Raw genomic sequence first — 72,089 nt, forward strand, 5'->3', positions numbered from 1 at the left:
CCAAAAGATAAGCAACGTCCAACGTGGTCATCGCTCGCATTGATAACCGCAATCCATTCAATCGAATCGCTATCAATACCAACTCAGGGCTGTCACCAATTGTAACAATGTATTATCTGAATGATTTCGGTATTATTGACCCACTTTCGATGTCGATTAAAAGGCGCATTTACATATGTACGTACATACATACGCATTTGAATAATAGCTTTTCAGCATGAGCTCGATCAGATGCAACGAAGCTGGAAGCATTTGGTAGATTATAACTAGTATATTTGTTTCCAAGGTTTCCAGTTGGGTAAACTCATATGATTAACAATGATTTTTAAGAATATTTTTTAGGAGATAAGAGATGGGAGGAGAACTTTCATGGTGTTTTACCAAAACTCTATGAAGCTCTGTTTAAATTACTACTTAAAACGCCTGCAAAATATATACTTTGCAACGATGCAAAATTTTCTAGAAATAACTTATATTTGTCCGCAATGCACAACCATAGTTTGTAACTTGGAGCATCAAATCTGATGTACTATCTCAAAATACCCTCAACTCGAACCCTAGATCGGTTTCGAAAGGGCTCGGGGCTCTGAATTAAATGGCTTTCATATGAAAACGACATGTTTTTGTCATTTATTTACCACGGTTTGCAACTTGGGAGCATCAAATTTGGTTCACTAATTTTCAAGGTACTCCGAACTCAGACCCTAGACCGGTTTCGGAAAGGCTCAGAGCCCTAGATTGAAGAGCTGCCAAACAAAAACGACTGGAGTATGTTTGTCTATTATGCACAGCCACAGTTCGCAACTTGGAACACCAAATTTGGTCTTCAATCTCAAATTCTCAAGGTACCCCCAACTCAAACCTTAGACTGGTTTCGGAAGAGATCAGCTCTGGATTACAGGATGTTTATACAAAAACGATTGGCGTGGGTTTGTCAGTTATTTACTGTCACAGTTTGCAACTTGAACCACTAAATTTGGATACCGAACTTAGATCCTAGATCGGTTGGGAAAGGCACGAAGCCTTAAATCCTAGGGCTCCCATACTTATATTAACGACTGACAAGTGTTTGCCCATTATGCACAACTACAGTTTAGAATTTGGGAGCATCAAATTTGGTTTACTAATTTTCAATGTACCCAAATCGAACCCAAGCCTGGTTTGGGAAGGGCTCGGAGCTATGGATTGAAGGGCTTTCATACAAAACAGCTGGCAAATGTTTTTCCGTTATTTAATGTCACATTTTGCAACTTGGAACATCAAATTTGGTGTACATACTATCTCAAAATACTCCCCAACTCAGACCCTAGATCGGTTTCTAAAAAGCTCAGAGCCTTAGATCGAAAGGCTCCCATACATATATGTATATGTATTAAGCTGCTGGCGAGTGTTTTTCCACTATCACAACCACAGTTTAGAACTTGGGAGCATCAAATTTGGTTTATTAATTTTCAAGGTACCCCCAACTCGGATCTTAGACCAGTTTCGGGAAAGCTCGGAGCCCTAGATCGAAGAGCACCCAAACAAAAACAGCTGGCGTATGTTTGGTCTTATATTTCAAGGTACCCCCAACTCGAACCCTAGATAGGTTTCGAAAGGGTTCGGACCTCTGAATTTAAGAGCTTTCGTCAGTTATTTAGTCACAGTTTGCAACTTGGAGCACTAAATTGGGTTTTACTATCTCGAGATACCACCAACTCGGACCCTAGACCAGTTTTGGAAAAGCTCCGAGTCCAAGATCGAAGAGCCCTCATACAAAATATCATGGTATTATAAACTAGAACTTGACGGATTATTGAAAGAGGTTTGAATTCGGGATCAAGGTTCCCTCTTTCAAACTTTGAACACCGGTTAATTCATCTAGTATGTTGTAAATTTGGCATTGGTATTGAAAAGATCTTCATAAAACAGCTAAATATAAGCAAAAAAACATTCTTCAGAATAAAAATTAATTTTAGATCACACTATTAGTACCACTTCATTGGAGAGCACACTTCTTGCTGTGGGTAGTACAACTCGTACGAATATAAATCGACGGTCTATTTATACACCGACTGGAACGTGAAATTCGGTGTAGCGTGTCCGTGGGGTTTTGTTGTGTCGTTTTGCATAGCATATGTACATAAATTTAATGTAATAGTGTTTATATCAGACTAGTAGAGCGTTAGACGAAAGAGGTCGTCCTTTGAAAGTTTTATTTGAAAATTTGTCGAATTCAGTGTGCGGTCGAGCTCAGAGACATTCTGGTCCACGTGATGATGGCTTGATTAAATTCTGCCACAAGGATACTTGATAAACGACATTCTGCAAAACAATAAATTGTTTCCCTTTGAGCGCGTTTTACCTCGCCACGATTGCGCTTCGCATAATTCTTGCGAAAATAAAACCAACGGCGAAATTTCGCATTGCTTTGACGTACACGCTTTTCATTTATATAATTATTCAGTTAATCAAAGTTGAACGGACAAAACCTTGGACAGGCACGATACCGAGTTATAGTCAACGTGTTTCTATAAATTGGACAACGTGTGTTAAAGTGCAGACACAGAGTGGTACTCGGCACGTTTTACTTTATCTATGTATGTACGTATAGTAACAATAGATGAAGTTTTGTGATATTTTGACTGATTCGAACTCAGAATCGATTACTGATCAAGTTTTCATGATCTAGAAAAAAATGTGTGTGTGTGTCTGTGTATTTTGACAAAACCAAACACAGTTACTGGCCAAATACATACAGACCGTCGAAAAGCTCTGTTCTGAACTTCTGCATATGCAATTTCTCAGAACATTCAAAATCTAACCAATAATTTTATACCTAATGCTACATAGTGGTACGCAGCATATTATTTTTTACAAGCTATTTTAAGATAGTTTTGCACATGTATAAAAAATGCTAGTACGCCTGGGATGTTTTCGGTGTTATTTTATCCTTGTATTGACAGGTTTGACAGTGATCAACGACGGTGGATACCATATTTGAAGAAATGTAAGAAATAATAAGATCGTATGAATTAACAATGACATAAAGATATGCCCATCACAGCTGGAAATCACGAGCACGTTCCATGACGCACTTTTCGGTGTATTAGTAACTATGTATTAGACCAACTATTCACTATAAGAATCGAACTTTTGATCGTTTATCGTAATCAAAATTTAATATAACCTTTACTACACGGTTCGGTGATTATTGGTCACAAAGCGCTCGCCCAAAAGTCACTAAAATCTCTATAACGAAACATCTGGCAGCTGAAAAGCCCATCATACTAACGATAACTATGATACTAACGAGAACTCGAGTGCCAAATTTATTCTGTATTCACGATTTTCATGGCAAAAATTGTCTTTTGGGCGATCGTGATGTAACTAATAATCCAATTACCTACTAATACATCATCATCATCTACAGCCGCTCACCATATACTGTTGGATGAAGGCCTCTCCAACACACTTCCACTCGTCTCTGTTTTTCGCAACTCGCATCCGTCTCACCCTACACATTTTCCTAATTTCGTCTACCCATCTTCCTACCCTTTTGCATTCTCTCGGGTACCATTCTAGCACTTCTTTTGTCCACCTTTCGTCCATTCTTCTAGCCACGTGGCCCACCCATTACCATTTCAATATCTTTACTCTATCCACTATGTCCACTACCTTCGTCATACTCTCACTTACGTGTTCCGGTTCCTGTCTTTCCTCTTTATGCAGTAAAATGTAAATATATGTACATACATATATGTAGTATATGGTTGACGTACTAAATTTCGATCGGTTCTCAATCTTTTTTATCGTGCGACACTTCAACGAATATTCAGTATTGAAATAAGAGACTTGCGATTCGTATCAAATATTCAACAGCTGGTACGCGAGTTCCAATCCCCGATGCTCAAACTGTGACGCCCCTTCCATATGGTCGATTTTTTCTGTTTTTATTTTTATTGTTATTATAACGATTCTATAGGGGCGATAAAGGGCACCGACGAAAAACAAAACCCAACACATATCAGACAGATCTTAATTATTAACGGAACCGGTAAAATCACGCGCAAGTACAAAATTACACAACCACACCCTATTATAAATATCACATAATTTTTATAAGCGGATTCTATTTTTGAGTTTTCTCGTTATGAAATTTAGCATAAACATGTTGCCCGATTACGTCCGTCGTGCATAGAAGGTTTATTCTAAATCTGGAAGAATTATGCCGTTGTTGTTGTTTTTACTTTATTTCTGTTGTTGTATAGCGGTTTTTTCCATGTTTTGAAAAAATAAATGTATATACTTAGCCGGCGCTCGAGATGCAATTATTGCACGTAATTGCATTTTGCGCACCGCGGAAGAAAAACGTTGGCAAAAGTCTTTCTAATCAACATTCTTCTTCTTCCGTCTGGCGTTCACTTCAATTATTCAAATTTGATAGAATCACGCGGTTTCACGAGTCACGCCATCATCTGAGATAATCGTTGTTGCCTGAAATTACGATGCTCCAAAAAATAATAACAAAAAGATGCGGCGGAGAACTAATGTTATTTTAAGTCGGCGCAACACGGAATGCCTCTCCCTGATTTTATTTCAATTTTTTTTTGTACATGTAACACCCAATTCATGAAATTGCTCATTATATGAAAATATCAACAAAAAAAGTTTAGTTCATTAAACGTTTTTCATGAAATTGTGAAAATACATGCCGATTTCATGAAATGGGCAGAATCTGTCTCGCTTATTTCATGAAATGAGCAAATCACATAATGAGTTTTATTGGAACCTAAACCATATGACTAAACAGCAAAAAAGCTGAGTGGTTAGCGAATAATGCTTTCAACTGGGGGGGGGGAGGGGTCATAGGTTTAATCCCTAGCCCGGCGTTGCTAACCAGACCTTCGATATATGTGATTCACAGCTTGCCAATTTGTCTGATTTCATTGTTGAAACAGTTCCAAATAAATTGGCAACCTATCCTCCTATTTGTCATTATTATTTGGATGCAATTGCAAATTTATGTCTCGCAAATTCGTAGCATATCGAATTTGTTGATATTAAAAATATGATTATGTACATTGTATGTACAATGTATGTACATATAGTAAAATAAAATACATAAATAAATCTGTCGATTAACCATAGAGCTGGTCATGTCAATTTAGTTGCCAAAAATGTCTGAAATAATAATATGACAACTCGCATTATGAACATATTAATTTCAATTTAAATAATGAACCGTATGATATGATTCGTATGATTTTTAATCGAAAGCTAAATTTTACATTTATTTTTGGAAACGTCAAAATGACAGTTAATGGTTTTTTTATAAGAATATTATATTGCATCGTTCATAAATTGGACAGTTTTATGAATTGGATGTACATACACAATATACTTATACGTGCATACTACATACATATTATATAGAATGTTAAAGCAAAAAATAAAATGTTAATAATGAAAGTTTTCTGCATTCTAATCTGAAAAAAAACTGTATACATTTTGCAATAAACGTTTCAAAAGCCATTATGATAGTTTGAAGCGTAATGCTTTTGACGAACAGGCTCATTTTTCAGATTCAATTGAATTGGATACGATTCTAAGCACATGTTCTTCTCATTTATATAATATAAAGGCTAATTTCATTTCGCTCCAGTTCAAAAAAATAAAATCGTACAAGTAAAAGTTCGATGAACACGGTTTTATTTGGATAATCTCTGAGTTGAAGCATTTAAAAATGGAATGCTGTAATTAGTATAGCTATTTTATAATTAAAAAGTAATTTTAGATTCATATACACTTCGAAGTTACGTTAGGCATCTTCGGTGAATATACATATGTATATTCGATTGCAAATCGTTTTTTAATTTGATTCCGAGTACTTGAGAGAACATACATCATAATTGAAAGATTCATAGTGTTATTCTCTGTTCTTTCGAATTCGGAGAATCATAAGAGGAGCTTTAGATAGGATGAAGTTAGAAAAAAGTGCATTCCAGAGAATGGAGTCGTACTATGCACTCAACATAAGGAAAGTTATGTGACAGAAAGCGAAAAACGTGTGTAAAATGATAAGCATATCTGATTTGGTTGAGCGAATGAAAGGCACAAGTAAGATGGGTACACTAAATAAGTCAAATATGTAAAGTTGGTAGGAGATATGTCGCTCAAAATATGGTTGAAAAATTACAAATGATATTAGATATACGAATAATAAGATTGCATTAACATAAATACAGTCGTAGTACAAAAAATAGACGATAAAACTTTTAAGCCAATGAATTTCGATTATATATTTTCCTGTTTAAAAAGACTATGACATATTCCTACTGCGCCAAAACATGATAAAATTTTATCAAAAGAGATATGGCTTGAAATTCAACACAAATATACGACTCTAACTAAGATGAAGATGAAGAGGCACTTGATTCACTCCCACGTTACACTTGAACGTGCGTCATCCATATTATAAATACTATTTATTATTGTACACCAAATACCATCACTTATGATGCAACCATGAACAATGTCGAAATTTCAAACAGTTTAGTCAACCTTCAAAACCAATCATGTCGAACACGATTCAATACTTACTACTGGGGCTAAAATTAAAAGTTGTGTAAGTGGGAAATTTTTCCGACTAAAATAGAAGGCGCAATTAAACGAACGTATTGCACATTTATGTAAATTCCATCATAAATGCGACCATACAAATACAAAGTCGAATAAGTATATAATAAATTATTAACAAGGCATTTCTTTCATACGTAAAAGGTACCTGCATAGCGCAAAACCCGATGCACATTTGATGCACTCGTATAAAACATACTGTATGGGATCATATATCAGAGAAGTCATTGTAAAACTTGCCACACGACTCTTTCAGAGACTTCAGACAACACCGAAAGGGGTTTTTAGTTTCATCGCCGACACAACAAAAACCCTATGTGTTTATTTATGGGTGGTTGGATTTTCATGAAATTAAATACCAATAGGGTTCTGAATGTGTGTAGTTTTAAATTCATGTTATTGCCATCGCTTAATTTTATACATGTGGTCGCTGTTGATGATACTCGATGACATGTCTCTTTTAAATGTGATGCAGATAGTATGTATCACGTTTCTATGTGAGTTGACTCGTTGGGTCAATTCAGTAAAAATAAAGAAGACGTTAGTAAAAATGTCGAATTCATGAAAAATAATCTTGTTATATGTATAGCAGATAGTACGTATTTGAACGAATATGAGACTTTTAGCGGTGTGAAAATAAAATGCATTCCACCGAAAGTTTTTTGTTTAAATATTTAACAAGTTAGAAGACGAGACAGTGCCAAGAGAAAACCGATTTCATATTTGAAATAAGCGTTAAAGAAACGCTCTTGTAGACTGTCATTTTTGACAGTTTATTTGGAGGGTCCTGTTTGATCAACACTCGAGAGCCGGATTTATGTAGCTATAGACTGAATAGGCGAATTGAAAAGAACGATTTTTTTCGCTATGAGACTTGTAGAAATTCACACTATTCTATAGTATTTTTTGCGTATTTTTCTGTCACAAAATGGCGGCTAATACCAAACCAAACGATGATGATCACCGGCATTGAAATACATTCAAGAGCTACTCGTGCAGGTTGGCTCCATTAATAAAAACTACATATATACATATGTATGTTCAGCATATTATAAATATATAACTCTTTAATGAATTAAATTAAAATTTATATGTTAAATGTCAAATTTATCTATCATTAGCGATGCGTACGTAATTGACGGCTTTTTTCAATCAGCAGTAATGGGAAACTTTCAGCGAATAAATAATGATTAAAAATGAAGAGAAATAAAGCTTTTAAGTATGCCAATTTAAGGAAAAATCTATTGAAGAATATAAAGTATAATTTAAAAAATCTGCCGATTTAATTGAATGTGCTTTACCGAAATTGAAGTATGCGTATGAATTATGCACACAAAGTGCCTCGAGCCTCGCATACATTCCATTTAAGGTACAAAAATTCTCAAAGGGGAATTGAAGGGTACTGTGCAACGAATGGTAGATGTAGATAGATGTATTTAGATATAGATTTTCATACAACAACAACAAAAAACTTACCATATGGTGTGTGTGTGTATATATGTATGTATGAAGCGAAGAACGAATACTAAAAGCGTTACGTGGTCGAACAACTAATCTTCGGGCTGATCTCTAGAGAGTGCTTCTATACGGGGTTTGATGGAAGGCTCGTCCTCAAAAGGTTATAATAGATATGTATCGTGCGATTCTAAAGGAGAACACCAGAGAGAGAGAGAGAGCTAAAAGGAAGATGAATGATCTCGGGAAATAAATGAAGCTGCGCAGACAGAACGCGACAAAAATACCCACTCGCCTCATTTTACACACACACGACCATCTACTATTCGTATAACGTTTCGAATATTAATTCTAATTACAAAAGACACTATAAAGAAACAGACTCAAAAAGAAAAACGTTACCAGAGTCTCTGGTTTTTTTGGTCCAGAGACGAAGTGGATTCGCCCACTGTGTTTAAACGCAGAAGTACGTGTGTACTCCCTATCTTATGATCTCTAAAAGAAACGTAAATATGTACATAACGTAATTTATTTACATGTTTCATACCAATGTCTTGTACATTTGCTTTGTTAACATCAATTATAGTCGCATTAATTACGTTCACTAACGTCCCTTCGTACATTTTTCGCAAAACTTTGACACGGCATTGCGGACCGATTGTAAATCACCCGACCAACTTATTACCATGAATATAAAGCGTCAATCCTGTTATATTTAACGATATAACTCCCATTCCTATACAAGCTATAATTTCGGATTTATAGCGATATTAAAAGCGACACTTTTTCAAGACAACTGCTCATTCCACAGCTGTTTGCAGTAGGAATATGAATACACGATTCCTATTTTGGTCAACTAATATGTTCCGACTAATAATTTGAGCTTTTCATCCAATAGGAATCAAGATTTAGGGTTTGCCCACTACAAAGACTACTGGAATATAATATACATATGTAGCCTTAAGAATGGAGGTAGTTTTAGGCAAAAAAAATGCGTAAACAAAAACCACAGTAATTTATATTTACAAACTCGTAACTTTATGCAAAAACGATACTGATTATAACTTTCACTCGTAAAAAAGCGATAAAGCCGTATATGAAAATAAAATTTCGTTACGAATGCCGTTTCGTATAAATTTAATTTAAATTTCTAGATAGGAGAAAATGTCGATACGCATACAATATGTAAATTGAACGGTATATATCAATATTATATATCGTGTATGGAAGGGCGGGGGGAGGGGGGTATATCGTGTATAATAATACGTAATAAATTTTGACAAAATACGAACGAACGCACACTTGTTTATATATGTGTGCGTAAATTGATGCTTTTCGATGATAAATATTTATCAACCGTTTGTCAGTTTGACTACATAGTATGATATATATGATATGATTCAGCTCCAATCTACTTGTATCAGAATAATATTTTTCATTGACATTTAACATATCGGTTTTGTCTGTAACTCTATAATTATTTTCGGTCGCGTATTACATGTTGCACATCAATCTTGTGTTGAAAATTAATAACGAAATCGGACAGTTTATCTTTCAATTGTTCTATTTTACAGTCTTCAAATCTATGTAAATAATCTTTCAGTTCTAAATAAAAATTTGTATTGTATTTCAGTCGCTTCCATACATTCAAAAGTTTTAAGGAGCGGATATATGATTTACTTTTTATAGCATGTATTTGAATCAGCTCTGTAATTGATGCTAGAGATTGAAATATATAATTAATGAAGTGCAAGCTTATCTTATTCAACACTGAAATTGTTGAAAGCGCTTAACATAAAATGGGATAAATCTTGATGAATTTCTGAAAGATTTGGTAAAAAAATGATTAATCGACCGATGAGAATGATTTTAAGATTCAAACAATACTATATTATTAATTAATCTTTAACATAAATCAAAAGAATAATGTAAACAGTTCAAAGTATTTTCATACGTCTTATAAAAATGATGATATGTAAGTCTCAATCTCTGTATATGTACGTACATATCAGCAAATCAACATGCTATTATATCTTGTAAACAAAAACGTACATCAAATCATCTTGCTTTCCTTTCTATACTTTCAAAAAATCAATGTGAAAGGATTCTTCTGGGTTATAAATATAATCTTATCGATGAATCGTCCTAAAAGTTCATCTTTGACTTTCATTTAAACGCATTTGAACTGTCAGTCTGTCAATCTGCAATGACATTTGAGTCAACGTGCCTTCCCAAGACATTTGACAGTCGATAAAATATAATGACGAAGCAATTGATGATTGCAAACATCCTCAGAAGTCATCCTAAGTCAAGTATCAGATGTATAAAATGTCACTTTTAAAAAAATGCATAGCAGCTGCTGTAAATTGAAGATCTGGAGTCATTGACGAATCAGTTTTAGTTAGTGATTCAATATACCTACGTAAGAAATAATAAATGGGAGTCGCTCAAAATTTTAACGACTTCGACTCCACAACCCTGTGCTAATCACATACATATGTTCATATATGTAGAGCAAGTTCTGCGAGCGGTTTTAAAGTGCACGACTACATAGAATTAAATTTGTACGAAACGAATTCACAACATGTAGCAGGTACACACATCATTAGTGGATAATCAAGATGGGCGTACGTTCGTCATCGGGCGTAATACGTATCTAATTTCCCGGCCAAAAACATAATTGTAGTTTGAAACACATGACACGAGTCATGGGGTGGGTCTCTGGATAATTTGATTATGGCGTGCGAGCATAGCTATCGTCAAATGCAGAGGCGAGCCACAGAAAACACACACACATATATAATTGATCAGTGATTCCCAACCGGGAGAATGTGAGAACACATTGAGACCATAATTTATGAACTCTTCAATCAAGTATAGCTCAATGAAATATCATCGAGTGCATCATTATAAGAAAATTTTAAAATTTATATTCATATGAACAAACAACTTTTAATAACTTAATCAATTGTTTTGCTAATAACATATACAGATATACGAAAAGAGCATATATGTATGTATGTATGTATTATAAATAAATTTAAAGCCGAATTTGGAAGCGTGATAAGCTTAACGGTAACGCGTTGCAGTTGTCAGTAAGAGGCTCACGGGTTCGAAACCCACTCTGGGCGAAACATTTTTCTCTGGTTTTTGTATCGTATGTCATATTATGTATCTAATAGCATTACCACAAACAAATAAACAAACTAACAAAAAAACAAGCAGACAGAAATTATTCAAATATCAATTTAACACGTTCAACCCGGCGTGTACCACCGGTGGCCACACGGATAGTGCTATAGCAGACTTTAATTTTACGGTTCCACTTCATTGAGCACACCAACACTAAAATTCCTATAAAGGTCTAAAGATTTAGGGACAACTCATTATACAAAGTGATTTAATGATGTCACGCGTAATTGGTGCCGATACGCGTGACAGTGCCGCGACACGGGCAAATGTATGAAATCATGCGCCGGGCTGAATGTGTTAAGTCAGCTTTTCCTATGCCGTTAAGCGCATAAAAAAATAAATCACTTGTCACAACATCAGAGCACCAATTTCGAATTCATTAATATTTTATCCTCTTCCTAAGGACCCAATATCTTATGATTTTGGTAAATTGTATAAATATGGATTGTGATTATGTATGTACATATATACGTACGAATATTGCTTCGTATGTACAAAAGGTGCCGGAACGTTCTTAAGGAGAAAAGCCCTACATAGGTATATACATAACTATTGATAGGCCCGATGAAATATCATCGAGTGCATTTTTAAAAGAAAATTAGAATTTATTTTCTTATGAACAAGCATTACAAAATTTAATGTAGTTGAAAACAAACATACGGACATTTTAATAATATGAAAAAAAAATCAATTGATTGATTTGAATCCCCGTTAAATTATTAAATTTATGCTAAATAATATTTACATGTACGTATGTACTACATACATATATACTAAACACCCGATGAAATAAAAAACATCGTTATAAATTATTATAAAATTTTAAAATTTATGCATGCAATTCCTGTTCTCGTTTCCGTTTCAAGTGATGGTTGGAGCTCAACTAACATCTCTTCAACGCCGTGTCGTCATAAACCAAATGATAACGTGGTTACCAACGAACACATTTCCTTGACTACACAATGGCGCTTCAAACTTTCGCGTCGGTAAAATCGTAATTACGGATATTATTATTAAGAGGCTTTTTCCCGTTTTTTTTTCACAGTAACCTTCCCGGACATGCATACAACAAATCCTTAAAAGTTCCATCGCATTCGGTTGAGTGATTTAGGAGCCTATACGAGACAGACAGACAAACAAACAGACATTCAATTTTATATATATATATATATATATATATATATATATATATATATATGGAGTTCGGTCTTTCGTGTCATGCGGGGAAGACGTGCTTCTGCGTTCTTCCCGCTATTACTCGCTTAAACCCGGCTATTGCACGAAATTTAATCTAAAAATTTAACCATCTAATCACTTATTTTACTAATTGCATCCTAGTATAATTTAAGTGTAAAAATAAACAGACGATCGGCCGTTAACAGCGTTTTTAATATCAGTGATTGCGAAAAATTTTGTGTTAATTTTGTGTCAGTTACAAAAGCGTATACGAACGAGATACATCTCCCTACCTGAATACAAAAAAAAAATAAGGGTCGCCAGTCAAAATTCGGTCCCACAGAAGCAATAAATCTTCCACATAATTGCTTTCAGACAAAAATTTTTAACGAACTTTACTTAATAGAATAATAGCAAACAGAAACGGTGTTTCCCAACTGTCTAATAGTTCTTTTTCATATTTAATTTATATTAAAGTAATTCGTGTAATTTTATATTCTTTACTAAATTTATTATTAAAATATTAAATTGCAAACCGCACTCACATATATAAATCCGTTGTCTCCAAAGAGGCGTCTCACGATAAAGATCTGTAAAAAAGTAGTATAACAATTGCTAATCTATTATTATCATAACTAACTACTTTCACTTACAAAGTAACCCTGTTAAATGGCATGTAATAACTCATAAGTGATCCAAGTGATACCTAGGATGACTATCTGTCAAAGCTGACCACAGAGAAGAGTCTATGGCGGTAAGAACTCACTCCTTGAATGGAAATCTCTCTCAAGTACCGCCTTTTTCTCAACACATCTTGGATAAATGCGAGAAAAATAATATCCAAACCTCCAACAAGGTAAGAGTGACGATGGATGATAGCTTAGCTAATAGAAACCTGTATTTAGCCACGTACAATGTAAGAACGTTATCGAGTGAAGGAAGTGTGCTTGCATTAGAGAATGAATTAGAAAATATCAAATGGGATATAATAGGACTTAGTGAAGTAAGACGAAAACAGCAAAACCAAATAATCCTAAAAAGTGGTAACTGTCTCTACTGGAGAGGGCTACCAAATGGTAGAATAGGAGGAGTAGGGTTTCTTATCAATAAGAGAATAGAAAGAAATATTATAGAAATAAGCGACATATCGGAACGTATATGCTATATAGTATTAAGAATCTCGAGCAGGTACACTTGTCAAATCTTCCAAGTGTACGCCCCCACATCTAGCCACCCAGACGAGGAAATAGAAGACTTCTACGAAAAAATACAGGACGCATACGATAATAGCCGTCACCACTTTAAAATAATCATGGGCGACTTTAACGCAAAAATAGGACAAAAGGCAAATACTGAAAGAGCAGTAGGCAATTTTGGTACCGGCCAAAGAAACGACAGAGGCGATCGCCTCATAGAATTCGCAGAACACAACAGGCTCTTTATCACTAATTCATTTTTCAGGAAAAACACCAACAATAAGTGGACTTGGGAGAGTCCTAAAGGAGACAGAAACGAGATCGATTTCATCCTAACAAATGCCCTGCACTCCGTTAAAGACGTTAGTGTTTTAAGTAAAGTAGATATAGGTAGCGATCACAGATTAGTCCGTGCCAAGATGGCCATTAATATAAATTGCGAACGTAGGAAATTAATAAAAGGATGCAGTAACTCTCCAGATTTCGCTCAACTAAGGTCTAGGAAAAAGGAATTCGAACTCGAACTTGGAAATCGATACGGGAAATTAAACCCAGAAGCAGACATCGAGGAATTGAACACTGTAATTAGTTCGGTTCTAACCTCAACAGGTAAGAAATTAGGTGGATTCAGGAAACAGATTAAATTAAGCAAAATTTCAGCGGAAACAAAAAACCTAATTAAGCATAAAAGGAATTTAGATAGGGATAATAATAAGCAAGAATACAATCTAGTAAATAAGGAAATTAAAAAGAGAATAGTCAGGGATGTCAGGGATTTTAACAGCAAGCTAATAGAAAATACCATTAAGAATAACCGTAGCCTGAAAAAGTGCAAACAGGATCTTTTCTTAGGCAAAAACCAAATGATCGCAATCAGATCAGAGAGCGGAGTAATAATTAGGAATAGAGAAGAAATCATAGACAGAGTTTACACGTTCTATGCAAAACTATACGAGAACGACAACGGCCAATTCCCCGCTCTGGAATCGACACACGGCCAAAGGGTTCCTGCAGTATTGCCTAGCGAAGTAGAGGCCGCGCTAAAAACTGCAAAGAACGGTAAATCCCCAGGGGAAGATAATATTCCCATTGACTTACTAAAATGTGGCGGCCCCCCCCTAATTAATATCTTAGCTAGGCTTTTCAGCAAATGCATCCAGAACCAAGCTATACCAGAAGGATGGAATAACGCAACTATCATTTTAATACACAAAAAAGGCGACAAAAGCGATATCAAGAACTACCGACCCATTAGTCTACTTTCAGCGGTCTACAAGCTCTTCACGAAGGTTATTACAGAAAGGCTGAAGAATATCCTCGACGAGAACCAACCTGTAGAGCAGGCAGGGTTTAGGGCAAATTTCAGCACAATGGACCACCTCCAAGTAGTTGGCGAACTAATCGAGCGCGCCAACGAATATCAACGGCCATTGTGCCTAGGTTTCGTCGATTATGAGAAAGCCTTCGATACAGTTAGTCATAATGCAGTACTTAACGCTCTAAAAACACAGGGAGTGCCGGAAACCTATGTGGGACTGTTAGCTGCAATATATAAGAATGCCACAGCTTCGGTTAAAATTTTTTCAGGTACAGATAGATTTAGCATAGGAAAAGGAGTAAGACAAGGAGATACAATCTCGCCCAAGTTATTCAATGCGGTGCTTGAGGGAGTTTTCAGGAAATTGGATTGGGATACAGCCGGAGTAAGCATCAATGGTCGCTTTTTGAGTCACCTTCGGTTCGCAGACGATATAGTTTTAGTAGCTCGTGATTCAGCTGACCTACTTATCAGACTAACACAGCTGGACAGGGAAAGTAGAAAAGTAGGATTAAAAATTAACGTAGATAAGACTAAACTAATGTTCAATAGTTATTGCATGCCTGATAGCATCCCCTTAGATGATAAACCAGTAGAAGTAGTAAATAATTATTTATATTTAGGTCAAATAATTGACATGTCTGGTAGTAAAAATGAAGAGATAAAGAGACGTATGAAATTAGGGTGGAGTGCATTTGGACGGATGAATGCTGTTTTTAAATCAAAAATGCCACTCTGCCTGAAGAAAAGGATCTTTGATCAATGCGTTTTGCCAGTGATGACGTATGGATGTGAAACTTGGACACTGAACGCCAAGATGCAAAATAAAATCCAATGCACTCAAAGAAGTATGGAACGCTGTATGCTTGGCATAACGAGGAAAGACAGGAAGCGGAACACGTGGGTGAGAAATATGACAAGGGTAGTGGACATAGTGGATAGAGTGAAGAGATTGAAATGGCAATGGGCGGGTCACGTAGCTAGGAGGATGGACGAAAGGTGGACAAAAGAAGTGCTTGAATGGTACCCGAGAGAAGGCAAAAGAGTAAAAGGAAGACCGCAAGGAAGATGGGTGAACGAAATTAGGAAAATGTGCGGAATGAGATGGATGAGTGTTGCGCAAAACAGAGACGAGTGGAAGCGTGTTGGAGAGGCCTTCATCCAGCAGTGGATGGCGAATGGCTGTAAATGATGATGATGATATATATATATATATATATATATATATATATATATATATATATATATATATATATATATATATATATATATATATATATATATATATATATATATATATATATATATATAGATTAATAATATGTATGAAAAAAGCTTAATTGAAATCCGTGATTGGGTCAACGGTAACACGTCCAAGTTATCAGTAGAAGGCTCACGGGTTCAAGACCCACCCAGAGTCAAAATTTTTTCATTGATTTTTAAATCATGTCATATTATGTATCTAATAGCGTAACATCAAACAGACAGATATAATTGGTAAGGCTATTATAAACAATTATTTTTCAAATATGAGGGGGGCCAATATATGGAGATGGGCTAACAAGGGATACGCGTTAAAATAGGTTGGGAACGAATGTTGTAGATACATCTGGTACACACGACTCGACTGTGGGAAAGGAAGTGGGCGGTCGTAGAGCAATGATGCCACACACACCAAATAACAATGGACGATTGACAAATTCCGTGCAGAATTACATTGCACATCTAACTGGGTCAGAGATCTGTCAAAAGAATACGCTCCGCCGAATAAGGGGATTCTGCCATCTGCAACTCGTATGATCAACAAAATGATCTCGACGGAGGAAGTTCGCGTGACCGTGTTGCAGATGGTAATAATATTCAAAGCATGGCGGCTTATATTAACCTCATGACAAAATCGATTTGGTTCAAGAAGAGATAGTTCCAGAAACTTCCTCTCTTTTCGGAATCTTCTGCTATATAAAGATGTTTGTCTGCTACAGTTTTCAATTTAGGATAACCAAAATTGATGTACATTATATATAAATATCATGGTACTTTATCTATGTACGTAGGTAAAATCGATTAGGTTGTGTCAAGCTTCAAGATGAGATGGTTCCAGAAACTTCCTATCTATTCGGAATCTTCTGCTACATAAAGAGTTTTGTCTGCTACAGTTTTCAATTTGAGATTACCAAAATTGATATACATACATATGTATGTATATATCTCATAGTACTTGGTTACTTTATCTATGTACTTAGTAACAATAGATGAAGTTTTATCACCAATTAAAAATTTGACTCATTTGAACTCAGAATCTGTCACTGTCAGTAACTTGGTGATCACATTGTCATGGGTTTTAAAAAATGTGTGTGTCTGTATATTTTGGAAATAATTCGAACGCTGTTAGTCATATCAAATTGAAACTTGGTATCAATTGCTGAAATACTTATCGTTCCATTGTGATTTTTTTCAAAATGTTTGGTTGTTGGTACCTCCCCTTATATGTACATACATATAGGTCTCTTCATTTTTATAAGTATTTAAATTCAATTTTTTCCCTAATTATCATTAATTATCCAATTAAGTCGCTCAACGGACAACGGGTTGAAACTTTTTCACATGTAATACGTGTGAAGATCTCTAGTAATAACCAAAGATCAGCGTTCGATGGATGCTTTTCGCACTAAAAATACAGTAGCAACACAGACCAAACAAATCGTAATTAATGCTAATATTGATAATAATAATCAGACGGTTGTTTTAACTATGATCCATACTTTCAAATGGTCCAAACTTCAAATAAATAAACACGATTGGTTAAAACATAAACAAAAAATAAAAATGATTAATTGTTACGAATGGACTTTATGTACTATGGATAAATACCGGTATACCGGCAATGCGAAAATTCGTTTGCCGTTTACCGGTAAATGAAATTTGATGGTAAATTACAATCCCTATTGATACCGAACAATACATATTCATAAAACGTGATATTATGCCGAATGATTGCAAAAATTACAAAAAGCGTTCGATTAAAAAAACACTAGTCAGGATTCTTGGTTCTAAAAAGGTTTACTTACAACAATTAAAACAAAGCGCAGTTGCCTTTTGTTTTTGATTAAAATACAACAATGGAAAGCATTTACTAAGAAAGCAAAAACTTTTAACAATCAGAAACCCTCAATTTACTCGAAAAAACATAGCAAACGCAAAAAACGTGTTTTTCAATTGGAAAAAAATGAAAAGACGAAAACACAAGCGGGCGAAGGAAAAGATTTGTTACATTCAAAGTGGCATGCGACGCCGATTTCCAAAAGCCATTTATTTCCTCTTTTATTATTTTAAGCGAAACTTTTACAAAATATAAATCGACTAGAATCGTAAAGTGTGCATTCACAGGAGATAACAGTAATATTCTTTGAAGCAGAACATCCGACGTCATTCGAGCCACGGACACTGCTATTTTTCTTTCTGCATCAAAGCGCTATGATTTGTGACATCCACAACGGCGAGTTAAACCGAAAATAAAATAAAAAAATCCCCCTCTAACAATTCACAAGACAAAACCTTCACATTTTACTATCACAATGACCGCATCTTCCAAACGGAAAATGAATACTTTCCGTAATGATCGAGACAGTCGAGAAAATCCGCACGTACATAACGACGCGTAAAATTTAACGACTCTGTCCGAGATAATTTGCTCTTTTTAGAATCGAATCGATAACTTTGACGACTTCTGAGTACGTGTCATCATCGGCGAATGTGTGTTTACCGATGTGAAATATTATTTTCGTCGAATCCCACTTAATCCGCTCGCTGGATGGAAACGCCCGGATATTCGTTTGATTAATGAAATCGAGTTTTTTTTTTGCTTTTAAAAAAAAACCTCCCGCTTATATTATATTTATACGCTCGTAACGAACGCGTTTATTTTTTAAAAGATAAAAAAACGAAGAATTTTTATTGTAAATTATATGCACATAAACCGCGGTGGAAAACTGTTTTCCTATCTATCGGTAGTTTCGTGACTTTGCGAATCGTTTCAGTCACGAAAACACTGCTTATTGTTAGTCATACGAAACCTTTTTATTCATTCCGAGAATAAGACACGAAAATCTATGAGTTTCATGTGTATATAATATCGTTAATACATCACTTCTAAAATAAAATGTTAGTGCAACTCAAAGCGTCTTAAAAGCAGCATTGAATTGTAAGGTTAAAGATATCATTAAAAATGATTTATACGTATATGTATGTTTTATCTTTTTATCTATTATAAGTTTAAAATACGAAGGCGGTCCCGCTAATCAATATAATTAAATTCAATAGAACGAATTTTATCGTTAAAAATCTAATCATACATCAAGGGCGCATATTAGACTAGTCTATATATATAATTTTATAAATATCTAATTATGTTACATATTCTTAATTTAAATATTGATATGTGTGTCCTTTGAGAATGGCTTAGACCTGTCTGCATATTGTAATTTAAATGAAAAATTATCACGCTTTTATAAAACAACATAATCCGTCTGGTTTATTTGCGGCAAAAAATGACACGCAAACGGCTGAGAAATCTTGGATAAGTCGAAATACGTGGCAGCGTTCAATTTGAAGGATTTTGTTAAAAAAATAACGTAAAAACATTTTTTTTATAGGCAAAAAATACTAAATGTCATGCTTAACATGTTATGAGTCAATTTTTTTATAAAACCATTTCCCAACTGAAATTAATTGACTATTTAGACGCATAAAAGTAAATATGTGTAAACAGGGCAATGCGTTTCTGGATATGTTACGGAAATTAGATACACACCAACCCGGGTTTTGTAAAAATTGAAGAAAAAAAAAGGTTGAATTTTTAACTTTGACTGTGTATATACATAAGTATAGGATATTTGCAATGAACGTTTCAATAAATTAAACACGTCTTAATAAGAGGGTAAGCAGGTAGGAAGTGATAACGTTAAGTACGAAACTATGTAAATTACAGTTTCACGGTTGCAAATAAAAAAAATTAACGGTCGTAAAAGAGAACGACATGTGGCAAGTACATAGTAGGAAATGTTACAAAAAGTAAAACAATTAAACACAATCAACAATAATAATAAAATAAAACATACCTCATATTTCAAATCAGCAGAAGAAGTCGTGGAATCCAAATAACATCCAAGGGCACAATTTGTATTCACCACTTTTATACTAAGAAACACTCACAAACTATCGATCGGCCAGATGTATTCTATAGAGAGAGGTTTAAATTGTTTCGAAAGTTGTCTTTACGGCATTACCATCAATGTTTATGTCGGCAATAAATGAAATTATGTATCATTAGACACAGATAACTGTAGCACAATAACTATTGATCGTGTTGAATATGTTGCATTACTTAAGTGTGTGTGTGTGTTATTATTATGCTTATGTTTATGACATTATATATGGAAATCTTCAGAACATAATCCGATTACTTTGGTGACTATCGAACACGACACTGCTTCATCTTTGTACTTGGTATATTTACCCAGTTTCTCAAACATCCTTTGCCGTTTTGTAGTCATGGAGGAAGATTATTGACTTTTCAATGCGCGTCTTGTGACCTTTATTTTGGACGCTTCTTTCATTATTTTCCAACTCGCTTGACTCTTTGTTTAAAACATTTGTCACACGTTCGTTTTTTTGAAAAGGCAATTTATCATACTTGTTCGGTGGAAACTAGTTAGCATGCCTCAAACTTTTAGAAAACGTGTATGAAGAGTTCGTCGTACGAAAGACGGCTTGCCTTGCCAAAGGCAAAGAAAAAGAAAACAGGATGCTTCAAAATACATGATTCTTTTAAAAATATGAAAAATTGCATCTTTTCTTATAAAATGAACGTCATGTTTCGTTAGTACGGTGTTTTTAGCCTGATGCCGTATTTTATATCAAGATTGGCATGTCAAGAGGGTTTGCTTTAGTTAACTTCGTAGGAAAACCATTTTTTCTTGCTTTGAACACTGTTGGAACGGTGAATTGTAATTTGCCAATGCTCTGATGACCATCTGATGAGTGATGACTACTAAAGACACACCCTAGTGTTTATTCTTATAGAAAAAAAGTCAATAAAAAATAAATGTACCCAATATATGTATGTACATATGAATGTTAAATAACCATATAAAATTTTTTTACTAAAATTCGAATAAAAGTATAAATTTTCAACTTTATTTTAATATTTAATTTGAGCTTTTTTTCCTATTATGCTTTTAATACTTACATTAAATAATACACTTGTAATCAAAATAATATGTCTATGGTTAAAAGTTGTAAACGCAATTTGTTTCAGCATTTTGAGCATTTATTATAGTTAAAAATAATATATATGAATTTATAAATTGTATTATGAACATTTATAAGAATTGTAAATAGGTTTATGAGCTTTTTGCCTATTATATTATATATACACTAGCATTAAAATAAGTACTGTAAATACTCGGAAGAAAAATAATGTGAATGATCTATAGACCAGTAGCTATTAGATTAGACCTAAGATGTATTTTGAACAATAAAACCCAATTTAAAAAGTTATTTCAGATCTTTCTTTATAAACTTAATGTATAGCAACTTATATTTCAAAAAATGGTCGACAGTGTTAATATTGGATTATTGCATAATTTCGTGCCCGATTTTCTTGCGTTCTTTTACGGTAAACAGGCATGAACTTATGAAATAAACTAATATTTTAAAATTTTTGAATAATAGTTAGTAAATACTTCTTTCTATTTACATTTTATTGAAAAAACTGTCGAAGAATGGGTCATGCCGATGAACGGTACCCAATCATCGCCAACGTGCATATTTATTTGCTTCACAAAAATACGCCTTCGTGAGATAAGAACGCCGTACGTTGCGATCAATTTAGAAATTTTCATTTTAATCACTCATTTAGAAATTTCCATCCGTTTGTATAATTATATATCGCGTGTAATAAACACGCTTTGAATTACAATATTTGTTTTGTTTCCCCCTATTCTATTAGCGGCGAATTCTCGAATGTCACGTTTCGGCGCGGAGAAAACGCAAAATGGTTTTCGTCGGCGCAAAAAAATGTATTTATTTCGAACGAATCGGCCTGTGCAAATTACAGCCTCGGTAAACGCCTATCGAATAATTCCAAAAACGTTTATATCCCAAGGTATTTCGGTATGTTTAACATTATGCTTATAAGTGTCGATGAAACGTGCCATATTTTCCAGCCACATGATTCAACACAAATATTTCACAATTTGTACAAACCCATACATACGCATGAAAAATTTTCCAAACAAATTGGAAATTCTCGACATACTTGCCGGATGCTATTATACAATTACTTGCATTATTATATTAGCATTTTCCCTAGAGCACACACAGGAAAAGCATTAGCACTATCTAATGGCGTAGTCCCGACATGTTCAGCCGTGCTACAAAAAAAATGTTTATACCGAAAAAAATACACGATAATGGATGACTACACAAACAAATAAATTACAATTTTTTTCTCGCGGTTACAAAAACACGGTTTCGACATATATAAATATATATATTTATATACATATATATGTACTTTATCAGTGGCAAACACGAAAATGTTTACTTTCGATAACACTTTTCATATCCAATATCAAATTTATTCACGAGGCATTGTTTGCAGCACACAAAAACACGAGTGGCCACATTCAATTATGTTCTTGCTAAATGTCAAGTCGTAAATTTTGTTTCGAATAAATAATAATAATTGTTACTAACGGGAATTGTTGAGACGCACTGTAGTACGGCTTGGGTAGTCAAACACGACGATTATATTTTTATTTAATTACTTTATTTTTTTATTATAATTATATAATACTACATGCACAATAATATATCGCGTCTATATTTAATAACAAGTGCACAATTTAGCCAAATGAATTATTAATGCAGTTTTCTTGTTTCATACTCTATCAGAGCGCATTGGTTACTTTCAAATTGACGTCCTATTTATGTTGACAGTAAAATCATTTATTTTATATTTTATTTTGAAATAAATTAATTATATGTATATCACATCCTTGGAGCGCGATGATGATTATCGATCAATTCACAATTTACATAAATAGAGTTTAATTCATTATATGTTCTCAAGCTCTTTTTCCTATTATTATGTAGACCAGCATTAAAATACTGTGTAAAATATTGTGTATTAATATTGTGTAAAATACTGGATCACTAACTATTAAAATATATCTAAAATGTATTGTGAACAATAAACAGCGTTTAAAAATCCAAAAATATCATAATAGAGCACATTGGTTACTTTCAAAATGACATCTTATTACATATGTATATTGACATTAAAATAATTACTTATTTTATATTTTATTTTGAAATAAATTTATTTATTTATATACATATATCATATTCTTGGGCGCGCTGATGATAATCGACCAATTCACAATTTACAATTCATTATATGTTCTTGAGCTCTTTTCCCTATTATTATGTATATACTGACATTAAAATAAGATAATGTGTAAATCACTGGATCAGTAGCTATTAGAATAGACCTAAAATGTATTGTGAACAATAAAAAGTATTTAAAAATCTAAAAATATTATATCACAGCACATTGGTTATTTTCAAAATGACGTCCCATTTTGTTGACAGTAAAATCATTACTTTTATATTTTATTTTGAAATTCATTTATAATATGTACATACATATGTATATCGCATCCTTGGAGCGTGATGACAATTCACAATCTAACTAAATTGAGTTATATGTAGGTTAAGCTTTTTTCCAATTATGCTGTATAAACAGATATCAAAATAAGAACGCCGTAAGTAATGTGTAAATCACTGGATCAGTAGCTATTAGATTATACCTAAGATGTATTGTGAACAATAAAAAACATTTAAATATCTAAAAAGATTATATCAGAGCACATTGGTTACTTTCAAAATGACGTCCTATTATGTTGACGGTAAAGTCATTACTTTTATATTTTATTTTGAAATTCATTTATTATATGTATGTACATCAAATCCTTGAAACTCAATGATGATTATTCACCAATTCACAATTTAATTGAGTTTAATACATTATGTGTACTTTTTTAAGCTCTTTTTCCTATTATGCTGCATACACTAATATTAAAATATGACAATATTATAAATAATATGTAAATCACTGGATAAGTAACCATTAGAATAAACCTAAAATGTATTGTGAACAATAAAAAGTAATCAATAATTAAAAACAATATTATACCGGAGCACATTGGTTACATTTAAAATAACGTCCCATTTTGTTGGTAACAGAATTGTTATTTTTATATTTTATTTTTAAGTTCGCGTCCTGGAGCGCAATGATGATGGTTGATAAGTTCCGAATTAAGTTTCATTTCTTATGATTTTTATACACTGCAGCTGTATATACTAACATAATAGGATACTACTACAAATACTAACAAGAAAACAATTACTGGATCAGTAGGGGGCTACCAAATATTCGAATATCAAATATTTATAAATCATTTAGAGTTATTAAGTTTTACAAAGGTCAAGATATTATTAAAATTTTAAGAGAATCGTAATCTGGTACATCAAATAGAGATAAATGTGCCGTAGATTAAAAATAAAAAGGTAACTTCGTATAAAAAGGATTCGAATATGGGACCCCTAATCAGTAGCTATTAGAATAGGCCTAAGATGTATTTTGAATATTATTTATGAACGATAAAAATAAAATCATACATTTAATCAATACAATACAAAGTTTTATTTATAATTTAAAATAACGTATCATTTCCTTTTTAAAACTTGCCATAGAATTATCAACAGATAAAATAAGGGACGTCCCTTGGGCAAAGGCAAGTAAGGCGGCACATTTGAAGTGGCAAATAAAATAAGGAAAAACTATTAAAAAGAATTTTAATATGAAATTTAAACTATTGTATTCCATTTATATTAAACAGTTTATCATTCAAGAATTGTCCGCCATCTTCAACTGATCTGTGCAAGTGTTGCATTATAATTACTGTTATTATAAATTGTAACATAAAGTATGAAATGTATGATATTTTTATAAATATATTAATGTTTTTAAAAGGAGCGGCATTTTGAACTTCACTGGATTAAAACAATAATGAAGGAAAAAGAAACTTCAAATTAAAAGACAGTTAACCGGAGTGAATGGCGAAAAATTCATCGATTGATTATAAAAAATCATTGTTTATAATCAATCGTGAATTAGATTACAATGGAATGATCATCTTTACGCTCTAAGGACGCCATATGTGTGTGTGTATATTTACATTATGTTAATTAGTTTTGACATTTATGTTTAAATCTTGAACGGATCAAATCTTGTAATCAATTTTGGACCCACTTGTACCGAGCCGAATTTCTTGAAATTTTGCAAATATATGTGTATGTAGTTTTCTGGCAATAATGCAATATTCTTTCAAAAATATTTTTGACACCTAAAAATCTTATGTTGTATATATTATAAAGTTGTGTACCAAAAATGATACTCAATGAAACCATGTTTTTATAGTAATTTTACCGTATGTGTGTATAATATATATGTATGTATGTACTTTCTTAATAGTGTTGAGATTAAATCGAATATTTTTGTATCTTACCATCTCATATCCACATTGATGTTGCACTTCATACTAAATATATCCAATCAGCACTAAAAAACACTAAATGTAATAATCACTCATGGGTAAATTTTTCACTAGGTAATGTTTCAGCACAATTATTTTTTTGCTTACAAGTAATATGTATGTATATATATATATATATATTTTTTAATTCTTGTTATTATGTAATAGATACTATCAGTGTGCAATTTGGTGGGCGTATAAAATAAAACGATATTTCCGTGTAATAATAATTTTTGGTATGTATTTGGCAATACTCGCAAACATTTAATACAATATATTCGCATACAACAAGTGTAAGTCAACAATAAGCGTATAATCTTCTAATTTTTTTAAGTCGAAAAATAATAGTTTACATTTTTGATTGGTTTTTTTTTGTTTTTATACCCTTGTTGCGTGACCATAAGGGCGAGAGCTAGTAAAATATAAACTTAAAAATATGTATTATTTACAAATAGAGAATGCAATTCCAAAAATGGCATCTAAACAGAAATCATTGGTCATATTCGGATTCACGAGACATTTCCACTTTCGAATTTCACACTAAATTTTCAGACTTTACTCGCATTTGTTCCATATGTGTCGCTCGGAAAAGAATCCACAAATTCTTTTGCCAAATTTTATCACATTGCGCAAAAAAACCAGCGACAAATATGAAAAAAGACGATGCACACAAGTGGATAGTACAAACTTTAGCTATTTAAATTGTCTTTTCGATTCAAAAAATAATAATAAAAATAAAAACATTTTGACGGAATGGATTCGTTCCAAAAAAGAAAAGCGAACACTACAGTTAGTATTATTTAAAAAAAAAAATCACCCAAAACCCATTCCACAACGCAACAAATTTACAAAAAAAAAAAAAAAATTGGAATACACGCGGTTCGGAATATAATAATAACATAATTAGGATCTATCCGCAGGAATTGAATCCTTTTGGCCACGTCACAAGTCATGTTTTTTTTTAAATTCACTTTTTATCTACACAAGTCGTGAGAACTAATTATGCAATAATAATAATCATAGTCACTAGAAAACATATGGAATTAATTTAAAAATAAATAATGTAACTATACATTTACAAAATTAATGAATAATAATCATAATAATATAGTTACAACGAAAGAACGTATACGACGTGTAATGGGGGGGATGGGGATGTTACATATTTTGGCTTGGTCATGTCTCCGTCTCGTATAATTATTTTCACATCAACTATACACATGACAATCATATAAACAAATTTATACAAATAATATATGTATTTTTTTTTTAAATATACCACAGTCAACTTTTATCATATGTAATTATTATTATTATAAGAAATGAGAAGGAAACGAAACAAGGTTTTTCGAGCCTTATTTATTTTTAATATTATTTATGAAAGCAACGTGGAAACGTGGAGATATGAGGCGTAGGTTTATTAATAATCATAATAAATAACTAATTATTTATCATTTTAATAATGCGCGGGACAGATCTCACAGTCGCCGTGTCGTCGAAATTATTGATAAAAAATTACAAAAAAAATAACGTAAAAGTCAGTCGTTTATTTATTTATATATTCAAATATTCTTATGGTCCGCTCGCGATTGATAACGTCGTCCATTTTTTTTTAAACAATTTGATCAAATGCTACCTTTTTTTTATGGAAATCGGTTGCATTTCAATTCCGACACTTACGACATTTTAACACCGGATGCACTTTTAACAAGCAAAAAATAATAACTTTAACCGGCGCCGACGGGAGATTCTACCGTGCGCTTTTGGGGTGCGCGCGTCCCAAATTTCATGACTTACATGTATATATATATATATTTTTTTTAAACTGTTCACATTCATTGCGCAGGTCAAGATCGTCACATTTCGTCTCGAAAATAATCATACACTTGAATTTTTCCAGTTACAATTAGCCAAATTTACATGTAGACGGCGAATAGCGCCACAATCCAAATGCGCTTTGGATGCGGCAGATACCGCCTCGTCTATTTGGATGGTACGGACGTACGATTACAGTCGGGCATCCGGCGATGAGATCTGTCTCGCTGGGCAGTCAACCTTAAAAACTAAGAGTGACTATAGTTCTCCCGCGGGAGACACCAGTATACACTGCGGGCAGCACATCACACGGCACGCACGCACGCACGCACACGCACACATTCTCGCGCTTTTATCTCTTTATATATATTATAATATATATTTGATTTAAAACTATTTATACATCACAATGGGATAATTTTGATAAACGCTCTCGCCGCTAAACATTTTGGCGCGAAACGGAGAGATTAGCGGGTTACCCTGTAGCGCGTCGAAAGTCTTATCACAGTTGGGCGGTAGGGCGGTGTCGCGGTCCAGGGGCGGCGGCTCGAGGGGGTGGTAGGGGTGGTGGGCGCGCAGGCGGCGGTGATAGCGGGGCGCGGGGGCGCACTTGCCCACGAAAGAGCTGTTCTCGAGGGTGTCACCCTCCTTGGGGGCTGCGGGCTCGGGGGGCGCCGTGGCCCCCGCCGCCCCCGACGCGTACTGCAACAGGGGCTGGCAGCAGGCAGGCTGAACCGCCTCGTTGGCCCTCAAGCGCTGCAGCCTCTCGGGCGAGGGGCGGGTGCGCCTGCAGGGACGCCTGGATGCAGCGGGGGGCGGCAGCTCAAAAGCATCCCCCGCAGAGGCAGCGGGCAGGTTGTTGACGAAGGGGCAGCGCCTCAGAGAATCCAGCCTGCGGAAGTGCGCCGGATGGATCATCAGCAGCGGCTCCACGTTGACGCCCTGGGGCGGTTTGGCGCACTCAGGCAGTTCGTACTCCACGCTGCAGTCGACGTGCAGGGGCTGCGAGTAGTCCTTGTGCGTCCACGCGTTGGCGTTCGGATGCGCGTTGGAGATGGGGTTCGGGTTCGGCGCAGCGAGCGGCTGGCGGGCGAGCGCGTGGGGATGCGGATGCGAATGCGAGAGCGGGTGCGCGTGCGGATGCGGATGCGGATGCGGATGCGGATGCGAGAGCGGCAGCGCGTGGAGATGCGGATGGTGCCCGCTCGGATGCAGGTGCGTCGTGTGGGTGTGGGCGTGGGCGTGAGTGTGAGCAGTCGGATGCCTGGAGTGCAGTCGGCTCACCCCCTGGCTGGCTCCGGCCGAGGGCAGGAAGCAGTCCGCGAGCGCCATCACTGGAGCGAATCGGCGCGACCGCCACCGCGGCTAAACTGCACCGGTGTGACGTCACGCCCGCATGGGACCGATCAGCTGTTCGGCGCGTGCGCCCAACTGAACGAGTCTCCACCGATCGAACGCACGACCCCGACTGCCGCTCCACTCCACACCACTCCGCCCCGCTCCACCACTACACCGCTACACCGCTACACCTCTCCCCCCCACTCTTACCCCACTCTCTACGCTACTCTACTCTACTCCGCTCGGACCTCTCGCTCGCACACCCCCACCGCTCGTGCCGACCCCCCCGCTTTCCCCCCCACTACGCAGCCGTCGCCGTCTCGCCCAATTTACTTCGTCCGGCGCAAGCCGGTGACATTTTTCCTATGTAAACGTAAAAAAAAACGTCACTGTTCCTACTGTCGCCGAAATCTATCAAATTTACTGCCTACCTACTTGGCTCGACTTGTACTTTCATTTCAACTCTTTCGCTCTACATACACACATACACGGTTCGGTGATTGTTATTGGTGACAAAGCGCCCGCCCAAAAGTCACTAAAATCTCTGACAGGCGAAAAGTCCATCATACTATAGCTCGTGCAGCGAAAGCTGGCACGTACCAATACAAACACGTATATTGTATCCGTGAAGATATGAATAAGATTTTTTGTATCTGTTTTCTAGGACAATCAGTTGGTCCCTTTCATACGCACCCACTTTCCGAGCATGACAGAAACAACAATTATTTTTTGTATTGCTCGGTGATTTTTGCTCAGTGATCAAGTGTGCACTACAGGGTGATTTTTTCCAGTTTCACTGGTCAGTCACCGATCAACCCCCACAAACTGACGTAACGCGTTCTTATATTGTTTGCTAATTGGTTAATTGGAGTTAGTTCATTAGAATTAGTGGATATATGATAATAAAATGCTTTGTAATAAAATTGGATCTGGGAAAACACTAACGGGACAATCTCGCGAAATTGTGTATAATGTTTTCAACTATTTCATGCATCGTATATATATATATCGTATAATCTATAACTTTTTCTGAAATGGCAGTCAGTAATAAAATATTTAGGAGTAACGTTCGATAAATGAATGAGATGGGCACCTCACATTGAGGCAGCGAAATGCAAGGCGATGCGGGGTATATCCTCAATTTATCCAATATTTAATCGCCATGGTTCTTTATCAACGCTAAATAAAATAAAATTATATCGCGCGCTCATATTACCATTATTAACCTATGCTTCACCTGTATGGAATAACGCCTCGAATACTAACCTTTCCAAGCTCCAAGTAATACAAAATAAATCCCTAAAAATAATTTATAATACACCCATATATACTAACCTGAAAAAACTGCATGCCATATATAATATTCCGTTTGTTACAGACATTACTAACAAACTAACCAGTAGATTCTATGACAGAATCACTAATAACCATACTAATGCTGCGTACGGACCAAACCAACGACGATTTTGGTCCAACGTTTTAACCAGCAGGATAATCCAGTAGCGTACAAAATATCGAAATAAAAATTAAATTTAAAAATTGAAATTAAATATCAAAATTAAAACTATTATTATTATATTAAAATTAAATTCAAATATCAAAATAAAATTATAATCAATATATTAAAATTAAAATAAAATATTGAAAGTTAAAACAAAACATGCCCAATTTAAATAAATTTTCGAGATTGACCTAAAATTAGATCATCAACAATCACATACAGGTAATCCTCGACTTTTGTTTGTCGAAGATGTTTTGACTTACGAAGATACGCACTAAGATCGAAAAATAAATCAAAGAATTATTATTTTTACTTCCCCGTAATGCGCAGATACTGAGAATATCTCATGTATAAGTATGGGTGACCGAGCGATGGTCCCAACCCGGCACGTTGTCGGTTTATCAAACGAAATTTTTTTAGTCTTCAATTGTTTCTCTCGTCGAAATAAATCAATTAATTAAATCATTTCAGAGGTAAATTTTATCGGATAATGTCTTTAATTGTTTCTCTCGTCGAAATAAATCAAATAATTAAATCCATCTCAGAGGTAAAATTTATCGGATAATGTGTGATTAATAATTTTATTTCGACGAAAGAAAAAAAAACCCTTTGACAAATCACCGACATTTTTTTTGTTAAATATTTCATCGACGGCGAAACACAGTAGTGTATCGTGACGACTTATAAGAAACAATAACAAGGTTTTTTTCGCTCGTAATTATAATATTTCTCTGGTTGTAATGCGTATCGTCGTAATTCAAAACATTGTTGTAATTCAAAACATCAACGATGGTCTAATTTTAGCTCAATCTCGCTCGTTAGCTTAATTTTGATATTTAATTTCAATTTTTTAATTTAATTTTTATTTCGATATTTTGTACGCTACTGGTTTTAAAAGTTGGCCCAAAATCGTCGTTGGTTTGGTGCGTACGGACCATAACGGACAGGCGAAAAGTCCATCATACTAACTATTAGTTATTTTTTATTTTTATTTTATTTTAAATCATATATACAAATATACCAGGAGGGCTTAACAGGTAAACCCCAAATGCGCCTTCCTGGTCCACCTAATTATTACCGGTCTCCGTGACGAGACAGAATGTTAAATGACAGAAAACGCAAATATCGGAAGGCAAAGATCGAAAATCGAAAGATCTTAAGTCGAAAGATCAAAAAAAAAAATGGTGCATGGTAAACGGCAAAAATGTTATTTGAAAATATGTCAGGGCACTCAGTGTTTTTTGTCTTAGCATTTAAACCAATATCCTTCAAAATGGATGTGTCTATATATGTACATACATATGTAGTATATCAAGATCTTGTATACATAGATAATAGAATAAGATCAGACACCTTTCTACAATTGGATAAACTATCTGTACTGAAATATCTAAGACTATCATCATATTCATCATTCATCATAGTTCATTCGAATATTCGTTTGTACTATTTCGAATGAAATTTGAAAAATATCTCAGAATGAAAAAAAATGTACACTTGAACAATATACAAAGTACTTGGTCGTCTTTTCTTTCAAAATGCCAAAGCAATCGTTCCGATAATGCCGTTCCAAGAATCCATGTTCCTTTTCCATTCGCCTTTATTTTGTTTGGAAAATTTTGTCTTATCTATAATTATTATCCATTTGCCAATAGTTGACCGACGAATAGTCGCAAATAGTATACCTAGAAAGCATTGAAAGCGGCATTCTTTATATGTGCCTAAAGTCACCTGTATATCCGCTGTTATGTTCTCGGAAATACAGAAAAATACTTGTATCATCGAAATTTTCTCGCGCACCACCGATTGGCGATGACTGTTCTAAAATCTGCTCTTCCGCACAAAATTCTAATATCGAAAAGTATGCAAAATAATAAATTTAACATTTTCCTTTGGACGCCATCGCTGATCAGTAATTCGCACAGTACAATTGTGTTATGCATACATATTTTGTAAAATTCAAAAAGTTTAACGATTATTAAAGTAATTGAAATAATTATAATCAACCAATAATTATTTTAATTAAATAATATTTTACTAATTGTTTTAATAAATCAATGCCGATGAAAGCCGAAAAAAATTACGAATATTCGAAGATTTATTTTTTTTCCTATCTTTAATTTAATCGAAAACCGTAGTACATACACACATACCTTATTCTATTTGATATGACAAAGTATCATTTTTTGAAACTTCATCCAAATAAGATATCGATATTCGAATAATTCTATCCAATATTCGAATATTCTACTTCCGATCTTAAATTACTTCCATACGATATGAGTTTGAACACAAACACATTACAGATGTGTTTATTCTGTTATTGTAACATTTAAAGGATTTCATATGATGTGTTTTTTCATGTATTTCAAGTTTTTCTTTACTTTTATATCGACGTGAAATTTTTGTGAATTAATTAGTCGAACGGTTGAGCATTCCAAAAAAAATAGCTTTAATTAGATTCATTTTGACGACACTTTTAGGATTGAAACTGAGTTATAAAAAAAGCTTTTAGATTGGTTATAACTTAAAGGTTCGTATTCGGTTCAATTCAATTATAGTAAATGATTAATTTATTTAAAATGCAAAATACTATTCAATCACGAAAAGTTTTGTACAAACGCTTCAACTCCATAAACTATCACTGCCATCTAGCGGTTTAATTTTAAACGAATAATTAAATTCGTATAATTTTATATTATTTACATTGACATCAAACTTATCATATCAGTACCTGAATTTTTTAATACAATTCAATACTGTATAAAATATTTATTAATTTTTTTTAAGTCAACTAGTACAAAAGTATATTTCGCAAAAGCATCAATCATTATTCATCTCTACAAAATATTTTTTTATAAATAGACATGATGAAAATTTTCAATAGCAATCCATACTGAGAGATTTCTCCAACACTTGAAATGAAGTGTCACACATTTGAAAGGCGACAATGCTTTTTAATCGAAGAAATAATCTCTCCCTTGAAAATTTATGACTTTAATAATCGATACGTTCACTTTTTTTCTAAGATATGAAAAAAACAACATCGGTAATGTCATAGGTATGATTAAGGAGACACTTTCTAATGAACATTTTAGCTGAAAGTCAAACTCCATTCGTCCTTTTGAACAAACCGTGAAGCTTGAAAAACACTAGCGCATTATGTAAATCGTTTATTTAGCATAATTTCCATTTACACGACGTCCTTTATACATATTTCTATTATATGTATTATGCGCGTACTTAACTGTGAATATTTAAAATGAAAAGTAAAAACACTAAAACACCGACGCAACAGACACGTTGCGTCGTACAAGTGTATGTATGTATGTATACTTCCCTTTGTCCAAGAATGTGATAATGCATTTCTAATGACGATGTAAACACGACAAAAGTTTTAAAATGAAATAAAAACTCATCAGAGTGGCCATTATTTCTTGTCAGTCGACATTTACGTTTCCAAAATGACGTTCCTTACAACCTTTTATGATTCACTTCGGATATTCGTTGGTTTTTTTTTTGTTCAAACATATACATACATAGTCGTTATTATTGTAGCGATTTAAATTACCCCACTTTGTTTGTTCACCCTGACGTTTCAAAAACCCATTTCAAGACAAAAGCCTCACTTCCTATCCCAAAAGCACAAACGAGTAAGATTTTTTATGTTGAACAAATACTATACGCATCGAAAAGGCCCCACTTCAAATTCACACAAACTTTAAATTAACGACCAGATACAAAAACATAAAATAATATGGAATTTATACAATCCTAAAGACGATGTTGATATAATAAAAATCAAAACGAATGTAATAAGAAAAACTCTAAAAAAAATATTCCATTCAATACATATTTTCAACTTTTTGGTTTTACTTCAACAATTACTCGATAATATTTCACCGTTGTGAAATACAAAAATTGATAGATTATATGCTTGATTTTAAATTCTGATTCTAATTTATTGAAAAAAAAGCAAAGCGTCTAACAAAATTTGCATGTAATTAAAACGGCGCGTCCCGTTGCGTCCGTTCAATCGATTCTGACTCGACAACTTTCTACAAATGTTACGAAAGTAAATACAGAATATGAGCACGAAAGTGTTGTAGAATGTTGTCAACAACTACTAGGAATCTTACACTTCAGATAAATGGCAAGAGAGTGCTATCGAGTAAATAATAATGGTTCGTCGAAGCTTTCAAGTATGGTATATACGCGCTACCTGCGAGTGTGTAATCATTCAAAATCGAACGCCGTCATTTCGACATACATATGCAAAAGAAAGCCTTATTTATTTTGATTATAAAATTTCCGATAGAGCTCATTTGCATTTGCATTTGCATTTGCACACTTCCATTTGCCTGATAAAGTTTAAATGCCCTTGTAAAATTATGGACAAGGTGCAGATGCGAATAGAGATAACGGCTGCAATTAACGATTTCGATATGGAAAAACGCTTTTAAAAAAGTGTTGAAATTTTTTGCCACAACGTTCGTGAACAGGTATATAGGATAAGAATATGCGTTTTCAAGTTTCGATTAGCTCGAGGCTAACAATTAAAACCAAATCAAATGCTGTTTATTCTTTATAAATGCGTTTAGGTTTTTCGTTTTGTAATTGCATACATACAATACGTGGATTTCATTATTCAAATACGCAATTATCGTTGATTCGTAGATACGATCTAAATTATATATTCACATTTAGCCCAAAATAGCCTAATTAATATTTTGGAATTGATTACATGTGTGCCAAAAGCCATTGCCGATTATGTTTAGAATTTTAAGCGAAACGCCAAAATATAATTACGCAAATCAGACGGATTTCGATAGCGCAATAAAATGTTTAATAATTAAAAATCGAATCAGGATGTAGAATTGATTTATATTTTTGAATAAAAATTTGACGCGAAAAAAATCAGCAAAGTTCAGCGACTCCCAATCGGGTATATGAGGGGTCGTTTAAAATTAAACTAACAATTTCTGACCTTCTCGCCTTTTCTTTTGACAAACGTTGCATAAGATAGCTTCCTATGACTAATCGTTTTATTTGTAGTATAAAAATAAATGGCCAGTATTTTAATCAATTTCGATACATATATAAATCAGTTTTCGGCCAGTATTTCATTAACAAAATGGTCAGGATAATAAACGGTATAATAAAAATCTGACGTACATTCGCCAGAAAAAATATCAATGCCTGTTGGATGGAATTGTCTATCAAGATTATGATCTTGATAGACAATTTTTTTAGACTTAACACTTGATAGACAAAGACAATGGCAACCTTGTGGCGATACCAACCAAAAAGGAATGCTGGCCATCCGTCAAAATAAAACATACCATTTAACATTAATACTGACAATTTAATATAAATCTTTACACAATTTAATGACAATCTTTTATTTATACTGACCACTTGTATATTGAACGATGGTTACTGGCCGTTTAATATAAATACTGACCAGAAAAATACTAGCCAAAATAAATGAAGTACCATCATACTTTTTACAAAAAAAAAGTGTCTAGATCTGACTATTTATTATACATATTATATTCAGCAAAGTCAAATTATAGAATGAATGCCGTTTTGAATTCCAAAAAGATCACTTTGCCTGAAAAAAAAAGTTTTTCAATCAAGGTGTCTTGCCAGCGATGGATGCTTTTTGCACGAAAAATGGTTCACTATTGTCAATTTCTTAGAAAAACCACTATTTTTTTCTCTCTTGCTTTGAGTAGTCTATTGTTATTTGAAAAGCATCCATCCTACGTGAATTTCTCGTGATAAACAGAGATCGGCTCCGATGAAGCTTTTATGCATAAAAAATAGTTCACTATTGTCAACTATTTTTTTTTGCTCTCTTGCTTTGTACGGTATTGGAGAACTCTATTGTTATTTTATGGCGGCATCCTCGGTCGCCGATCACTAATGATGAGTCATCATTAGTGATCGGCGACCGACGTATTCGCATCCATGCGTCATCATTGATGACGCATGGATGCGAATACGTGGGTGGAAAGTATAACAAGGGCAGTGAAGAGAGTGAAGAGATTAAAATGTGGACTAGAAAAATGGACAAAATAAGTGCTGAAATGTTAGCCGAGAGAATGTTAAAGGTGAACGGAAGGCCGCAAGGAAAATCGGTGGATGAAATTAGAAAAATATTTGGGATGAGATAGATGAGAGTTGCGCAAAATAGAGACGAATGAATGCGTGGTAAAGAGGCCTACATCTAGCAGTGGATGATAAATGGGTGTAAATGATGATACAGTTGCTTTAAATGTATATGATCTTCATTAGCAAAATTATTTTAGAAGGTAATCTGGAGGATTATTATTTTATACCAATTTTTCTAATATGAAGACTACAATTTATGCCGAGAGTTATGTACATGAATCAAAAAAAGTTATAAGCTACTGGTATAGTTTACATATCATAAAAAGGCCTTGAATCTTTAATTTGATTCATTACGCTCGTATTTTATTGAATTCGAAATCAACATAAGTGTCTGATGACCAGCAGTTAATTTTTTTACGTACGCATTATCAATTTAATTGGCAACGTTTTCCTTTCATATATTATTATTATTATTTCGTTTGCAGTTTTTATATTAAATTTGAAATGAATTTTACTTTTTACTGCCGATACTTTTAATTTTATTTTTAAATTGAAATTGCATACATTTCGCAACTCGACTCTCCCCAGCTTGTGTTTGGAAATTTCCACGGCATGCATTATTCAAACTGTGATGCAGATCTTGCACAGAATAAATAGGTTGAAAGATTGCAATCTCATACCAACACATACACACATACATAAAGTAATATATATTCAGCCTTAAAATTAAACCGAGCTTAATTCAAATACAACAAACAGACTTATCTGGAATGGTCCGCTAAAATCTACAATCCAATACACGGCAATAATAATAAATAAGCGTACACGAGTTGAATGTTTCTGATGGCGAAAGGTCGTAAAAGTTATTAGAAGTTTTCGCATGCGTCATCGGCGAACAAATAATAAAATTTAGAGAGCGGGTCTGAAAGGGTTAACTTCAAACTATCTATCAAATCGAAAAGTTCGATCGACTCAAATGAATACGTTTAACTTCAATAAAGTTTGATGTTGTGGTACAGAAACCGCACCGCAGATGCTACCCCAAATCGATCACAAACAACCATCTATCTCAGACTAAATCTAAATTAAAATTAATTAAGGTTGGCAGGACTGAAATAGATCGGCATTGTCAAAGACCAAAAGTACAACCGTTGATTACACAATATATATAATACATTATTTGAACACGTTCCAATATACATATGAATGAATATGTAGAACAGAGGCTCATAACCTTTATTGTACTATTTACCAGTGAGATGCAAATCAGAATAATATTTTTAAATGAAGCCACAACGTAGCTCACTGATTAAGCAATTGTTAATCAATATATCGTAGGTTAAAATCCTGGCCGGAATCAATTAGTGTATGTCTTTGGATGGTTATTAAAACAAAACCGTCTCCTGTTAGAGTTTGCCAATTTAACTAACTTAATTGTTATAGTTATGGTATTATAGTTACAAAATGGCAAAGTTTTAAAGCGATCGAAAGAATGTAGAAAATACTGTCTGACCGATTGGCGAAGTGAATCTAATATAAACCTTGTAAAAAATTATTACGTGTATTTTAGTATAAATGACGCTGTCATCTTTTGGGGAAATTTGGGACAATTTGACTCAATTAAATAATTTTGGCGTTTACGAGTATTTACTGCCGATAAACATTGTAGCAAACTGCATACATATGTATGCAGTTTGCTTTACAAAACGAACATGGAATGGAAGATAGTTCTCAAAGAATCTTATATAATAATTCTCCAAGACTCTTTGAGTCAAAAATTAATTGTAATGTTTTTACATGCCTCTTCTTACTTTCACTTACGATTACTATTAAGGAAAAATTTTGCCTCTTATCCGATCTTTTTCATACTTTGCCATATTACTCATTTTGGTCACCATTATTTGTCTTAAAATCAATGAATTTACCTTTAGTTACGTTGGCATACTTGATAAAACTTATATAAAAAATTGTCATGTCAATGTCATCATTCTTAAAAAAATTCATGTCATTAAGATTGGAATAACTTTAAAAATATCACTGAAATGTTTCCAGACATCTCTTTTTCAAAAAAAAAGACTGAATTTTATATATAGGTATCTCATATATAAAATCCATTTTAGGTATTCCATATTAGTAAAGCATTTCCACAGATCCCTGGAATCTTTCCATGAACCCCCAAAATATCCGTGGACCACTGTTTATGAACCCCTGGTATGTAGAATGTATAGAATTCTCGCAATCGACATAAAATATACGTATTGAATTTTCTCAGAATTGTTTATGTTATTATCGTCATCGGATGTGGAAACGTCAATTAGCAATTTGATGAAAACATCATTATATTCCTTTGCCCACACATCGATTGATGGAATTTCAGTACACCACTCAATTACATAATGTTTATTGTGGCAGAGAAAGTGGTACTTATCGACCTTACGTACCCGTACGTATTATTTATATTTACCTATATAATTCCATTGCTAGTATGAATGTAAAATGCGGTTCTATTATAGAAATGTACTGCATATAATAATATACATATGTATTGTATAAGCATACTAAGAAGGGGATTGAAATGTTCGTTCACAAAAGATAGAGCTTTTTGATTATGAATTGTACACATAAATACACATATGTATTTCTGTCGATTTAAATGAAGTTGGCTAAATTACAGATCGAGGCTTCAAAATATGCATTTCGTTATCCAAATGGCGAATGTCTCTTCCAAAAACCAATCCAATCTTTCCATTTGACACATTTCTGTCTCATTTGATTATTCTTTAGGATTAGGTTTAAATAATGATACAATTATTATTCGTCTTCATCTGCTTTGGACCATCCCAGAGAGTTATTCTGTCAAGCTGTCTATCTTCATTGTACCACTGTATCTACAAATTTCACATGTCTTCATGATCTTTTAACTAGACGTCTTCTTCTGGGTCAATACTTAATTTTGGTATCTTAATCTCCTTTGGTATCTTAATTTTGATATGCAAAGAGTGAATTCCTCTTATTCTTTAAAATAAAAGTTTAAATACTGCTACAATCATTTTTCGTCTGTATCTGCTTTAGACTATATCTAAGATATTTGACTGTCAAGCTGTAAATTTTCATCTCACCACAGCATCTACAATTTTCATATTCTTTATGATCTTCCAACTAGACCTCTTCTTATGGGTACTTTCGTTTGGAATTTTCATTTTGCTATCCAAAAGATGAGTTCTTCTTCCAAAAACCAATCCAAACCTTCCCTATGAAAATTTTTCATTTATTAGTCATCTCGTCTCACCTGCTTCTTTAAGATTGTGGTTTAAATACGGCTATAATCATTTTTCGTGTTGGTCTGTTATGAACTATGTATGTATGTATCTCAGAGTGCTATTCTCACTCAAGCTGTATATCTCCATCTTATCATATATCCTCATCTTTACGATCTTTCAACTAGACGTATTCTTTTGTGTAAATACTTGGCATCTTCACCCACCACATACGTGTGACTCAAATGAGGTCCTCAACCAAGTCAACTGGGATTAAGTTTGAGATTGAACTTTTAGCTGTTAGAGGACTTAAATTTGTTTGTGTCTGTCTTTAAATGTAACCCTCAGAGCTCAATAATAAGTATCCACCATTATTGCAAAATATTAATCTTCGATACATCTGCCCGACATTTACAAATCCAGCACTTCCACTATGCATCTGCTTACCATTCATTTAACTATTTCAGTTTTTTTCGACTCATTCCGCGTCTTCTTATCATTCAAGTCATACGTAATGACATATCTCCACGCTTCTCTCGGCGTACACCGCATTCAAATCACTCCATCTCATTTAAGCCCAGCACTTGGAATCTGACCTAGATATATGTACTAGCAAATAAAAATCACCTACTTATACAATATGTCCACAATATACAATCACTAGTCACCTAATTAAACTTAAATAATGTACTGCTAGTTCAAAGAAGGGGTCCTTTGTTCCGAAGGGACTGTACGGTACAGTCTGTACCTTTAAACACATACACACACACACGCACACACACAGTTTGACAAGCGCTGGAGGCGTCTCGGCGAATTATTATCGGCCAAAGTTTGGGTTTAGTCTTGGAGACGGCAGCTGTAGACGACAACGGACGCCGAAACTTTTTATTGTTCGCATGTCACCAAGTGGAACGGGAGGATGGGGGCGAAAGATACACGTTTCCTTGCAAAATGTCTATTATATATGTGTGCATGTGTCGATATTTGCAAATATCAAACACTGTAATTTTCGTAATCCTCCATTGGGTATGCGGGCTGGATGAGGTCACGCTATTCCGCTTTCAACGACCACCATTTGCATGCTATTCCTTAAAAGCTTCAATTTTCGTTATTATGCATTTCAGTCGGACTGTGAAATGGGAATTATATACCTGACTGGCTACCTGTGCTGCATCCTACACACATAGAATCATTTAGGGCTACCATGCTATCAACCAAACATAACAATTATGCACTAAATTATATTCCTATCTACCGAATAAATGCTTCTTTCTTTTGTGTTCCTTTCAAAATACTCTTTTACAATATCGAAAGCGTGTTCAATTAAATTTTAATACTTTTAGCAGTATGATACAAACTAGAAGTCGTGCTTTTTGCGAAGGCTTCCGAAAGAGATGCGCACACCCAGAATCGTGTACTAGCTATTGCTTAGCGCACCTATTCTGAGGAGTGGAAGTTGGTCTTCGCAAATAGAATAAATTCTATCATATTTTCTGAAATTCGACTAAATATTATCGTAGCTTAAAAGTTTTTATGGATAATGCACAATGGAATTAATATTTTGACTTCACATAATAAAATGTACCTCGGTAGCTTACTGCTCTATTACGATGATGAGCAGAGTTAGACGGCCAAGATAAGTAATACTGACCACCTGCGAGGACGACTCTACTAGGTCGTAAATCTCATTTTATAAATGGATTTATATAAAAAAATAAGGGAAACGGTATTTTGAAGTCACTAAAAGATAGCGTTCGGACGATGCTTTATGCGCAAAAAATGGTTCACTATTGTCAATTACTATTGTCAATGTTTTTTTGTTCTTTTGCTTTGTACGATAATAGATAGGTCTATTGTTATTTGACGAGCACCACGCAAACGCCTATCTCTAGCAGTCACCATAGTTTTGAGCAGTGGTGGCTCGTCTTTAAGGGCAATCGGAGCACTGCCCCACATACATTTTTCCTAATCAAAAAATAAAAGAAATTTTGTATATTGTTGGTGACTAGTCAAGAGTCAACGCAGTGCGTAGAACCGGTTTGTAATTCAGTTCGGGGCAATCTTTATCTGCTGTGGTCCCGTGGTCGCCAGCTTCGGTTTGCCTACAACTCTGGCACTTGCAAGTGGTACTATGTATAGAGCGTAGACAATCAGTGGAGACAGATAAAAATGATCCGTATTTCCATATACAGAGGGTCACTTATCACTTTTAGTTGGAGACATCGTCAATATTTTTCGACATTTCAATTAAATTTTGTAATGTATGCTTAAATTGTCAATCACAATATGTCAATTTTTTTTTTTATCATTAAATATTTTTTAATTTATTACATTTTTGTTTTTTTAGAACACATAATGAACGAAGTCGATAATTTGTGAAAAAAAAGGCATTTTCCTTGCATACAATTTACTAAAAAATATATTAAGTTCGATTTTTGGAAAAAAATATGTAGGGGGAGGATTAAGTTTCCTCTTGCCTCACCTATTTTTAAAATCACAAGCCGCCCCTAGTTTTGAGCATAGTAGGGACTGACTTAACTCGTTATTTTTTTACGAAGTAGAGTGATGAGAGGAGAGGAGTCTCACCATAATAAAGTACTGAAGTGCCAAATTTATCCTCGTATCCTCAAATTTTTGTCCGCACTGTCAACAATCGACGTCGCAGTCGTATTGATCCAAATCGTACATTCGACAACCGGTCAGGGGTAGTTTTAACACGAAAGCGTGTGAACATGTGATCAATATCCGTTATTGCAACGGCATCTGTGTTCATTCGTCATATGCAGAGACATCCGTATATATACATATGTACATTTGACCCAACTTTTTTTTTTATTTGTTATTGTTAGAATTGAAATTCAAAACGAGTTACCGCTCCCAAGCGACGCGTGACCCAATCTCCGAGTCTTCAACGACCCTGACCTAAGATTTTGCTCAAACGTAATCGCATTGTGTCGGCTGTTTTTGTGCTTCACAATTCCAGGATAACACGTCGTTTACCTGAGATAGGTAGGCTCAGTCGGTTACCTGACGAGTAGTCGTAATTAGGGAGCAGTGCGGCTATCCATCATTTCGGCAACGGTTTGCCTCGTTTTCTCCCTCTGTGTGTGTGTGTCTGTGTACGCGCATATTTGGGCTTTGGAAGTCCACAAAGCCTAGAGGGGCTTAAGTCCAAGTAATCTATATAATGCTACGTCGCTGTACGAAGCACCGGCGAGAGCCAACTTTATTGGACAAGTCATAAAACTCCACGTTTGCCACTCTCCGCTGTATGCGTGTCCATGCACTATACTCTACATATATAGTCGTTGGTAACCGTTGGTTCATGGAATCTTGTAGTATTTTTTGAAAATACATATGTAGTTATAGTGAGTTTAAATTGTGAAGCGAACAAACAATCTTGCCCCAGAGTCTGCCAATTGTTTTTTTCTACGAACTACATACTCTTGAAGCGGTCATATACTATTTACCAGCCACGCTGTCAACAACCCACATCACGGTTACGATGATTCAAATCATACCTTTGTACAGTAGAAAAAAATTAATTCATCTGACCGCCATGAAAATCGAATAACGACTATGTTTCATCAAACTTTTCTTTGAAAATAGCATTCCGTTTGTCGTAAATAATACTAACAAACTACCCAGGAGATTCTATGAAGAGTCAAAGATTGCCTTATTAACATAATTCGGTCTAAGTCTTTAGTCTTTATTAACTAGTAAAAAAATAAGATATATGTTTGAAATGTACTGTGAACATTAATAAGAATACTTTCAATAGGATTTTAAGCATTATCCCTCCTATGCTGTATACATTTAAATAAGATAGTAATTAAAATGTCATCAAGAAAAATAAAGTGTAGTAAAATAGGTAATGAACTATTAATATTTTGACTTTTACAAACGCGGAATAACCAAATTTACAATAAGGAAGTATTAGATGAGAGATCACAAATACCTATTTTACCCACTGAGTGATCTACATATGTACATCTTATTAGTAATAACTTATTACTAAAGCCCGGAACCTCAGGGGGCTGTATATTGTTCAAATGTTGTAAATGAATTGTTAAAGGTTTGCCGAACCTTTTTTACAAAGGATTTACAACAATTGAACAATAAACGACACGCTTCCGGTCCTACATCTACTTATTACTAATAAGTTATTACTAGAGGTAGGATAGTCACAGTGCTATCCATTGTTCTATTGTTGTAAATCCTTTGTAAAAAAGGTTCGGTAAACCTTTAACAATGCATTTACAGCCTTTGAACAATACACGGCCCCCTCAGGCTCCGGTGACTAGTTATTACTAAGGAATGGCGGACATTCCTATTCCCCAGTACAAGTACCAATTCTAAATTCGAATTTTCTGAATTTGTTAAATTTCGTTTTTTTACTACTTAATTATTACATAAGAAATTTATACAGAAATGAACTCATAATTAGCACACAATAAGCAAACTATCGATACGTATCAATGGCGCGGTTCTATGTCTATTTCTCAAAAGAGGATTGATTAATTATGCGAGTGTTGCTCCCACCAAGAACCCGCACACAGGAAACCAAAAGCAATATAAAACCACAGGCATCACTTGTGTGGGTAATCCACTTGTGGGAAATAATCCATTTAACCAATGGCGCAACTTTTGACCAAATTATATTTTTACTACTTTTAACCAATTGTGCAAAGCAATGATTACTTCCACTACTATATACAAATATTCTTATACACATATACATACATAGAATAGAAGAGCAGATGTTTTAGCAATACTATATTATATTGCGTCAATAGATTTGGATAAATTGTATGTACATATGTATGTATGTACCAGGGGCGTGCCGCGACTTTAAAATAGGGGACTAGGTATAGTTAAAAAAGTGTTTGAATTTTTGATTTATAATAAACTGTCTTTCAGTGATGAGTAGACTTTGACGTTAGCTTTGGTGCTCTTTAAATAACAATAGACCTCTCCATTAGTTAACAAAGCAAAAGAGCATTAAAGCATGGTTGACAATACCAATGGTTGTTTTTTACAAAAAATAAAAAAAAACACCTAATTTCAATATTTAATGAGTATAATTTTTCGTTTTCAAAGTAAAGAGCGGACCAACTTTGTGCAGTTCACTGTTCATTGTTCGCTGTGCTTTGTTCATTTTTATGATGTACCTTTTTTCATGCTCTCTAGCTTTGTAGTTTGCCCTGTTTCCTGGAAAATAGACCAAAAAGGCCCTGTTTCCTGGAAAAAGCACGTTTCGGGTCCTACCTCCAATCATAAGTATACTATCTTAATAACATCTTATTTGTCGTCAAAACTGAATATTCTGAATAATTTGTCATTAATGATTCAATCGTTTCATGAGCCGAATCATATTTGTTTCTTAGAAGTTCTGTGTGTTTTTTTAAGAAAAAAAAAATAGTTAAAAATAGTTAAAAAATAATAAACACAAATCAGAATATTCTTAGTAAAAATTTCATAAATACTTGAAAATACTAGTAAATTAAAAAATGTTTTGTCTTCGACGGAACGCCTATACATAACAATTCGTTAGTACCGTGAAGGGAACAGAATTGAGAAGGCGAACGACGCCATGAACCATACCATAATAATTAGAGCCCGGAATCTGAAGGGGCTGTTTATTGTTCAAAGATTGTAAATGCATTGTTAAAGGTTTGCCGAACCTTTTTTACAAAGGATTTACAACAATGGAACAATAGGCGGCACGTTTCCGGCCCCTTCAGATTCCGACCTCTAATAATAATTCACTACCACTACCACTACCTCAGGTAGGGCTGCTTCTGGTGTCTGAACTTTGTTAATACAAGTGAAAAATATCAATATGGACAACGATTTGAATTTATTTTAATTGAATTGTTGACATTTTTAAATTTTAGGTAATAGATTTCAAGGGACTAGTCCTTCTATTCAAATGACGGCACGCCACTGGTATGCACATACATGTGTTGGGGTCTAAATTGAGTATTGATCAACCAATGACAAAAGCCGATTATAGCCAATTAATGTAATAAAAAAAATATTTAGTATGGGAACTGGGAAGCATGACTGCAATACATATACCGATATTAATTTTCCACCCCAAGTAATACGATTTATATTTTTTCACGTAAAAAAAAATGGAATATATAATGGTGGGAGAATTTGTATGATAGTTGTTAGTCACTGGCTTGTCATTACACGCATTGAGTTGAAATATTTCTTTGAGATTGCGTCCGTGGCGAGCACAAAGCTCCCCGTACATGTACACGTAGCCAGGCATCAATTTTGGTTAATGACGACGATACAAAAACTGTAAAATGCCAGTTGCCGCACATACATACTATAATATTCCAAAAGACCTGCTGGGCTCTATTCACCGAAAAATCGCCGTTTCAAAAGAGCCCTGAACTTACAAAGTGCATATTCATACCCATACACCGGGCAGCGCATTGTGCGCAATTATAAAGTGGTGTTCGGTAGGGAGACCGTGTACCACAATAACTCAATTCTTTCATTGAGGTTGATGAACCGCTTCCTAGAAAGTATCCATAACAATTGAACACCTCTGTCTGGAAATTTTAAGGTGTTTCTGTATATGTATGTATGTATGTAACTGCTCTATACATAATGAAAGTCAACGCTTTAACCACTCACTAAATATGATCTACATGCCCTATCTACATACATGGTACTATTCGATATTCGATATCTGGATAATGTCAAGTAAATACGTACACATATCAACTACTTAGCTACAAACAATAGGATACTGTTACTATGCAGGCCCACTAAATGTATAATATTATATTAGGGGACAATTTAAAATTAAAAATAAATGATATATCATTTAAAAATATAAATGTACAATTTAAAAATAATTTCTCATATATTAAAAAAAACAGCAATAGAAAAATAATATAATCTTATACATATATAAAACAGAAACGGCGTTTGTAATTCGTTTCTGATTGGCTGTCGTCAAAATCGTTTCTGGTTGGCTGGATTGGTCAAAAACATTTGTGATTGGTCGGTCGTTAAATAATGTTAATTTTTTCTATTCAAATAAATTTTATTAAAAAACATCGTTGAACCATGATTTTTTTTTTTATGGTTCGACGGTATTCTCACTACTAGACTGCATTTCCATTTCAAGCTACTTTTATTATATCCGTGCTAAATATATCGTCAAAAGTGGAGCCGAGCTAACCCGGGTAACACCACTAGTTAGATTGTAAAATAAAAGAACACAAAATAGTCTTCTGTTCCTTTATTATAATATTTGTACCCTTGAACAAAATAAAATAAGCAATAAGACTAAAAACCCTAATAAAAAAATTATAAATCCATTATGTCAGCATTTGAATATCAAATGTGGGCATTTGATAAGTTACAATAGAACAAATATAAAGCAACCTAAAATGAATTAAATGCGCATTAACGCTGAGCATTAGAGATCTCGCGAATAGGATCGGCAACGTCTCAACCGGCCAAGTTCACCCACTTTGTATAATAGGTGCTAAATCTTAATAACTGACGATTATGATTTTGTGCATTAAACTGCAAATTTGTTGTAGTTGAAATCATGGGAGTTTTTCAAATGATCGAATTTTCTTTTTTATTTCACACTACAAATAAAATATTGCTCCATGAAACATTTTTATTTAATAAAAAATGTGTTTATTAAATGCGTAATTTCTTCTATTCTATTGAGAAAATTCTTCTTGATCGCCTTTTAAAATTAGGATTTCTCGAAACTGCGCCACTATTCAGTGCAAATCAGTGCAGTCTTCCGGGAACCATATTATGTCTATTTCACACATAGTGACGAAATCGAGGATGCAAAAAAATACCTTTAAAGGTTATGCCAATTTACTTAAATTGGTCTATTTTCTCTGCTTGAAAAATAAAATCGTATGTGAGTGTGTTCCTGTCTCTAGTATGCACATGACCCTTGACTATGCATTGGTGCATAGCGGACGTGCCAAGTGGTCTTTCGAATGCACTTTCAACGGATCCGAGGTCTCTTCCTAATGAACCCGAATATCCAGCACATCGGATATTTCAATTCGCATTTGGCGAACACTAAAAGCAAAACACGTGTTGGCACTTTCCTCGAAAGAGCAAATACATACGTATTGCTAAAGATCGGTGCGTGCAAAAACGTTCAAGTGGATAAACATCCTGGATATCGAATTACCGCTGCGCTAATCTACCCGAAATGGCGTTTTCAACTTTGGTGGGATTGCTTTTATGGCCTCTTGCAAAAGTGGATCAGTTCCACTATTTTTTTTCTTATCGGTTTGAATGCCTATACTGTTATGTCTGTGGAATGTGCGATGTGTGTAGAAAGGTCCGCGTAATTCAACAGAATAAGTAAACAAGGAGAGAAAAAAAAACCTGCTAGCGTTTGAAAATTCTAGACTATTCACTGCCATCTGCCTACCTTTTGTTGCAAGGATTTTCAATTTATTTATGCCTGTAGGTCAATACATATAATGGAAAAACGGTTATATTTTTATTCGAAGCCACAACATATGTAACTATAAAGTTTAGCGGTTGTTCCAATAAAATCGTGTCCTTATCTCGCAAATTCGGCTTGTCCGAATTTTCTGATTGGTACGAGCATATACATACATACATATTGCGGTTTGCAATTAATGTTTGTATATCTACATTGTATAATTTTTATTTTATTTATTTATTTTTAATTTTTTTTCTATTTTATTTTATTTTTACATAGATATATACCAGGAAGGCTTGACAGGGAGACCCCAATGCACCTTCCTGGAAAATTAATTACAAACAATGCAGCATTTTATTATTACATAAATCACTGTATTTCCAGAAACTGAAGAACACATAAAAATGAATTACAGAATTAATCCATGGATTTAGATTTGGTACATATTTTTTACAAATTATACACACAACAAATACAGAAGATTTGTGGCAACAGGAAAGATGATTTTTTGCCAATTATGAGGAACCGTTTCAACAATGATCATACAAAATTGGCAAACTCTGATAAGAAACAATCGATTTGGAGTCACAAATACCCCCAAATCCAACCAGCAGTATGGCAGATCGAACCCACTGATCACTTCGTGCTAAACATACACGCTACCATTAAGCCATACTGCTGGCTAATGTGTTTAGTTAGATTTTGGGTATATCCGTGCACGGACTTTTGGTCGAATCGACACTTGGCCGACAGACGTTAGGTCAACGGACATTTGGCCGAACCTCTGGCCGGACGTTTGGTCAAAGCCCTTCCGTTTATCTGAGCTATTATGAAGGTTATCGAAGATTATTTTAACCTATTTGTATGATAGCCTGCGCTTATCATTAATTTCCTAATTGAATATGATTTACTAGTGGAATTTTGATATTCTCTCTTCCATTTGTATATGTGTTTGTATATTTGTAGGTGTGTATGTACATATGTATATGTATATATGTGTATTTTTATATTTATGTATGTATGTATATGTATTTGTGTATATATGGATGGTGTACATATATGTTTATATAATTGTCTTTGGCCAGGAAGGCGCATTGGGTTTACCTGTTAGGCCTTCTTGGTGTAAATTAAATAAAAAATAAAATAAATTTGGGCCACGCGGGGATGTTTTGTATTTGCGGCTGGTTCTTATATGTAAATAAATTGGTGCTGGCTATACATAGGTGCAAGACATTACCTACTTTGTATTTTGTTCTTTGATATTTTTAATTTATCTGCTATTATTATAATGCTATTGTTTTTTATGATTATTTTTAAACGTATTTTTTTGTCTGTATATACATATACATATGTATATATTTTTATTTTTCTCATCTCTCTGTATTTTTTCGACCATTGTTGTCGCATTAGGGACAACAATGTAATGCCTAAATGGTCCGAGCTTAAACTTAAATAAATAAATGATATTATGTATTTAAGTCAAGGCAGTTTGTTTAGGTTGTTTCAAGAACCGTAGTTGAGGCGTTTATAAAATAGATAGTTCTGGGTAATGGCTCTAACCTATAGGTAATTTGATATGTATTGATGTATTGTATGAATCATTTTCGTTGCTTACTATGGCGAAATGTTTATGAGTCGTATATGTAGTCATAAAGTCTGAAGAACAGTGGTATGAATTTAAATTTGAAATCCCATATAAGAAGACAGATTGGATATGGGTACAGGTACAGTGTAATAATATAATGTACATGAGAGTTGATTTAGAATGCAGTGGTGGCTGTAACGGGCGAAATTACCGGTCGCTGATGCGTGGCATGAACGCACAAAAACGCCACGGGCAAACGTGTCGGAAAGAGCGTGTAAAATAAGCAGGCGGTCGCAACACCAAAACTACACCTTTGTTCCTTTCAGGCGATTGTTTCGTACTTTTGTCGGTGGAAATGGCTGTGAAGTGACGATCAAGTGCCAGCTGTGGAAGACCAAAATCAAAAACACACACTTCTCAAACCGTATCCGTGAAGTTATGTGTTGCTAATCTTTAGAAAATAATATATGTATAACATCATACAAAACAAGTAGAAAAATACGCACTTGTAGAAGTTTCCACAGTCGTAGAGGCGATCTATCAAAAAATTCCACGACGAAACGTTTACGCGGCATAATGTCTACGAAAAAAATGAGTACGCGATATAATGTCTACGGACAAAATGATTCGCCGCATAATTTATACGAACAAAATGATTAAAGCCCGGACCCAGAGGGTGCCGCGTATTGTTCAAATGTTGTAAATGCATTGTTAAAGGTTTGCCGAACCTTTTTTACAAAGGATTTACAACAATGGAACAATGAGCGGCACCTTGGCTATCCTACCTCTAATGATAACACGACATAATATCTACGGACAGAATGTTTACGCGACATAGGACGTGTATAATAGATCTTCATCACTGACATATACTTGTTTTTACAATACTATTTTATTCTCATTTTTTTCATTGATTTATTCTTGTATGAAATTCATACACATATAATGTACTTACTTATTATTTATACCGATTTAATTTCCAATAATTCAATAAATTGGGTTACATGTGCTTTTTTAATTCCTTCAATTTTATTATATTTTAAAAATCGCTATTATTTTTAATACTAACAATTTATACGTTGGCAATAAAGGTCGATCTTACTAAAATCGTTCAAATTAGAGTCGGAGTTTTGAGTCGGAGTCGGAGTCAATAAATTTTGAAACGTCTCGACAGCCCCTGTTAAAATAAAGTAAATGCAATAGGAAAATGTGTGGAGTCAGATTGATGTGCATGAGAGATTGGAGGCATATCTAAATAAATTGTGCTTGCTGATGATGGTGATAATGCACTCTTCAGCATCTCTAATTTAACCTTTAGAATCTCATTAAGATTTATAATTCGTTTCAACCTTTTTACAGTTAATCATTCCACTATTATTATTTGGTTATCTGCCCGTTTACAACATCTCTGGATCATATTAGATGAGGTTTCTTAAGCTTTTGACACATTTTATCACATTTGAAAGTGTTGGAACTCGAAACCATATTGATAGTTTTCTGTTATTAAATTTTATATAGCAAGGTGTTTCGAACCGAGTGTTTTCAAAACAACACAATCGATTCGGAGAGAGCAATCGGCCGAAGAAATAAATTCTTTGTTTAGCATAATAGGCAATCTGCGCACTCTTTGTACCATAACTTATTTCGAATCGATTCGAATTCAATGGCCTGTGTTAATTCACATTATTCAACACCATTTTCGATTTCAAGCAAAAGTTCAATCGATTCAACACCCACAATCTTTTAATCTAAAAAAGCAACATCAATTTCCAATTTCGGAAGAATGGACTAAATGAGATTATTTTTACAATATATCGAAGGCAGCAGTCGCTCTTTTCTAATTTTAACCCCCAGAGTCCGCGCGTAGGGGTCTAAATTGAGCGTGACGACGTCTTTGTCCGGCCTGTCGTTTGTCATTGGAAAAATGGAGTGTGTGTATGTATACACTGTGGATGTATACACTATGTATGTATACATATGGATATGTCGGAAGATCGCATCGACCATTTGTCACCGTTGCTCCCTGGATACGTAGTAGCACGTCGCCGCACGCAATTGGTTAAGTCAGACATATATGTACATATGTACAGCATGTAGTATGTACTATGTGGGCCAAGGGTGCTCAACATTTGGCGTGCTTCTCGAAATAAATTAAACTGTAACTTAAATGCCACGTGGCAGATAAATTTTGACCAGATTACCCCGAACTTTGACCCAAAACCACAATCATCATCGATGTGTGCGAACTGCCTGAAATTGAACAAGACAATTTGTCTTGCGTAGTGGTTTATCAGAGACCAGCAACTTGTCTGCCAATACTATAGGTCAAAAGATTCTTAGACACGAAGATACGTCTGAGGATCATATGTCGTAGCAGGGATCCTGCAGAAAATAAAATATCGTATCATTGGAAATCACTCGAATCGAGATTGTTTCCTGTGTTATTATGTATCCAGTTGAGTGAGTGAGAAAACGATATCGATATGCAAAGCTCAGATCAGATCTCTTGGAACCTGAGAAGATATGTAGTGTAAGATTGAACATGTGTTGATTTCATATATCATACGACATTTGAACCACCTGCAACTGTTATTGAATGTTTTGTGAATTTCTGAAAACTGGCGGATCGTATCGATGTAATCAAGAGCAGATGTTCGACATAATCACCAGGTGTCTTAATTTTGATATCTTTATTATGATATGAACCATATGTAAATATATAGATTGTAGTATTTCGAGAAAAATGTTTTGACTTTGCAAAACCAATTCAAAGTCTCAAAACCTCATTCCTCCAAAAGACCCCGTCTTGTGCTACTTTTGTAAGATTTAATCTAATCTACACTTATATTTGATAGAAAACATCACCAACAAAGTGTTCCAACAGATGAAGCTGTTGAAGTTACAAGATTATAAGATCTTGAGCGGCATCTGATTTTACTTAAGGATTAAAAAATTCAATGCGATGTATGAACAGACTTTTTAATCAATCCAGGTTTACTTTTGATAGCAAACCGCATTAAAAACTGTTTCAATATATGTATAAGGCTTTCGATGTTACAGGATTGGTATAGTCTTGAGCTGCATCTGATTCTATTATACATCAGTATTAGAAGATATCGTTGTATAAATGTATGAACAGACTTTTTAATCAATCTAGGTTTACATTTGTTATTAAATAGCATCAAAATTTTGTTTCAATAGATGAGGCTGTCAAAGTTACAAGATTACAAGATCTTGAACTGCATCTGATTCTACATTAGGATTAGAAGACAACGCTGTAAAGATATTTGAACAGACTTTTTAATCAATATTGTCTTACTTTTGATAGAAAATAACATTAAAATCCAGAATGATATAATCTTGAGCTGTATTTGATTATATACTTCAGGATTAGAAGACAATGCTCTAAAGATATTTGAACAGACTTTTTCATCAAATTTACATTTGAATCTATGAAATAGCATTTAGAAAGTGTTCTAACAGATGAGGCTGTTAAAGTTACAATATTACAAGATCTTGAACTGTATCTGATTATTAATTGTATCTATATCGGGATTAGAAGACAACGCTGTAATGATGTGTGAACAGACTTTTTAATTTATCTTATCTTACTTTTGATAGAAAATAGTAATAAGGAAGTGTTCCAACAGATGAAGTTAGAAGATTAGTCATGAGATGCATCTGATTCCACAGCAAGATTAGAAGACAACACTAGAAAAATGCATGAATAGACGTTGTAATTTTGCTAATGTAACATTGTGATAGAAAATAGCAATAGGAAAGTGTTTCAACAGATGGAAAGGCTTTCTAAGTTGCAAGATTTGTATGAGCAGATAATACAAAGAGCACCAAGTCTTGTTCGAAGTTATAAGCGGAATCGGTAGTGAGGTTTCCCACATTAGTCAGTTCCCATGATGGAGAGGAAGAGGAACATAAAAAGAAGTGGTCGAAATCGATATCTGAGTAGGATAGTGATGTTGGTCGGTTAACCGCTTCCACTAATTGAGTCCAGTGTTATGGAACCGGAGGTAATAACTCGCTTCGTGTAATTTCAGTTTTTGGATTACGGTCTCCTCTCTGCTCTGCACACCATCTGTCTGCCGCAACAACTAATCGATTTTTCGCTACACATTTGCATCCATCGAATTATTAGAAATGTGCTTCGGTTGCCCACATCGTATCACTTATTATGTGGGTAGATGAGATTTGGAATCGCGGGGTTATTCAATCAACTTCGATTGTGGGCATTAAAAGGTTTTAGAACGAGATGCAGTCACGTATTGTTTAGATGCAAAGGATGCAATGGGTGGAAGCACATCGCATTACTACACGGAACCTTCTCTTTATTGGAATGACTGGTGAATAATGGGTTGGTCGACCATTCTCGTACCCTATGTATGTACAATACACTCTGTATCCATTTTGATCTTTTATTTACTTTTGATGTTTACTCGGATACGTTCAATTCGAAATTATGCTTCAGTGCGTTTTTGTACTGAATCCATTTACAAAGATTTTGTGACCAAAATAAGCAATACCTTTTTAAAAACCTCTTCCTAGTTCAGAAACAATTTTTCCATCTCTACATAAATACATGTATGTATATGCACATATGTGGTCTAGTGGTGAATGTTGAATTATTTCGTACTTGATGTTACGAGTTCGAATCCCCGCTGTCTCGCTGTTGGCCAGACCTTGATTTGTCTAGGTCGATCGTTTCTTATCAGAATTTGCCAATTTTTCTGATTTTCATTGAAACGATTCCTGTAAAATTGGCGTTTCCTTCCCAATTTTCTGTTGCGAACCTTTAGTTATTGTTATATCTTAGGTTTCGCCATATTGCTCACCATATATGTCTCTGTGGTTGTTTATCGAATATAAAAAATTCCTATTGTTACATGAAAGCTATTCATCGTTATTTATCGTATTAATACGATGTTTGTAATATATGTATACTGACCATAGATGTCAGATATTTAGATTTACATGTATCTATGTAATAATTATGTGGACCAGGAAGGCGCATTTGGGGTTTACCTGTTAAGCCTTCCTGGTATATTTGTATATATGTATGTGAAAATATGTATGTAAAATAAAAAAATAAATAAATAAAAAAAATAAAAATGTACATATGTACATATGTAGGTCCTACAGATGAAGTGATTTGTCATCTGTCAATCATATAAGTCGTTGCTTACTATGTCTTTTTTAACGTACATATGTAGGTATTTTATCAAAAAGTAAAGATAAACATTACAAAATATCCAAATGACTATGTTCATGAATTATATCTGAAAAATTACATCGTCAAAGTATTTATTTCTTACTACAGTCATACTGTGCGTTATCAGACTTTCTCACATTTTCAGATATCTATACATACTTTTGGATTAAAAAAAATAGATACCATAGCCGTACTACGTGAATAAAATCGAGAATTGATGTGATGGATCAGATTTTTTACGCTGTAAACAATTCGGAGCATTTCTTTCAGTTCCATCCATTGTAGCTAGGTACTATGGTTACAAAGTGTATTTCGTTCCATTGAACATTCGTCATGCGTTGCGATACGATGCGGGTCTCGAAGGGTTTCAAAAAATGAATGGAAAAAAAGTCTTAATTGAAAAAATTCAATCACGTACATTCTATACGTATTACAATATACATAGAAAGGGGAATGGATGCACACGACAATTGCAACAACCCTCCACTATAATTTGTGTGCTACGGTTTATTTTTTCAACCGAAGGGTAGCGGTTCATTGTGATCACGATCAGACCCTGCGATTACATAAAAAATAACACGCCTTTTCTCACAATTTTACAAACGGGTCGATTTTTGGTTTGGTCGCGTCATTCTTCCGCTTTTGAAAGCTGACAAAGGATTCGTCGTCCAATCTCGATAATAATAGCGTTTGATTGATACAGCGACACGTAACCCATTGTTGCCCAAGACAACGTATTGCTTTTTTTAATTACTAGATAGCCAATGTCGTGATGTTTCTAACATCGCAACACTTCAATTTGTAATTCTAGACCGAAGTATTGTAGCCCATCGGCGGGATGATTCATCGGCCGATAAATTTCTAGCTACAAAAGATTTGTTTTTAGCAAATCAGTGGCAGGCAACATGTCTGTTAACAGATTGTCGGTTAATCTTGATGAAATATTCGCAAAATAGCATACTGTCTTATGAGCAGAGATTAGCGTCGGACGGGTGCATTTCAGATAACAGTAGATCACCCCATTAGTGTTCAAAGCAAAAAGGCAAAAAAGCATAGTTTTTGTTATGTCATGAAAAACGATTCCCAGAAACGAAGTCGAGAGATTTTATCTTTGTATAAGCTTAGCATAGATGTGTCGTACCATCTCTGACTGCGGCAAATTTCGTGGTCTTAAACTAATCTCTATATTTACTTGTCTGCTGACAAATCTATCTGTCAATGAACTTTCTTACTCTTATTATATTTATTTTAAAATTATATCAAGAAGACCTAACAGGCAAAATCAATGCGCTTTCTTGGCCAATTTACAAAAACCTATACAAAAAAATGCTAAAATTAAATATATTTTTTCTAACAAAAATGTATGATGCAGTTACGATATCAAGATGATAGACAGAGACCAGCAACGTGTCTGCCAATCAGGTTTTTGTTCACAATACAATGCAACCAAATTAGCCAGCGTATAGTTCAGTGTTTGCGTTAATGCTAACCACCGAAAGGTTCCTGGATTCTAGCACTGAGTTGATTTGCCGCGATTGAAAATAATTTATTCCGAGTATTATCTGTAGTGGTGCTGGTCAGACTTGGATATTTGTGACGCCAATTCCATCGTTCCTTATCTGATTTCATCGTTGAAACGGTTCCTCATCAAATTGGCAAAAAACCATCCTACCCAATATGTCACCACTATTTGAATACGATTTCAAAAAATTATAATTTATATATGTACAAGATAAATACCATAGGAGCTGCTCAGGGGCAACCTGTAATGGCACCATGGAAATAACAGAAATTCTAAAGATATATAATATATAAATTTTTAGTATGAATACTGAATGGTATCTGATAAACGTTTCGAAATCAATTCACCGAATGCTATTCTACTAGTAACGTTTTCTCCGAAACCTAGTTGTTCAAAAGACACCTTTTCCAAATTACGCATTGTTCGAATGCATATTGCCTACCAAGTTTCAAACTGGTGATAATATGTTTAATAATATGCATAAGTTTAATAAAATAGATGCTGCTCAGGGGCAGCCTGTAATGACTTTGTAAAATAATAATGTAATGACTTTGTAAATAAATTTAGTTAAAAAAAAAAATTGGGTGATCCTAGTTGAGTTCATCGCCGTATTTCTAGGACTAAATACTATTGAAAAATGAACCGGACATAATATATATTTACAATATCTTTTTTATACAATGAATTTTACGGCTTTATTCACAACTTATATAATGATTTTTTTATTCGACATAAGATCTTCTGAAGGAGACTTGTCTGCATACAAATCTATGCATGAATGCCCACCTTAACACCCATAGGAAGTTTATAATCACAGCCATCAAGATGTGATTTAGTATCCGGATATTTCATTTTACTCGTTAGTGGTAATTTTTTGACTACAAATTAGGGGTATTGCGAAAAACATAGACTCTGCCCGCAGGACAAAACGTATTATACGCGGCCAAAAAAGTGAAACAGATCGGTTTTTTGGACGAAAAATGCCGTTTGATTGATCGGATTTTAATGGAGGAAAATATCGCTCGCGTGGTATAATATAATGGTTATTTAATGGTCGATGCTCTCCCAGATATTACTATTATATTACTATTCTGCTAACAAAAAGACAGGCTTAATTGCCAAAACATTAAATAAACATGACGGCTGCTTTCGGATTCACTTCTGCGAAAGACACGCATACATTTTCCCATTCACGGAATTGCCTTTGTATGCTTTTCCGTATTGTAGTGAATTTTGCAAAACGATATCGATACCGCAATAATATAATGAGGCCTTCTTGGAATAATACGCAAACATATCGGTATCACTATATGTATGTATACATCGGATTTTGACCGAGGCAGTATCCTTTTGGGGCGGAGCGAGTTACCTATGAGCCGCATTTGGTAACACATTATATAAATTAAATAATATCTCAAGGCTAGCGGAAATATAACAAACAACGTTCTCGTCTTCCAATATCAACCTTAATATATCCTTGGAAAATTCATTATTTTTTTAATTAGTCAGGGGGAGAATTTTGCTCCTTGCGGTTCATAAAAAATATTCAACACAAATATTAGATGTCTATTGATTAGTTACAATAAATATAGCGATCCCTTCTTGATTTAAATTTTAATAATTATTTTTTATACATACGTATATCATCTTTAAAGAGCGGACCAACTTTGCGCCGTTCATTGTTCATTATTTGCCGTGTTTTGCTCATTTTTATGATGAACCTTTTTTTATGCTCTCTAGTTTTGAAGTTTGCCCTGTTTCCTGGAAAATAGACTCAAAACACCCCGTTTCCTAATCATCATCATCTACAGCCATTCGCCATCCACTGTTGGATGAAGGTAGAGGTAGGACCGGAAGCGTGCGTTTTCCAGGAAACAGGCCGTTTTGGGTCTATTTTCCAGGAAACAGCACAAACAACAAAGCTAGAGAGCATAAAAAAGGTTCATCATAAAAATGAACAAAGCACAGCGAACAATGAACAATGAACGGCGCAAAGTTGGTCCGATATATCCAAGATCTGGTCAGCAGCACCGGGCATGGGATTAAATCCGTGACCACTCAGTTGAAAGAATGAGAATGCTGCTGGTAGTTTGTTTATTTATTTGATTTCTTAGAAAAATCTATTTTTTGTAAGAATTTTTCTATCTGCTATGAATACTGTTGCAACGTGTATTGTTATGTCATTGCCCTAATGACCATCCATCCTATATTAATGACTATCCGATCCACATATGTATATCTCAAATTCAATCTTAAAATACGTGTGTACATACATATGTAGGTGGATGATTTAATTTGCAGAAAAACCAGGCCTGATCGTGTACATCATTTAGATCAAAACATATGTTAAATTGGACTCAATCAAACAGTATTTTTATCCTATTCAAAATTTTAATAATTCATTTACATATGTATATTCAACCTTAAAAGTGTGCTTCTAATAATAACGTCATGTACGGAAAATCACAATTAGATTTGTTAATGACTTTATTGTGCAAATTATACAATTGATAGTATTTTGGTACATTTATGTAAGTTAAATTTAGAGATTTATTTCAATCGATTTTAAGGCTATAAATAGATGAGAATGATATCATAGCATAATATATATATAAGAATAGCTCGTTTATAAACTGTTATTAATGTTTATGTGATCATTAAGTCGGCATACTCTGTGTATAAATAGACCATTACAGAATAATAACTCTTTATATGTATGTGATTTTCAATATAAACTGATAGTTGCTATAGCTTATAATATCATTAAAACATTGTACATACGTACATTTGAACGATGACACGTCCCCCATTAACTGCTTTGCCCGGTCAATGTCGTGTTGTTTCATTATCTATGATTGAACACGTCTTTAGGTGAATTGTTATTATTTTATCTACGGCGAAATCAACACGTTTTGCTTTCGCATTGTGTTGAAGCATCCTGAATTCGATTTGAAACTTTTGAATGGGTTTCGTCGAGGTTAAAAGTAATAATAATGGCGGTTTTGTTGCAAAATGAAAGACCAGAGATTATATGATTCCATCTTCGATAATAACAACAACGGGGAATCACAGGGGGGGCATTATTTGCAAAACCGGTTGCTATACCAACTATGTGTAATATAATACACTACATAGATGACATGACAGTGCTTCCTATACAATAATAAAGCACTTATGTATATTTGTGAATTAAAAAAAATAATAAACAAAAACATACGGCCAGTCTGTGAATGAGATCGGCGATATTAATTTTTGGCGTTACATCAAAGAAGACCGTTAGCGTTATTATTATGCAGATGTTATGACCCAGTTTGCAACGGTTAACCAAATTTAATTTATTCAAACAATGTGAGCTTTGATTCCTGAATTGTATGCCTAAATAACTTCAGAAGCTTTCATTTGAATTGAGTATAAAAATATCTCATTTGCGACGACGTTAGATTCTTCAAAGGCGCAGTTTAAAGTTTGAAATCGTTAATTAATTAGGAATACTTTGCACTAAACTGATACTTGTACATATTTTATGCTAGTCAGTTATATTTTAGTTCGTTGGGATTGCATTTACATAATTTTGGAAGACATTAGCATTCCTTTGACTCTCCCGAGGGGTATTCGGCGCATAAACTTATCCCAACTTTGTAATTAGTTGTAGTTCAAACTAAAGCTCTTATGCAAAATTTAAAAATAGCATGCTAGAGAAAAAATCAATGGTAATGCTTTATATTCAAAAATAATTAAAAAAATTATCTTTCAAGCATAAAAAAATTCATAGTGAAAAGATCAATTTTTACTTTATTTTTGTTTTATTTTTAAATTTATACCAGAAAGGCCTAACAGTTAACCCCAATGAGCCTTCCTGGCCAGAAACATTATTCATTTCATGCAACTTATATTTTTATTATACAAAGTAAATACATATCAATTAACATCCACAGAGACATCTACCGTCAAATTTGCAATATATTTAAACAATTCATTGAAATTCAGTAAATACATATCAATTAACCATCCACAGAGACATTTATGGTCAAATATGTACATTTGCAGCATTAAAATGCTGTATAAATACAATTCAGAGAAATTAGAGATTGCTCAAAACTCTAGATTTGCGAGAAAATGGGTAAGGTTGCCAATTTTTCGGAACCGTTTCAACGAAAATTGGCAAACTCTGATAGGAAACGATCGACCTGGAGTCACAAAACCAAGGACTGGGAATTGAACCCGTGACCACTAGGTTCAAAGCACTATATGCTAACCACTAGTCTATTCTGCTGCTTAATTGATTTCGATGAATAATATAAAATAAAAGTAATTATATGAATATAATATATGCAGCTATAAATTATAACTTTCATATATTATATTACTTATAATTTATAATGCAAAACGTCTAAATGTATATTTTAATAATCATTTTCATCATCATACCATTAAGAAATTTTCAATTAGTTTAACCTTTTTATGTAAATAGTAAATAAATTTTGTATAAACATTCACATTCACACTTAGTGAGCACTTAATATGTTTCAGTTTCTGTGCTGTCGTAAAAAAGAGAAAATCTACTAATCAGTGTAATTTAATACAATTCCGGATTCAGAATTGTAAATATCATGCCTTAAACATTAACACTGAAATAAGAGAATCAAAAATACTAACGAAAAGAGAGGAAAAACGTACAAAACAGATAAGGATCACTACATCAGTTGCTATTAAAATATGCAATGCATAACTTATGAACAATAAAAAAACATTTAAAAACCAAATACAGTTGATGTGCTAATATTGCATTTATATATTGATAGAGTGATCGAACAAGGTGATATTAATAATTCATTTCGAAATCATAAACATGTCATATTATGTACGTTTCGAGAACGTGATTTTCACATCTGAAGGTTTCTCTTATGGAATAGTGCGAAGTAATTTCACACGCAGTCTCCTTATTCATTTTTTTTTTATTAAAATGCAATTCAATACGTGTTTGACCATCTTGCAACAGATTGTGAGGGATTTCACGGTCGAATTTCATTATACGGGGGATAATAATAATAGAGGGGGGGCAAAAAAAATATGGCATTATTATAGTAACAGCTGATTCGCACGCATATTGATATTGAATGCACAACAAATAAAAAGCGGAATGGATTCGGTCCACTTTTATTACGATTTTTGTAATTACGGAATACACGCTACGTTAGTTACGACTCCATTCCTTATCAAAAGTCTTTTGAAATCGAAATTAATTTACGCGCTCTACCGTTCAAATTGTCCTTGTCGGATTTTTTCCCCTATTTATTCGATTTTTTTTCTTGTATCGAAAATCATGCTTCCGATTTTGTTTTTGTATTGCTAAATTTTACAGATATTAAAGCGTTGACCGGTTTGTAATGTATTTGTCCGTCAACTTTGGAAGTGTGTTGTAATTATAGCAATAGGAATTAGCACAAGGCATCAGCTGCCACATTTGTCAGGTTAAAGTTAATTTGGAAACGGAATTTTGCAATTTTAAAAGAGTAACGGTCTAAAACTGTGTAAGATAGTCGTTATTAACTAGAATACAATTTCTATTATTCTGAATTTCTATTTTCGAATTTCGAATTTTTCTGAGAATATCTGTAGTGACACTGGTCAGACCTGGATATTTGTGATTCCTGGTCGATCGTTTCCTATCAGAGTTTGCCAATTTTCTCTGATTTCATTGTTGAAACGGTTCCCAATTAAAAATTGGCTAAAATCCTCACTACCTACTATGTCACCACTATTTGAGTATGATTAATGTACAATAAAATTGATGTAAAATTCATAGATGTCTCGTTAATTTGCGAGTTTTCAGTGTCTCGTAATTCAGCGACTTGTGTAATAAAGATGCTGCATTGTTTGTAATTGGCCAGGGATTTACCTGTAAGGCCTTCCTGGTATAATAAATAAAGTACAATATTATAGCAAAATATTTGTAAAAGTTACTGATCATTTATTGAAAGAACTGACTATTTAAATAGTCGCCCTTTTCGACCAATATGGATCGAGATTGAGATAAAATATACTGAAAGAGGATTACTCAAACGAGTTTTGTTCACACGAAAATCCCGCAAACATAAAAAACTATAGGAATAAAATAACAAAAATATAAATAAAACCACAAAATATAGTTATATGTATGTAGCCAACAAATGTCATCTTTGAGACTTTTTCAAGTCGTTTCGATATTGTATATTTTTCTAGTTATGTTTAAATTTGACTAGTCGTATTACTCAAGGTATGTCGAAACATAAAATAGTCATTGAAAACGGCAAAGTGATATTTTTTTGTTGAAAAATGGGCTTCAATTAGAGAACGCAACGGTCCCGCTTGAATTTGTCTTGTCATTGTTGCTTCGTTTGCTGAAAAACATATTGTAGAAAAACTTTATAACCTTGTTTAACATAGAGTAGACCTTTGATAGTTTTTTTACGACCCCATTGTAAATATCGAAAAGTACCTGGACAGCAATTTGTAAAGAGACAAAAAAAAAATCGTTACAAATAAATCGTTTCGAGACGGAAAATTACTTTGCTGTCAATGGGATATTTTCGAGTTGACATGACGGCTTTAAAACTTATCGAAGCTACGCATCTATATTTTTAATGGGATGTTCAACCTGTGGGTAAAACGCTTCGATCGGTTAAATTAATAAATAATAATAACATTGAAATAAAACAACACGGAATTCTCGAGTAGATAAAATTAATCTGCATATTACACCGACTCGGTATTGAAATTATGTAGATTAGTGTCAACGCTTGATCGGTAGGGAAATCGTAGTTTGATTAATGTTTGGAAATGTCGTCTGAGAACCTTCAGAATGTTGACGGCTTAAAAAAAATTAAAAACATGACGTTTTCCGACGGTGAAAATTGATTGCCAAACATTTGAAAAAATCGATTTGTTTTTACACGGAGCAATGTATTCAAAAAAACCAATAAAACTTGTCTGTTTTATATCTTTCTATTTTTATTACAGCCGTATTCATTTTTACTTTATCTACGTATATACCGACATTAGACCGGAGCGAAAAATATAAATTTTAGCTTTTCATCGATGGTCTCAGTGGAAAACTATCAAGGGGAGGTCTAATAAAAAATTTGATTGATTTTTAAAAAATATCCTGTGCCTTCAACCAATCGATTTATCTCGAAAAAAATGTCGAAAAACCAGGCTTTTTTTCATATACCTCTTTTTCGAGGATAGTTTCGATTTTTTTTATTATATTTAAAAATATACACGCGTAATTTTCAGCTATTGAAGTTTATTTGGCTCGATTATGATAGCCGTTTTGATTTTGAGCCGTTTCGCTCGAAAGTCCCCATACAAAGTGCGCCTTAGGACGAAAACACACTGGATGGTATGGGACGTCATGTGTCCTTAGCTTCCCGCTGTACACGTGCAGAATGAATATGTTTGAGAGGTCGCACGTGTATGCATATACATATGCAACCGACAAGTTTCTCTTACATTACTGTCAATCAAGGATAAAATATCACCGAAAACACTCCAGGGGGTGATTTTTGGGACTGTGTACCATGAATATGAGCTAGGGGTGTTGTGTTTTTTTCGCATGTTTGAAAGTATCTAAGAAAAAGCACGTACCACTCAGTGTGCTTTCGCCCTTACTCACAACGGGTCTTTGTATGGGGAAAGCATTATTTTCAGATAATCGTTCTTTTTATAATATTCCTGTGAGTCGTTTAGTTTGAAAACAAATAAATTACGTATTTTATAAAATATTTTTTTCTTATTTCTTATTTCGACGCAAAATGTCACACTGTATATTAAAACATGATATTATACGTGCCCTGTTTTTATTTATTTTTATCCACTTTATATTTAAAAAAAACCTTGAAAAAATGACGTGTCATAAAAAGCGATGGTTTGTATAAAAAAGTTCATTATAAAATTATTATATTTGAATCGATATTTATTGCTTGTTTGCATAAATAGACGTCACTCAATCAATAGGCCACACCTTTTAATTTATTAAAATATTAACAGTCCAAAATAATCAATTATAATTTTCATGAATATTTACACAGAACATACCTTCTTAAAATAAAATAACCGAACGGTTGAATTCAATGTCGCGATAATTTATATAATGTATATTAAAATAGTAATCAATAGAACTTTGGCATTGCCGGGTTATGGTTAGTTAAGTGGAGAAACTTCAGTGGTTCGAGCATAAATTTATCATTTGATATGTTAATTTGTTCGGTTGATTTGGGGCACCATTTTAATTCGGTACATCCTATTTATTCAAATAAGATAGGTTCGCGATTAAATTATCCCGTGTCTCCGCGGCTATTCAAATTTTCATTGTTTGTCGTTCATTGTCTTTATAATGGCCCCCCCCCGATCGACAATTCTAATATACATGTACATATACTCACTCATTTACTCCAATCTATTCATTTCAATCAAACTGTACCTATGTAACTTCCAATACAATAACGACGACAAATCATTGTACGAGGATCGCTTTTCAAATAAAATTTGTATGAACGTATATATATGTATGTATATACATATGAACAAAGCAAGATGACGCTTGAGAATGAAACCTACTCGAAAGGTTCCACGACAAAAGGTCGCCGGACAAAATGTCGCCGGACAAAGAGGCGAATGACACCATGTCCCCTATAAAATGATAGCGCGACATAAAGTCTACGGACTAAATGATAATGTGACTTAATATGACATTCATATGTTTGAAAACCAATTTTTTAACGAAAAAAACGTACAAGAAATCAAGAAAACGACGATCTATACACACGTCCTTTGACATATTAATAAATAAATATTAGATAAGCCAGTCTAATCGAAATTCAATCGTAAATAACTAACTATATCATAAGATTTTTTGAATTCTTCGTACTATAGTCGAACTTATGTAAAATGCACATGCTATCGCATTCACCCCCTCCACTCGACCCGCGATGACCAATTACATTTCGTTTCAGCTTCGCATTGAATTTTGATCAAGTAATACAACATTGTTCGTACATATAGCGGTCGGTTGAATTTTACTTTTGTTTTTTGTTAGTTTTGAGTTCGAGTTTCGTATTTTGAAATATTTATATTAATAAAAGTTTAATATAAAAAAGTAAGTTGTTGATATTATTATATTATTTATGGAATACGTATATATTTTATATTAATGGAAATTTATATTTTTTAGACGATAAAAGTAACTGTCAACGTCATGCTATGGACAGCAAAACTGGTAGTAATATTATTAAAGACCTTGCATTGAATTATGTTGTAATAATATTATATAGTTAAATAAGAAATAATTTTAAAAAATACAAAAATTATTTTACGTTCTTACAATGTTACAACACATTGCACGAATGCAACAACATGCTGGGTACTTGTAAGTCTCACTCTGCATCGGATCGACTATAATAATGATTTTTTTTCCTTTTTTTTTGCAAACATTTTGTCCGTAGACATTTTGTCGCGTTATCATTTTTTTGCGGACGTTGTGTCGTTCGCCGTTTGGTTCGGGGACATTTTGTCGTGACACCGTTGCAAAACCAAAGAATAGTTTGGAAATATAAACTACATATATACATAGATTATCGGTTGCAAATTTTTGTGACACGTTCAGTCGCATTGAAAGCAATGTACCGTACCGTTCGTAAATAAGTTTTACTTGGAAATAACTTTCGCATTTGTGCGGTGTTTTGCAATCTGTGACGCATTTTTTTTTTACAGAATTTCATTTTCATGCCGAGGTATACTATTATAGATTTTAATAATGAGTAAAAGTTGAAAGTCCAACGGGTGTATTTTATTATTTATGAAGTGGTGTATTGTTTAGTCTCACGTGACATTTGAATTGCGTCTTCTTGAGTGCGGCCTTCGAGGCACGCCAACTCTGATTGACAACAACACTAATTTTTACAACAATTGAATTACCCATCATCCGTATATTCATGATGTATATATTATGTGTATGTGAACAATTATTTTATATATGATTACCTCACAAAAAGTATTGCCCGTCGGCGTTCCTTTGACATTGCCCGAAAAGTCAGAGAAAACTCGACGCGATATCACAATTTTGATTTTTATATCATCACCTCGTATGGTTTTTTTTCCTCTTTTAAAAAAGTGAAAGTATTATATTCGCCTAATAGCTCACGCATCGGCACGCCTCTGTGCACTTTTGAATATTCGAGTTAAGTTATGAAATATTTATTATAGTCTGATTTTTCTGCCGAAAGTACATATGTACATATTTTTACCGATGGTTTTTGCAAACCAAATTTACCCATGCTTGTGTATAATAAAGTATGATAATGATGTCATATGTAAGTAATTACGTACATTTAAATACACTACTATAAGTATTCTCAAAAGCAGGGATTCTTATTTGTAATTTATGGATGCGAATTGAATTTACCTCAGTTTCTAATATAAACAGCCAATGTCAGTCTGAATTTTGTAATATTTAAAAAAAAAAAATAACAAAATTTTATCTTATTGGCAGTATTTTCCAAAGGTCTGTATTTATTTGTATTCATAATAACAGAATATAAAATTTCGCCTTGTACTTATTTGGTCAGAAACTTTATATCTGAATACAACTGAACAAAAAAATGTTCTGATCAATATACATAAATGGCATATGTTTGAAGTTCAGAATACAGCTTTCAGATGGTCTGTGTTTTATTGGTTATTAACTTAATTTGATTTGGTCAGTAAATACTAGTTGATGAGTAAATTATATTAACGGTTTTGTGTGTTTGTTAAAAAAGTAGTTAAAACAATAAGCGATTTACTGACCGTTCATTTATATCGATATCATCATCATCATCATCATCATCAGACTTCGGCGGCCAGGATGCTTTAACCCACAAAAAATGGTTCACTATTATCAATTACTATTGTTGACAATAGTAATTGTTGAAAAAAATGTTGACAATAGTAATTGAGAATAGTAAACCATTTTTTGTGGGTTAAAGCAGCCTGGCTGCTGAAATCTGATCATCATCATTCATTCGTCATCCACTGCTGGATGAAGGCCTCACCAACACGCTTCCTTACGTATCTGTTTTAAGCAACATTCATCCATCTCATCCCACACATTTTTCTGATTTCATCCACTTATCTTCATGGCGGCCTTCCTTGCACCCTTTTAAATTGTCTCGGGTACTATTTGAGTACTTCTTTCATCCATCTATCGTCCGTTCTTCTAGCTACGTGACCCGCTCATTGCCACTTCAATTTCATTACTCTCACCATTACATCAATCACCTTTGTCATACTTCTAACCCACGTATTCCATTTTCTATGTCTCCTCATTATGCCAAGCATACAGTGTTCCATACTTTTTTGAGTGCACTGGACCTTATGTAGCATTCTGTCATTCAATGCCCAAGTTTTGCATCAATACGTCATCACTGGCATGATACATTGATCACTACACTAATATATATTGGTAATATCATTAAATTTTCGTAAAAGTTATTGATCATTTGCTGAAAAAAAAAACTGACCATTTAAATTATTGCCTTTTCCAAATATCATACATGAAAAGCATGACAATTGACAGTTCATAAACGGATAAAAATAGTATCGCATCATAAAGTAAATAAATTACTAGAAAAATAATACTTTTAGAAGGGGTGTAAAATGTTGCTACGTTAAGCTACCCTAAGCTTCGTTCATACAAAAAACATGAATAAATGGAAACAAGCTTTCTTTCAAATGAGAAATTTATAGTAACACGTTTTATTGTGTTGCATATTTATATATGTATATGAAGACTTCTACAAACAAGAATTTTATATTTAATTACAGCAATCAATAAGAAAGTCACCAATCTTATATGGCATTTGAATGGAATTGCACACTTTTTCTTCAATATAATTTCCATACAAATGTTTGTAACAATAATTTCATATTAAACAACGCACTATGTGTAGTATTATTTCATTATATTTAAAATATTGCTATTTTTTTAAGTTTAAATCCATCGATTCATTTATTTATGGTGTAAAGTCTATTGTTTGATTCGATTCGAATTGACTAATATTATTTATCACAATACATATACATATGTATGATGGAAATATGTTTTCTACAGGAATGAATAGTTTGGAATTTTGAAAAAAAAGGGGAGAAAAAGTGCATTATTGCAGTTTGGTGCATTTGAATGCGTGCGCGGATTACTCTCACGTCAATCGCACGCGAAGGGTTCGCCGCCTAACAAATATCTGTTTATTTATATATCTAAAACTTTTTTTGGGGGATTTGCCCCAACCGGCGACTCTCAAACTGTTACCCTCCCCTTTGCCAATCACGGACAATTAATTTTACCGCTTTATAATGCACCCCTTTGCATTCAAAGGCGAACCCTTCAAATGCGTGTGCATTTTTTGCTGTGTGTCATTTACACATCAAACGATGTAGTAAGTATGATGAAGCCGGTACCGAAATTTCAGAGAACAATGAAAAAATCTCGCCTGATCGTATCTAGAAAATTTTAGAAGGAAGTTTGGAACATTTCGTTTTTTTTATGAATTTATTTATGACCCGAAACAAACCCTTGCCTTTGATAAAATTATACATAAATTCGATGCAGTCACCATAGTGACTGTTCAATCCCAATACCAAGCACGATTTCATATGGAGACTGAATGACTGCCGAGACTGAATGTGATATTTTCCACCTTAGTGAGCGTAAATTGTCGGAAATTACTCTAACCCATTTATCTGGTAGTCTGCGCTCATCATTGTTTTCATGATTGATTGTGATTTATGAGTGAAATTTTGATTAACTCTCTTCCATTTGGGCCTTACAGGGATGTTTTGTATTTGTAGTTGTTTCTTACATATTTATTGAAACTGGCTGTAGGTGCAAGGCATTCCTTATGCTATATTTTATTTGATATTTTTACTTTATCTGTTATTATAAATGCTATTTTTTATGTTTATGTATGAATGTATTTATGTTTATGTTTAATGGTTATTTTTTTTTTTCTTTTTTGTGCTATATTTTTTTTGACCATTGTGGCGCTTTAGGAATTCCTGTTATGCCACAATGGTCTGTTTAAAATAAATAAATATGGAAACGTACGACAAATCGGACTCAAACTACCAACTATGATGATGATAGCTGATCTTCACATATAAAAGTGATATATGATCAGCAATCGATTGGATATGTAAGTCGACAGTTGATTTAGAGATAGCTTGTGTGATTAAACACATCAAAATCAGTCGACGATTTGAGTCCAATTTTGCATGTGTAGGATCAGCCTATCTTATATGTCAATTTCAATTTAGATCGATGGTTAGTATATTACAATATCTTATATATTAGTATGATTACAAATGTACAATTCGTTCAAGTATAAGACGAATGTATAAGTTCGTGCCCGTTTATTGTTAAACAACTCTTAGGGAATCATCTAATAGTTACTTCACAATCAGCTGCCAGTTTGCGGCCGAATTAACATGTGGCTGTATTTATTGGATGTGAGCTCTCTTCTAAGAAGTTATGTATTTTAAAACAGAAAATAATGAATTTTTCATACTAAAAACCGCCTCAATGAGATCGGGCAATGTTATGTTCATCAAACGCGCCTTTCGTGGCATCTGTATGGGACTTTTTCACTTTGTGTGAACCTTTTTTTATTTTGTTTTTGATTTAAATGAATCGAATTGAATAAGTGGGTGTAAAATGGTTGTCAAAGATGATGATAATAAATACCTATAGATGTGAAAGACGTTCGTTCACATCAAACGGCATGTGAATAACGGGCGCCAGGCTATCGCAACACAATGGCATCGCAAAATATAGAAATAAATCTGGCATTTTATATATGTATATAGTATATATATTTTATTTTTTTTTGGCATTTAAGACCTTTCATTGTGTGCACACTGCACGATCGGAACAACAACAAAAGGCGTGCAGAAAACGGGGAAGTGTGCACATGCACCACAATGCAATAAGCTGAAATGTAAGTAGAAATAGGTATAATGCGTTCGTGCAAAAATAAAAAGTCGTGTTTTATCAACGGGGAGTCCTTTTGAAGGTTTAACTGACTATGTTCACGGTCTATTCTTCTCACTTTCGCATCATACATAGGTGCGTGGGGTCTATGATTTCGGTGCATAATGTCAATGTGCAGTGTATGGTGGGTGTTTGAGGTATTGCATTGATGATTATATTTTAAAATGCAAGAGAAGGAGACTCAAGGTGATAGAAGACATATTTTAATAGTTTGTTATTTACGATTTTGCTTTGTGATCATTTGTTAAAAGAAGTACATAGTTAGTTTACAATACAAACTACTCCCAATCAATTTTGATTTTGATGTCTAAGAGCTTTTAACTATTCATATAATTAGTTCACAATACATTTGAAGTCTATTCTAATATGTAGCTATTGATTCAGTGATCATTATCTATTCCATACATCATTATTCTTGTTAGCATGTATTGTAGCGTGGACGTGTAGAGCATCTTCCGAGATCGGGGTGAAATACGCAGTAGTAGTAGTAGAGGTAGTTTATTGTTCTTGATCGGTCGGCCTGCCGGCTCCAAATGAAGCACGTATCAAAATCGCCTAGTATTTATACCCATCGGGTACTCACCACATAGAGAGATCATTGGCCGATGGGTCGCGAGATCTTATTGGCTGTTGTATGCGGCTCGTTTATACACTGAGGCATTTTGGCGCGAACGAGAGATCAGGTGATCAGCGTTTATAAACCGGTGGTTGTTATCTCTACGTTACAGTATTATCTTATTTTAATGTTAGTACATATATGCAGCATCGTAGGAAAAAAAACTCACATACCTATTTGCAATTCTAATAAATTTTTATATGTATTATATTTTATGCATACATATGTATATCTAATATATAATTTCGAAAGAAACTTTGCATGTATGTATGTATGTAGGTATGTATGTATGTAGCCTTCGTTCGTAGACGACACATTTTTTGATGATTCATAGGCGCCGATTGGATTTTTTTTGATCCGCAGGCACCGCCGGGGGCGAAGTCCTAGGGGGCAAAGCCTCTGGGGGTGAAGGCTCCGGGGGCGCATGCTCCGGTTTTTGAAAGAGACAGTATATATTTCGAAGGAGACAGTATACAGGGTGTCCGGTAGGTCGATACAAAGCTTTAAAGGGTTGATAGCTTACGTAATTTCCAACATTTTGAGCCACACATAAAATAAAATATAAAATTTTTGAAACTGAAAATTAGACTTCCGCCACGCCACATTCAAAGCACTTAACTATTTCAGTGTATTATTTTCTGATACGACTGGATATTACAGGATTCCAGTATTCAGCTAACAAGTTTTAACTTATACAGTAATGCAATTTCATTCGCATCTTTTTCCTTTTTGCTTTTAGTATATTATAAAATAATATGCATTATTTTATACAAATGACACGGCCATGCTCTTTATATCCATTTATAGATCGGAACTAATTCAAATATAATGTTGGCAATTGAAATGATAATATCTGATGGACGGCTAACGATCTCCATTTAGATTTAATTAAATAATAACCAGTTTGCCACTCATCAAAACTTCACGTTTGCCAGCAGACATACTAAAAGTGTACGGCTAAAAAAAATATATATT

The 72,089-nt window shown here is 34.0% G+C and overlaps 1 protein-coding gene across 1 annotated transcript; it reads right to left on the bottom strand.

Annotated features, from left to right (window-relative positions):
- Positions 1 to 25,838: 25,838 nt before the first annotated feature.
- On the bottom strand, positions 25,839 to 28,895 carry LOC143918693 (uncharacterized). The gene has a single exon (XM_077440673.1). The coding sequence runs from the start codon at positions 28,761 to 28,763 to the stop codon at positions 27,825 to 27,827; it is 939 nt and encodes a 312-aa protein (XP_077296799.1). The 5' UTR covers positions 28,764 to 28,895; the 3' UTR covers positions 25,839 to 27,824.
- Between the last annotated feature and the right edge of the window lie 43,194 nt (positions 28,896 to 72,089).

The sequence above is a fragment of the Arctopsyche grandis genome, chromosome 11 (genome assembly GCF_051622035.1).
Source record: "Arctopsyche grandis isolate Sample6627 chromosome 11, ASM5162203v2, whole genome shotgun sequence".
NCBI lineage: Eukaryota > Metazoa > Arthropoda > Insecta > Trichoptera > Hydropsychidae > Arctopsyche > Arctopsyche grandis.

What these genes read in the sequence shown, in the direction of transcription:
- LOC143918693 (XM_077440673.1), bottom strand. Translation starts at nt 28,763, where the DNA reads ATGGCGCTCGCGGACTGCTTCCTGCCCTCGGCCGGAGCCAGCCAGGGG.